This window comes from Furipterus horrens, unplaced genomic scaffold (assembly GCF_987537825.1).
Source record: "Furipterus horrens unplaced genomic scaffold, mFurHor1.1.pri manual_scaffold_7, whole genome shotgun sequence".
Taxonomy (NCBI): Eukaryota; Metazoa; Chordata; class Mammalia; order Chiroptera; family Furipteridae; genus Furipterus; species Furipterus horrens.
In genome coordinates this window covers 65,586,452-65,658,540 of record NW_028327177.1, presented here as the reverse complement: position 1 = coordinate 65,658,540, position 72,089 = coordinate 65,586,452, and the positions used below count along the sequence as shown (strand labels likewise).

Below are 72,089 nucleotides of genomic sequence, written 5' to 3'. Positions count from 1 at the left end.
TAGTTTGTGCTCATTAAAAATATAACTTAAAAAAAAAGATCCTCAACTGGTCAGTTTATGGTGCAGATATTATGTGTGATATGGTGATATGAAAGGATGTACAGTTATCCCTCACTATCTGCAGGGGATGGCTTCCAGCACCCCTACCCCATACCAAAATCACAGGTGCTCAAGTTCCTCACGTAAAATGGGTAGTACTTACATACAACCTACACACATCCTTCTGTGTACTTTAAATCATCTCTACAATTCAGTGTAATAAATGCTGTGTAAATTGTTATTATACTGTGTTGTTCAGGGAAGAATGACAAAAAAGTTGATATCTGTTCAGTACAGATACAACCATAGTAGACCTAACCACGTAGTACAGGTCAGCAACAATGTGATTTTTTTTTCTCTGAGTATTTTCCATCTGTGGTTGGTTGAATCTGTGCTATGGAACCCACAGATACCCCAAGTGTATACAGCAAGCTTAGGGCAGTGGTTCTGACTTGAGCACATCAGAATCCCTAGAGAGCCTGTTACAACACAGACTGGGGGTCCCAGCCTCTTGCAACCTCCATCCCCCCAGTGGACCCAGTGGATTCTGAGTAGGACCCAGAATCTAGTATATTTTGTATAATTAACAAGTTTTGGGTGATGATACATTCTTTGAGAATCAGTGACTTAGATTAATTAAAATATTTGGCCTTTAAACCAAGGTAGGGAAAAAGACGTTTGGTTTGTATAGCTGCAGCAGCTGATTGAGATGTCAGGGAAAACAGAAATCCCATTCAGAGACTACAGTTCTGCCTGCGCTTTGTGGCCCTGAGAGACATTGTCCTTCCACCTCAGAAGGTTCGCAGAGGAACAGCAGTAGAGGCTATTGCAATACCACTTCTTAGTGAGAAAACACTGTTTGCGTTAACAAAACAGAAAAGAGGGGCGGTATGGAGGGGCATTGGTTCCCAGAGGAGAAGGTGATGATCTGAATCTAAGTGCAGTTCAATGAGCTAAGACATCTTGGTGACACAGCACTGGATTAAAGTTTTTCCTGCCAGGGTGCCCACCCTGGGACTCTGCTGAGTGGTCCATAGAGGCAGAGGCTGCTCTTTAGTTCACACTGGTGCCAAATCCAACCTGATGGAGGGTGTCAAAGATTTTGTTGTTCAGCAGCATTCCCCGCCTCTGTGTTTCCCCCACCCCAAGAAATCTTACTTGAATGTTACCATTTGCAACAACGTGGATGGACCTAGAGGGTGTTATGCTAAGTAAAATAAGTCAGACAGAGAAAGATAAATGCCATATGATTTCACTTATATGTGGAATCTGAAGAACAAAATAAATGAACAGACAAAAAAGAAACAGACTCATAGATGCAGAGAACAGACCTATGGTTGCCAGAGGGGAGGGGGATTGGAGGGCTGAGTGGAAAAAGTGAAGGTATTAAGAAGTACAAATTGGCAGAAACAGAATAGTCACGGGGATTAAAGTACAGCACAGGGAATATAGTCAATAACATTGTAATGACTATGACCCCACACTATGTGTGGTGTCAGGTAGGTACTTGCATTATTGGGAAGAATCATGTAAATTATATAAATGCCTAACCACTATGCTGTGCACCTGAAACTAATATAAAATAACATTGAATGTCAACTGTCATTGAAAAAACAACTTACTTCTAGTTCAAAGCACGGAGGCCGAGCCATGGGAGGGATAGAAAACCACTATCTAATATTGAACTCAGAAAAAAACAGAAACAAACTGGTAATCCCAGAATCTGAGAGGCATGCCAAATAAAGTTCCAGGTAAACTACAGGCTTTCAGACCTTTGAGAGGCGTGCTAAAAGCACAGACCTGGGTTTTCATTAAGCCCTGCTCTGTATTTGATGAGAGTTTGGAAAATTTCCTTCACTACTTAGCAGAGATTTTCTTTTTTTGTGATTAGTAGGCACTGAGGTTTTTATTTTTTCACAGCTGTGTATAATGCTGTGATCATTATCTGTACAAATGTTCTTGAATTAACCTAAGATTATGTAGAAGAGATTACTAGATGCAGCATCACCTGGTCAAAGGTATGAATTTGATGCATATGGTCAAATTACCTTTGACAGGTTTCAGCATTTCCTATGTATTGACAGCATATAGGAGTGCTTGTTTCCCAGCATTCTTGATATCATGGGTTAGTTAATAACAAAAATCTTGATTTTTTAAATTTTACACAAGAATATGCATCCCATTATCAACTTATGTGGCGATGCTGTAATTAGTAATGAACTCTGGTATTTTTCACACATTTATTGACTACTTATTTGTGTTTCTTCTTTTGTGGATTGCCAGTTTTATGGCCTGTACCCATCTTTCTATTAGTCTTTTTTGGATTTTCCTTACTGTTTTGTAACAATTCTTTATACACAAAGAGTAGTACTTTTTTTGCCATAATTTGCAATTTTTGTTTGTCTTTTTTTTTTTTTTGATAGCTTCTCATATTTAGAGGCTTTAAGGTATATGTGGACTGAATAATTTCTGATGCTCTTTGAAATTATTCATGATATACATTCCTGATCATTTTGGGGGAAATGCATTTATATGTACACAGAATTACTTTGGATCCTATCCATGGAGGGTTAGATATGGAGATATTAGAAATATATAGAGTATACAAAAGCCAGAAAAGAAGGAAGTTACTCATATATTTAGTTAATAATTAAATGTTTAATGTTTAGAGACATATATATGAATCAACACAATTTTTAATTTTTGAGTAATTTCAAATTTTGAGTATGCTTTTACATACATGTATCAGATATTTTGGTGTTTAAATATTTAAATAAAACATTTGCTAATAGAAATGATTTAATGTGCTTTTCCCTTAAACTGGCAAATGCACAATACATCAACAAAATATTCCATGTTTATATTTATTCAGGCTACAATGGAAATGTGAATGAAGCCTAATAAAAGTATGAGTACTTTTTCTAAGATCAGGTATGATGCTTATGTGTAGGAGAAAATAATATTAAATACAATTGAGATAAATAAAATTAGACACATGTAGCACTCTATCTTCTTTCCTTTACTTCTTTTTTCTTCCCTCTGGCTAAAGTAGTCAGAAGTGAGTCAATAATGTACTGTTTGATATTTCTTTTAATGTGATATAAATCCTTTGAATAAGATCCAGAAAAGCACAAGAGAACAACATAGATGAATTAGCCCATTTCCAGACCTACAGGTAATGCCCCAGCCCACCAGTCCTGTCCAGTGGGCTCCTTTCATAAACTGTTCCCAGGTTGACCACGAACACATTAAAGAGAAAATTAAATGGTTAGAAAGGAAAGTTTCAGAAAAGGTTATAGGCTGGGTTGGAGAGACCAAGTCTTCAGAATTTAATTCTATTCTGCCTAAAGGAAGTGATTCTGCAAACACAGATGACATTTAGCTACTAAGATTTGGTTATTTGGGTGCTTGAAAATGGAGCAGTAGAACCTAATCTTTTTTTTAATCTTGCTCTTTTTTTCTTTGTAAGATTCATTCTTTCACATGGATTCCATAAAGCAAGAGGGGTCATGGGGAACATTTTTCTTAATCCTCAGGTTAAAGAACCTGGCATTTTAACCAAGAAAAGAAGCAGGATATGAAAGGCTACCAGCTTTCCCTCTACCCCACAGAGAGCTGGTTGATAAGAGGAGGGATTGAATTAGGGAGGAATAACTTCCTGACTCTCTGGATTGTTACATTTGTAAGTAGCACGATATAAAAAAAGGGGTGGAGGGGATGGTGAGGAATTTAGGAAAATATTAAATTATACCAGTTCTGTCTCCATACATGGAAACAATCTAGCTTTGGTCCAAGTTAGATGCAGGTAGACACTCATGGGAGGCAGCCAGACTAGATGTCCTGATTATACCCACAAAAAATATAGCAGACTGTATTTCTAAATTATATGCAGGAATTAACACACCAACACATACTCCACCACCTGGAATCCCTCCCCACAACACACAGAGGGGCCCAAGGAAGGCCTCTGATTGGTTCTGTTTGAGAAACATACTCATCAATCACTGAGCCCAGGCAATAGGCTGCTATGATGTGAAGGAAATGTTCTGAGGAACCAAACACAGGGGGTTACCTCAGTGCATTGCAGAAAGACAGAAGCAGAGCTGGGGTGATTTTTTTTTTCAAGGAAGAAATTGTATGTATATATGTAATACATACATAAAGTACTTAAATTTCAAGTATAGAGTTTGATGAATGCTTACAAAGTGAAAACACCCATATAACTATCACCAAGAGCAAGAAAGGAAACATAACTTTTGAGTTTTTTAAAAAGTTTGTTTAAGTCTTGACTGGCTTCATTTGAGCCTCTCTGGGGCAGTTTTCTCTATATATTAACTTATCAAATATTGTTTCCTCAAAATGACAAAATTATAATCACCAGTGCTTGTGATCAAAGAGTTAATTCAATTTTGTAAGTAATAAATACAGAAATCTTTTGGTTTTCAAGAATTTTCTCATTCTAAGAAATATTTCCATTTAAAAAGAAAAGGAAAAAGATGTGAAACAATAATGAGAATCTTATATGGCTTCCCACCATGTATCAGTCAACTGTCTGCTTTCCTTCCCTATGTTCTGGGGATTTCTTCATTTCCTATTCCCTATAGGGCTATAGAATAAGTCAATGGCTTGATAATTGTTATTATTTTAAAGATTGTATTTATTTATTAAATATTTTATTCTTATTTATTTTTAGAGAGAAGGGAAGGAAGGAAGAAAGAGAGGGAGAGAAACATCCATGTGTGGTTGCCTCTCACATGCCCCCAACTGGGGACCTGGCCCGCAACCCAGGCATGTGCCCTGACTAGGAATTGAACCAATGACCCTTTAGTTCGCAAGCCAGCATTCAATCCACTGAGCCACACTAGCCAGGGTGATAATTATTTTTTTATATTTTGCTGTACTTTTTATATTTTTACTCAGAAATAGTTATATCAAATACTATATATTCTAATATATTTTAGTAAAAGGGAATATAGGTCTATGTTTTCTTTTCCAAATAATTATTTTTTACTGTAAAAGTAATGTATATTCATGTCAAAATTTTGAAAATAACAAAAGAAAGTGTAAAGGAACTGAAAGTCATTCCTAATTCTACCACTCAGGAATACCCACTAAAAACATTCTGCTCTTTGCAGGGTATTTTTCTTTTGTGGATATAGACTTTTCTTCTTTTGTGCAAAGTTCATAACTTCTGTCAGTTAACTATGCTGCTTTTTTTCTCATCTTTACAATCTTATTGCTTGGCATTTCTAATCAGAAAAAAACAAAAATAAACAAACAAAAAAACAATGAGAAATGTAAGTGAAATTAAGTCCTTATAGTACGCAGTAGTATTTCAGAAGAAGAAGGCTGTAGAACTTCATAAAGTACCTCTGTGGAATGAGAAAACATGAAAGAAAAAGGTACTGTGAAGTGTGGATGGCCACCTCCCTGCTGCAAACCAATTAAGCTCATTTGGTGGACTGTAAATCTCCATTACAAGAACAGATAAAGAATTCAGTGGATCTTTGGGAGAGATTTGAATTTTAGCTAATTCCTCCACAAAGCAACATATGGACCATCCATTTGTGTATCACGAGTGCACAGAAAGCTATATAACAGGCAATTTCTGAGTTAAATTTTCTCTCCCATGGGAAATTAATGAGACCATTTAAGAACTCATTTAAGATGTGAGCTAATTATGTAGATAGTAATCTGAGATTAATCTGTAGGAATAGGAGCCCTCTCCTATACTCCATGGGCTTCTCTTCAGTTAATCAACATGAAGCAGTTTCAGAGGTAACTGAATCTGTTGAAAAGTGAAGTTAAATTTGAACATGATAAATTCAGACAGCAAGACTTGTAATGGAGAAGAGAATGTGATTGTAAAATTGTCTAACTTTTTGGGACTGAAATGAAGGCAAAAGTGTACTAAGCTTGGGTTTTCTGACATGCATTTTTTCCTAATAAATGGCCAAGCAGTCTCACAAACAGCCTGGAGCTTAGTTTCCTTTAAGAGGAATATTGAAAGAAAAATAGATTACTTTTAAAATAATTTTGGATCGGGGAAGGTCTTTCTATACAAGACACCAAAGGCAGAAACCATAAAAAAAAATTTATTTGGCCCTGTTAAAAAATAGTATATACATTTACATACAAAAAACAATACAGCAAAAAGGTAAAGTAATAGATAGATAAAATAGTTAAAAAGTTTTTGCTTGTAGTATGGTATCACAGAAAAAGGTACCTCTATCCACTGCAAAGGGTTTTTTGCATGTAATTAGTTTGTTGGGCTGAATTCATTTGGAGCCTCTGACCATACTGCCAATCAGCTTGTAATTTGTTTTGGGTGGATATGGACTTTGTAGAGACAGGCCTTTGTAATTATATTAAAGTAACCTCTAACAAGATTTTTCTTGAACAACAAACATTATACTTCATCAGATGACAAATAAAATATAGGTATAAAGGCTAGCACTGCTCAAGAGCATTTGTGGTCTTTGAAGGCTCACAAATCTAGGTTTAAATTCTGATCCTGCACTTGTTAGCTGGCAGGTTGTTTACCTCTCTGACCCATGTTTTTTAATCTGTGGAATGGAACTAAGTGCCCACCGCACAAGGTTTATATGATGATTAAATGAGATAATTTATATTAGGCTCTTGGGAGAGTACTTGACAAACAAAACATGTTTAAATACATGGTAACTATTAACAGTATTTCTTGGTGGTTGTCAATTAAGAAAAAACAGCAATACAATACTTAAGCAGTACAGATTATTTAAAAAGGAATGCATACATAGGATGGTACTGTAAAAAGGTCTTGTTGCTGGAATTCACGATGGAGGAAGGGGCCATGAGTCAATGAGCATGGTGGTCTCAGAAACCAAAAAAGAACAGATTGTAAGTATGATGGCTGGAGTCCAAGTAGTCATATTGTGCCATAAGAAGGAATCCACACATGAGGATGATGGAGCAGCAAGAGAGAAGGAGCTTGAGTCCTTGATGACTTCATGAAGCTGCTCTGACAGCTCTGGGCTTCCAGACTTTTTTATATATATAAAAGAAAAATAAATTCCTATTTTAGTTAACAACAACAAAAAAATAAGGAGCATATACAATGAGGCTTAGGAATATGGCTTCCAGAAGACAACAATAAGGCAAGGCCTCCTTCTTTAATGTCAAGTCAATTTTGTCTCAGTAAAAGTATAAAATCAATGGGAAAATTTTACAAGAAAAGAATAAAAGAAACAAATTATAAAATATACCAGTGCATTCACTGAACATGTTCAGTTTCTGGAGAAGTGGAGAAGTTGTGATTTTAAAATAGAAAAGAAGGTGTCTGTCCTACCTTTTAATTTTAGTTTTAGGACTTGGATCTGAACTGTGATAGAAATAGCAAGCTAGGTCAGAGGTATGATTTTTTCCTTTATTCCTTTGGGATTCTCTGTAACATCAAAAGAATATTTCCCAAGAAGGTTAGCATCTAACTAAAGAAACTTAGTTGTGATTCTGAGATACTTCATAACGAGATGAAAGCTTTGAGGAAAAGCATTCAGCTAGAGGAGCCGTCAGCAAAGTATGGCCCAAATTAAACCTGCTATCTGATCTGTGTTTGTGTGACTGGCACACTAAGAAGAGGGAAAATGATTTTACATTTTTAAATGGTTGAAGAACATATTTTCATGACATGTAAACATTACATAAAATCATTTTAGTGTGCATAAATAAAATTTTAGTGGAACATAGGCACACTCATTTGCTAGGTATCATCTTTGGATTCTTTTCCTCTGCAGGGGCAAAGTTGAGTAGTTGTCATGGAGACTAAATGGTCCACAAAACTAAAAATATTTACTATCTGACCCTTTACAGAAAATGTTTGTTGACCACTGAGCTGGAGATAAGCTTAACTGGAAAGCAAAATAGATTATTATTTTAATAATTTTGTAGTGAGAAGTTCGTTCTAAGCACACAAATACAATGCAGCTCTTAAAATGATGAAGTAGGCCACATTTATTAATATAAAAAGATGTTGCTATATTGTTAAATGAAAAAATGGCATACTATGATCGCATTTTTAAAAATAAAATCTAGATCAACCAATTGATCAATGAATTGGTAGATTGGAAAAAGGTGATAGTCAACATGGACCCCGAACCACTTGCCAGTTGCACATACTAATGGATGTGGTTCTTTATCAGTGTATACCTCTGGAAACCAGCTCTGGGTGCACATATCTGTGCATGGACATTATTTGGAAGAATATGCCACAAATGTTAGTGAGTGTCTCTGGGTTATGAAATTGTGCGTAATTTTTCATGTCTTTTTTATTCACTCATAGTTTTATATATTTTCAGATATTTTAAAAACTAACAGCATTATTACTCTTAAAATCAGAAAAAAGCAATATATATCTGGAAAATGAAATAAAGCAAAGGAGAAGAAACCAACTAAATAGCACAATTTCCATAAATCATGAGATGGAAATATGTTTTCTAAAATAATAAGAAATGCTTTGATTCTTAATTTTTAATCATATAATTTTCTGATAAAAAAGACTGCTTATTGGAGAAAATTTGGAAAATACAGTAAAGGATAAAAAATAATAAATTTTCCTAAGAGCATTTTGGTGTATTTACTTTTTATACAAAATTGGAAGCATTATTACAGTTTGTGTCTTTTTCTTAATATTTAGAAAAGATAATATATTATCAAAGATCCTTTCAAAATGTTATTAAATGGGTACCTAATAAAATGAGAATCTACCATTATTTATTTATTCCTACATTACTGGAAATTAAGTTATTTTCTATTTTTCTCTTATAAATAACACTTTGAAAAACATCCTTGTATAGAAATCATCTCTGCTGTCGGACAGTTTTCTAGGAGTGCATTTGGGGGGCATGGACTTTTTTTTTTTTTTTTTTTTAAGATTTTAGTTATTTCTTTATAGAAAGAGGATAAGGGAGGGAGAAAAAGAGGGAGAGAAACATCAATGTGTGGTTGCCTCTCGCACATCCCCAGCTAGGGACCTGGCCCACAACCCAGGCATGTGCCTTGACTGGGAATCGAACTGGCGACACCCTGGTTCACAGGCCAGTATCCAATCCTCTGAGCCACACCAGCCAGGGCACATTTTTAACAACTCTTGAAATGTAATGCCAGAGAGCCTCTTCCAATGTCCCTTCATCTCAATTCACCTAATACTGGCCAATATAGAGTATTAAAAAAAACCCACCTATTTTCTAGAATGTTTTAATTTATATTTGAAAACCAGTTTTATTGAGTTATCACTGTATATTCATTTGAAATATGAATGACATTTTGATGGCAAGTGCTAATGTCATAGTACTATACTGGTAAAAATTATCTAAAAAGTAATGGGACAAAAGTTTTATCGAAAGGCTTTTAAAAAAACATTGGAAAAGGGTTTACTCTCCAAAATATATAAAGAGCTTATAGGACTCAATACAAGGAAGACAAATAATCCAATTAAAAAATGGGCAAAGGATCTGAATAGACACTTCTCCAAAGAGGACATACAGATGGCCCTAGACATACAAAAAAAGCTCGATATCACTAGCCATCAGAAAAATGCAAATTAAAACCACAATGAGATATTACCTCACACTTGCCAAAATGGCTATCATTAATAAATCAACAAGTACTGGCAAGGGTGTTGAGAAAAGGAAACCCTAATGCATTGTTGGTGGGAATGCAGACCGGTGCAGCCACTAGGGAAAACAGTATGGAGTTTTCTCAAAACACTAAAAATGGAGCTGGCTTTTGATCCAGCGATTCCACTGCTGGGAATATACCTGAAAAATCTCAAAACACCAATTCAAAAGAATTTATGCACCCCTATGTTCATAGCAGTGCTATTTACAATAGCAAAGTGCTGGAAACACCCTAAGTGCCCATCTGTAGATGAGTGGATAAAAAATGGTGGTACATCTACAAATGGAACACTACGCAGCAGTAAAAAAATAAGGAACGCCTACGTTTTACAACAGCATGGATGGAACTGGAGATGATTATGCTAAGTGAAATAAACAAGTCAGTGAAAGACAAATACCATATGATCTTACTTATAAGAAGAATCTAATGAACAAAATAAACTAATGAGCAAAACAGAACCAGAAGCATAGAATCATGGATCAGACTGACAGCTGTAAGAGGGGAGAGGGTAGGCAGGGACTCATTGAAAGAAGGTGAAGGGATTAGTCAAAGAACATATATGAGGGACCCATGGACATGGACAACAGTATTGGGACTGACCATGGGAGTGGAGCCGGGCTGGATGGGGAAGCAGACAAAGAGGGGAACATTGGGACAACTGTAATAGCATAAACAAAATATATATTTTTTAAATTTAACAATTGGTTTTTTAAAAAGGCATATATATGACTTTCATTTATGTAGAATTTGTTGTTTCCAAAAATGTGATGGCCTTTTATTAATCCACAAGATGGAAGTATTCTGAACTTACACTATTTAAATTTTAGTTGTTAAAGAGGTAGTTTTTAGTATTCATATTAAGCCTAGATCATAACCATTCCACTAAATTGTTAAGGAAAAAGAACTATATTCAGTTTCTAGCTTATGATACTTGTCATTGATGTGTCTGCAAATTAACATTCAAAAGGACTTTTTCTTTTTTTCCTTGTATTACTTATTTTTTAATTATATTTTATTGATTATGCTAGTACAGTTGTCCTAATTTTTTCCCTTTACCCCTCTCAACCCAGCACTCCCCACTCCCTCAGGCATTCCCCATACCATTGTTCATATCCATGGGTAATGCATGTAAGTTCTTTGGCTACTTCATTTCCTATATTGTACTTTACATCCCCATGACTGTTCTGTAACCACCACATTGTACTTCTTAATTTCCTCAGCTCTTCACCCATTCTCCCACACCTCCCTCCCATTGGCAACCTTTTTCTTAAATAAGTCCTTTTAACATTTCATAAAATAATGGTTTGGTGATGATGAACTCTTAGCTTTTTCTTGTCTGGGAAGCACTTTATCTGCCCTTCCATTCTAAATTATTGCTTTGCTGTGTAGAGCATTCTTGGCTATAGGTCCCTGCTCTTCAGGACTTTGGATATTTCTTGCCAATGCCATCTAGCCTGCAATGTTTCTCTTGAGAAAAGAGCTGACAGACAATCATATGGGAACTCCCCTATAGATAACTAACTGCTTTTCTCTTGCTGCTTTTAAGATTCTCTTTATCTTTAATCTTTGGCATTTTAATTATGATGTGTCTTGAAGTGGGCCTCTTTGTATCCACCTTGTTTGGGACTCTCTGTGCTTACTGGGCTTGTATGTCTATTTCCTTTGCCAAATTAGGGAAGTTTTCTTTCATTAATTTTTCAAATATATTTCCAATCTCTTGCTCTTTCTCTTCTCTTTCTGGCACCCCTGTGATGCAAATTTTGGAATGCTTGAAGTTGTCCCATAGGCAGCTTACTGTCCTTTTTTTAATTATTATTATTTTTTCTTCTTCTTGTTCTGATTGTTTTTTGCTTCCTTACATTCCAAATCATTGATCTGAGTCTTGGCTTTATCCACTCTACTGCTGTCTTCCTGTAAATTGTTCTTTATTTCAATTAGTGTATCCTTCATTTCTTTCTGACTGGATCTTTTTTATGCTGTTGAGGTCCTCACTAAGTTCCTTGAACATCCTTATAACTAATGTTTTGAATGCTGCCATCTGATAGATTGCTTATCTCTTTTGTTTAGTTCTTTTTCTAGAGTTTTGATCTGTCTTTCCATTTAGGCCATGTTTCTTTGTCTCCTGATTTTGCAACCTCCCTGTGTTTGTTTCTATGTATTAGGTAGAGCTGCTATGACACCTTGTCTTGGTAGTGTGGCCTAATGTAGTAGGTGTCTTATAGGGTGCAGTGGCACAGCCTCCCCTATCACCCAAGCTGGGTACTTGAGGTGCACCCTTCATATGAACTGAGTACACCTTCCTCTTGTAGGTTAGCGTTGATTGCTGTTGGTCGGTCAATGGGAGGGATTTACCCAAGCCAGTCAGCTGCTAGGAGTGACTGTGACCACTGACCACCAACCTCCATCCTCCGTGGAGGATCAGCTGTGCTGGGGCAGGGTGGTGGTCCTCCGACGTGGTCTGTAGTTGTCCACTGGGTGTGCTGGCACTGGGGTTTCCCTGGTGGTGTAGGCCACAGTCAGCCCCCATCTGTGTTCTGCCTGCATGAGCTATAAAGCAGTCTGCAGATAGCTGCTATTTGTGCTGCGCTTGAAGTTCCCAGGAGAAGCCAAGCTGTGAACCTAGGTTGGCTGCTGGTAGTGCCAGGCCTGGGGTCACAGAGGCCACTGGTGCTTGTTTGAAAGGATTTAGGAAGTTGTTAAGCATGAGCCAAGAACAGCCATTCATATGAAAAAACCACCATTAGCAGCTTGGGTGGGCCCACAAATTAAATGGAATGGAGTCTTAGGGGATGTCAGGGTAGGGCAGTGTTAGCTGCATTGATGGAGTCTCAGACAGTGGCACCTGCCTGCTGGCTCTGTTATTCTGTGGGTGGAGGGTTCAGAAGAGGGACAATGGCCTCTGACTGCTTATCTGAAAGAAAGCTGTCCCCCAGCTCTTGCCTTGATGCCAGACACTTCAATTCTTCCCTGTATGTCACTAATGCTTTTCAAGCTGCTACCCTGGTGCTGGAGCTCAGAGGGAGTGGGTCTGGGTAAGTCCATGTGTTGGTTCTTTAAGAGGAACTGCTTGGGACTCCAGAAGTTTCTTCCACCTGCTCAATTCCTGCTGATTTTTGCAGTCAGAAATTATGGGGACTTATTTCCTGGCACTGGAACCCTGGGCTGGGGGGCCTGGTGTTGGGCTGGGACTCCTTGCTCCCAAGATATCCTTCCCAAATTTTATCCACCATATGTGGATGTGGGACCAGCCATTCTGCATCTCCACCCCTCCTACCAATCTGGACAGATGTAGTATCTTTAATTCCGTAGTTGTCAAACTTCCATTCAACACAATTTCTGGTGGTTCTGAGTTTTGGTTGTTCTATGGTTTAGTTGTGATTTTGATGTTGTACGAGGAGGTAAGCTGTTTTTACCTATGCCTCCATCTTGATTGGAAGTCAGTCCTCTTAGGACTTTTTATTTCTGTGGAATATTTTTCATGTAATTAGTATGTGGTACAGTAGTGACATGTCTGTTTACGTTACAAAACCCCCCAAAACTTTAATGTTTAGGCTTAGATGCATTAATAAACTTAGAAATGTCAAGCTGTTGACCCTGGCTGGATGGCTTGATTGGTTGGAGCTTTTCCCATACACCAAAAGATTATGGGTTCAATTCCCAGTTGGGGCACGTATGAGACTTATGGAAGGCAACCGGTAGTTGTTTCTCTCTCACGTTATTTCTCTCGCTCTCTCTCCCCCTCTTTCTCTCTCTCTCTCATCAATACACATATGCTCAGATAAGAATTTAAAAAAGAAATGTGAAGCTTTTGAAACATACACAACTAAACCTTCCTCATCAAACCTTAACTGTTACTAATCATCAGTCTTAATTATAATGTTCCTTTCTACATTTCTGGGAATCTTATCTTAGAATGACATAGTTCTTTGGTTGGCTTTCTACCTTCACTTCATGGGGACTACTAAACCTAATAAAAACTCTTTCATGTAATTGAATCAATGGCTTTGGTTGTCTTTTTCAGCAAGCTCTGATCAGGTAGGAATAGGACAACTTAAAATTGGCTATTCTGTTCTTTAATTTCACAAAAGCAAAACCCAGGAGAAAAGAGGCATATGGAGCTCATCGTGTGCTGTAACTAACCAACCCCATCAGCAGGAGGTGGTTCTTTAGAGAACTTCCTACCAAGTAGCACTATCCAAGTGATGGGACCGAGGTACCATGATTAATTCCCCTTAGCACTGTTCAGCAATTTCTAATTTTACAAACAATTGAACAGGAAATGCATAAGAAATACTTTTAGGGAAAAACTTTTTATTCATATACAGAACATTTTAGGAAATATTCAAACATTTTTATAAACAAAGATTTAATGGGATTCATGATCATGGTCATGTGAAGATCATTTCAATACTGTACAATAATGTGTATGCTGAATGAATGTTAAGTAATCTCTCAAAAGGAATGTTGATCCATTTAAAGAAATCTAGATGTCAATACCAGTTTACAGCAACAAAGAAGACAAGATCTTTTTCATATACTGAAAATTATAAATTAAGCCTTCCGGAGACTTCTGGCCAAGATAGAGATGTAGGTAGATGCACTTCATCTCCTTCCACAATCATAAGAAGGAATACAACTACCACAAAACTAAAAATAACCAGAAATACCAGAAAGTCAAACTGCATGGAAGTCCAAACAAACAAAGATATAAAGAAGTAATACTCATCCAGACAGGTAGAAGGGGCAGAGAGAGAGGATTGGTATGGTGGTGGTGGTGGTGGTGGTGGCAGCAGCAGCAGCAAGGCAGTCGCTGTGACCATCTGGTGGAAAGTGTAGTCATACATTATAAAAGTCAGGAGGGACACCTAAGGAGTGATCACAGCCTCAGAGTAGACTGCACAGCTCATGGTTCCAGTGTCAGTGCCTAGGAAAATAAAGTCTCTTTGCTTCTGACTGTGAAAACAAGTGGGGGTTGGGGCGGTGGAATAAACTGCCAATCTTTCAGCAGAGTCCATTTGTTTAGAGGGCCCCCACAGTCCTATAACGTCTGCAAAGCCATCCACTCTGGGAACCACAACCAGGGCAACAGCTAGAGGGGTACCAATCCCATAACATAAGGAAAGCAGGAGAGGTGCCTGGAAAAGGGGCAAGTGCTGAGCAAGTGGCATTGTTCCCTCTCAGACCCCTCCCCCACATACAATGCCACAATGTGGTGAAACGGGTCGCTCCAGGACTGACGAATACCTAAGGCTCCTTACAATGTAACAGGTGTGACAGCTCTACCTAAGACACAGAGGCAAACAGAGGAGGCTGTCAAGATAAGGAGACAGAGAAGTATGGTCCAAAAGGGACCAGATCAAGGTTCCAGTGGGAGAACTGAGCAATGAGGAGATAGCCAACCTAACAAATGTAGAGTTCAAAACACTGGTGATAACAATGCTCACAAACTTGACACACATGATTGAGTATGGCAAACACATAAGGGAAGAAGTGAAAGATATACTAAATGCAATGAAGGAAAATCCACATGAAACCAACAGTGAAGGGAAGGAAGCCAGGTTCAAATCAATGGTTTGGAACATAAGGAAGAAATGAAGAGTCAACCAGTACAGAATGAAGAAACAAGAATTCAAAAAATGAGGAGGATTAGGAACCTCTGGGACAGCTTTAAACATACCGACATCAAATCATAGGGGTGCCAAAAGGAGAACAGGAAGAGCAAGAAATTGAAAACTTATGTGAAAAAATATTGAAGGAAAACTTCCCAAATTTGCTGAAGGAAATAGACATACAACTCCAGGAAGCACAGAGAGTCTCAAACAAGCTAGACCCAAAGAGGACCACACCGAGACACATCATAATTAAAATACCAAAGGTTAAAGATAAAGAATCTTAAAAGCAGCAAGAGAAGAGAGTTACCTACAAAGGGGTTCCTGTAAGACTATCAGCTGATTTCTCAAAAGAAACTTTTCAGGCAAGAAGGGACTGGCAAGAAGTATTCAATGTGATGAAAAGCAAAGACCTACAACCAAGATTACTCTATCCATCAAACCTATCATTTAGAATGGAAGGGCAGATGAAGTGCTTCTCAGACAAGGTAAAGCTAAAGGGGTGCATCATCACCAAGCCATTAGTTTACGGAATGTAAAAGGGACTTATTTAAGAAAAAGAAGATCAAAACTATGAACATTAAAATGACAACTAAGTCACAACTATCAACAACTGAATCTAGAAATTAAAAACAAAAACAAACTAAGCAAACAACCAGAATAGGAACAGAATCATAGGTACGGAGATCATTTGGAGGATTATCAGATGGGAGGGGGGAGGGGGAGCATGGGGGAAATGGTGCAGGGATAAAGAAGCATAATTGCTAGGTACAAAATAGGCAGGGGGATGTTAAGAATTGTATTGAAAGGGTGAAGCCAAAGACTTACATGCATGACCCATGGACATGAACTAAGGGGGGGTGGGATTGCTGGAGGGAACAGGGGTACTGGGCGGAGGGGAACAAAGTGAAAAAAAATTGGGACAACTGTAACAGCATAATCAATAAAATATACTTTAAAAAAGAAAATTATAAATTACTTGCTACTAACTCTCCATATATACCGCATTAGAAAAGTTGGTTGTAACTGACAGGTAATTTCATAGCACATTGCTAAATATAGCCTTGGGCCTCTTTGACTGTCTTAAACAGGAACCTCTATGAGTCACTCAAAAAGTCTTGTATCTAACAGGAAAAACTTCAATTGCACTCAGCTTTCCCTGGTAAGAATGGGCTCAGCCCGGAACTACTAGTTACCTCCTAGCAAGAGCAAATGAAGAAGCAGCTGGGGGTTGGGTGTGTCTGTTCCTTTTTTAAGTTTGGGCATTCACCCAGTCTTTTGGCTATGACATTCCTGGGTGAGGCACACTGGTAGAGAAAATAGTGAAGGTTATTCAAACCACTGATTTCTCTGCTACAATGTGGAAACTGACAGATTTACCCCAAGCCTAAGTATTCCACCCTCTCCTCCAGCTGTCCCCAACATCTAAAGTGATAGGTCTCAGAACATAAAATTACTTTAGGTCTTTGTTCTAGTAGGCATGCAGTGAGAAACTTAAAAATTCTAAGTCCTGATTATGAGGATTGAATAGTGTTTATAATTATACACTTATAAATTTATACAAATTACAAATATATAATACAGCAACAAAATCCTCTATTAGTAGTTGGTGAGAATGAGGATGCTACAGTTAGGGATTTTTGTTCATAGAATAGCTTCATCATAAAAAATTACATCTAGGACTATGATAATTTGGTGTTTTTCTACTACCAATATCCAAACAAGCACCTGGCAACACTTAGACTTAGGGAGACTTCCTAATAGGAGTGTGAGATCACAGATGTCTCACCTTAAAGTAGAGGCAGTAAATAGGTCTCTTCTTGAATGCCAACACCAAAGGACCTATAGCACATTGTGGAGCTGGTGATCAGTGAGACATAGTTTTTAGCCATTAGCCTGTCTTCAGGTGTGGGAGTCCAGGTGGTGTTGGCACACTTCCCTTGGATTTGCTATTCCTGACTTAAACTAAGACATTAATCAGCACACCCAGATTTGAGTCCAAAGTCTGTCACTTAGTAGCTGTGACTCCTTGGGCAAGTTACTATAATCCCCTTAAGTCTCAGTTTCCTCATTTGTAATATAGGGATAATAAAAATGCTTGATTTTACAGGGTTGTTTCTTTTTAAGGATTGATGGATAAATGTTAGAAAATATTTAAAGCAGGGTCTGGCACATGGTAGGCACTCGATAAACAAAAGCTACTACTACAGTTATTGTTGTCATTACCCATGAATGTTTTAAAACAATTTTAAAGCACTGGGCCCTGAAAGCATAGTGAGATAAAAGGGAAGCTGCTGCAGAGGTTTGGCTGAGGCCCAGAGCCCCACCTTCTCCGTGCCAGCAAACCCCACACCCAGAGAGACATATTCAAAGAAACTACAGTATCCCAGAGCACAGTCTGAAAATCCCTGAAGGTTATTTACAAGTGAAAATAATGCCCTTCTTTTGAGGTTTGCTCTCATTTGTTAGCCAGTTAGGCTTAAATAAGAAAGGTCATAGTCAGGGCAAAATGGCCAAATTTAAGGCAGAGAGAAAAATACACTGTGAAGAAAGTGTTCCTGGAAGTATGGTATTCAAAATCAGGCAGTAAGTTCACATGGTTACCAGTAGGATGAATTTTTTTAAAATTGAAATTATATTTGGCAAATAATATAGGATTAAAATTCACTTAAGGTTAACTTGAGGATAAAGTGGATCCTTACTTAGCTTTGTATTTATATTTAATACATGTCCAGATTTCAGCCAGGAAAAACAGCTCCCAATTGGTCTGGACACATTCTTCAGTTAGGCACCAAATTTATCTGCTCAAATAAGAAAAGTTCATATGAAATTTGGTAGTTTATTCTTAAACCTTTCTAAGTCACATCTGCAAATCAAGAACACTTTTGCTTGAGGAATCAATACTCTTGTCAATACATTGTACCTCATGAGCCTTATAGAAAGTCCCTTCTCCAATGTCCATGAATGAGGCAGCCATGTGAATGAATCATAACTTTACTTTTTAGAAGAATTGGGAGGTTTTCAACTCTGAAACCAAAATATTGAAGGTCTTAAACATATACCATATTCTAATATTAATCCCACAGTGGAAATATTTTAAACAAACTTAGATTATTACACAGTACATTAATCCTTAGTTTCAAATGCTTAAGATTTCTCTTTAATGGCATGATTAAGTTTTGCTTTCTGTGTGTACATGTGGCTACAAAAATAAAACTGAAGTCTCTTAGGATATACAAAATGCCAGATTTTGCCTTTGCAGTTGCGTCATTAATCATCTCCAACAATGAATTATGTTAATAAAGGCAGGACTATAAGAAAAAATGTTCTATTAAAAAGTAAGACATTAATGACAGTATGATATATTTGAAAAATTCTCAAATTTGATTTTTCAAGTCACTTCCTTTATATATGCAGAAAATGGACTTCTACAGTGACAAACCACTTAATGCAGTTATTCACTTTTTGCTTGCAAAAAATATTATGTCTGCATCGTTTATCCTTAGTTTCCCAAAAATGTCCATTCTGAGGTCTGGATTAGAGTCACAATCATACTATAGAGAAATTGCTTATGTTAAACACAAAAGTTATACTAATTTTTGTGATGTCAGTGAGTGATAAGTACTTAGAAGTAAAATCACCCCTTCTTTTTCTTTCATGTCCATAAATGGCTGAAAATGGCAATGAAACATACTACCTACACAGGCAGAATGTATTAGGATCTCAGTCTTATATTTTGGCATTTTTCTTAAGACAGAGAAGAAGAATGTTGTGATAACTTTCAAATAGCATTCAATAAACTTTATAAAAGACATTTTGGTAACTTTTTATGGAATCCTTTTACTCATATTTTTAAAGTTCTAACATTGAGAGAAAAATACTGATGAGCATTTAATAATTTTGGGGACTTAAACTGGCTACTTAATTAGGACACTGTCCCATTCTTCCGTTTTAGTGATATAAATGCACTAGGACTGTACTCATAATTTTTTTTGAAACAAGTATAAAAAATAACAAAACAGCCACAATTATGAATCTGTCTTACTGTATAAAGGAGAGGAATGGCTTGGGCCTGAGGGAGCTAAAGTTTTATAAGAATTTAATATAAATGAAATATTTCTCACAGCTTTCAGATCTAAATGCAAGTAAAAGAAAAAATAATTCTCGCCCTGGCTGGTGTGGCTCAGTGAATTGAGCGTCGGCCTGTGAACCAGAGGGTTGCAGGTTTGGTTCCTGGTCAGGGCACATGCCTGGGCTGCGGGCCAGGGCCCCAGTTGGGGGTGCACAAGAGGCACAACACATTGATGTTTCTCTCCCTCTCTTTCTCCCTCCCTTTCCCTCTCTAAAAATATCTAAATAAAATCTTAAATAAATAAATAAAATCTTTAAAAAAAAATTCTCCTCCATGTAATACATTTTCTAAAGAGAGTTGAATCATTAAATTTATATATGATAAACTTATACTACATTAAGAAGTCAATTAAGCCCTGGCTGGTGTGGCTCAGTGGACTGAGTGCCAGCCTGCAAACCAAAGGGTCGCCAGTTCGATTCCTACTCAGGGCACATGCCTGGGTTGTGGGCGAGGTCCCCAGTTAGGGGCACATGAGAGGCAACCACGCATTGATGTTTCTCTCCCTCTCTTTCTCCCTCCCTTCCCCTCTCTCTAAAAATAAATAAGTAAAATATTTAAAAAATAAAAATAGCATTTAAAAAAATCAATTAATTATGAAATTCTTGAAAGCCTAGGATTAAGCAACATTAACATTTTTATATCAAGCTGCAAACTTAATCTTATCTTGAAGAAGTTGAATATTATGTTAAGTGTAGTACCACAAATTAACATTCTACTTTTAAGAAATATTCCTGGATTTTTAAAAAATCTCTCCTTGGGCATTAGTTTTCCATATTAAATATTTGATTCTTAGCCTTAAAATCAACAGTGAAACATTAGATTGGTAAAGGGTAGACAGTATGGGATTTTGATGTCATTCTTACAGAAATGAAAACACAGAATACTGTTTCCTAGGGAAGAAAATAATTTAAGGCCCTGAGTATTTCTCAAATACACTGTACCCTCTTTCCAATTTCCACTGTTACACAGACCATTATGTGGAAGGATATACATTTCTGTGGCATTGAGAGATGGAATAAGCAGGTTACAACTCTACTCAGCTTAGAGAACAAACAGAAGAATCTCAAGCTCAGATTACCTGCTCTGTGAACATTCATGGAATGAGTTCAGAGGCTGGCTAAACATGTGTACAGTCCTTGTTTCTAAGGTTCCTTCAGTTCAAACATTTGATTAGTTGGTCTAGTTAACAGAGAGATATACATGCTGGTATCACGTGAGCCAGACACCACCTCATCAAATAGTGTGAATGTGGCTAGAATGCATTAAATATCTTCAGAAAAATCAAGGTTATAATTCTTCCAAGGGTGACTTTGCTAGGCAGTATCAGCTTATGGCGAGATTGCATGCAGCAGAATGTAATCCTAAAGATCCTTCTAGTCATCCAAGAGAAATGAAAGAACCAAGACACTAATTAGGACTGTGACTAAAATTCCTTTGTGCTTCCAGCAATGCATGTATGATTTAAACAAATATTTGTAAACTTTGAAGAGAGGTTAGTGATGAAAGTCACCAATATTTAAGTCACAGTGATCACTTGGGACTGAATAAGAACACCAAGGGAAAGAACTCTGGGAGAGTGCCCCCTTAAAGAACTAAGGGAATACCATTCTCATGGGGTCAAAAGAGGATAGTTGAATGAAAGAAATTAGTTATTAACAGTGCCAAATGCTGCAGAGGTGAGGATTTGACTATTAGTCAGTCATTAGTGGTCCTTATGAGGGTAGTTTCATTCAAATGTTGAAGCTCCTCTAGATAGTAGTAGGATCCAGGAATGAACAGGAGGCCCAGATGGTAACCCTGGTGCAGCTGCTGGACCCAAGTTCTGAGTGCCATTAGATGTCCTTTCAGAACAGACCTGATACTCCCAGTGGGACAGTATCCCTTAGAATCAGACCATCTGTTCTGATTAACTTGTATCTTAATAATAAGGAAAAACTCTTGAAACTATTTTAGATCAATGTTGAAAATTTTTAAAATAGAAAAATTTTTGAGAATTTTAATGAAGTTTCTTAGCATCAAACTGATGACATATGCCATGGAGCAAATCCTCAAATGCTGTCTAAATAGAAATTTTGACTAGAATTATGCTCAATACTTGGTTCATTTGACACACAGAGATGGAGCAACACACTGGCTAGTCCTCACTGGGGCTCAGTGGGTGACCAGTGTGTCTGAAATAATGACAGACTTCCAGTTCAATTTGGTAGTCTTTGATCTTGGGAATTTATTTCACCAAAGGCTTGATGGAAAGTGTTGTTCAGATCAGATACATTGATTGGTTCAATTACTCACTAGCTCAGCATTTTCAAGCTATGTCCAAATAACTGACAAGTCTAATTAGCACTTTTTAACAATGTAGATATTAATGAAAGACCCCCAAAATAATTTATATCCTAAAGTCTATGGAAAGTCAATGTCATAGTCCTTAATTAGGGTTGAGACATGATGTAAAATAAAAGGATCTTTTAACATAGGATATGCTGGCAATGAATCTGAATTAGAAAGATAGTTTTATCAGCAAGTTTCTTCTTATTAATGTCCGAATAGATTTCTGAATTAAGATATATTCTTTATTTCTCTTATTCAGGAACCAGGGAGTGTGGAGGAGCACCTTGTGTACGGGGATGTGGTATTTAACTGAATTCTTATGAAGGGCTCATTGTTTAACCAAAGCCAAGATTAAGGTTTTTACCCTTCTCGGCTTAAATGATGTCAACAGTGTTAAATCTTGTTGCTACTCCAGATTTGTAATTCTGGAAAGGACAGACTTCACTGATGTTAAGAACGCACATCATTCTTCACAGTGTGTGTATTGCAAGGACAGAAAAGTCGGGGAGAGATGGATACAGGGAGAACTTACAAAACAGGGGTCAGCAAACAACAGCCCGCTGCCTTAATGTCGTAAGTGAAGTTTTATCAGAACACAGCCATGCTATTCATTTACATAGGGTTTATAGCTGCTTTCATGATACAACAGCAAAGTTGACTAGTTGTGATGGAGACCTTATGGCCCACAAAGCCAAAAATATTTAGTGTCTGGACCTATCAGAAAGTTTGCTGACTCCTATTATAGACTATTAGAATCTTAACCAAAAGTAAACTGTAGCGCGCGCGCACAGACACACACACGTGTGTGCATGTATGCAACACGAGATGATTGGTATTCTGAACACTGATTAGGTATTTGCTATTAAGAGACTTTGGTGATGTGTAAATATGCTATGCTAAAAAAAGCACATGAAAATTGAGTAGATACTTAAGCTATCACTTTCCTTAAGAATAACCTGGGAGGGGGGAACTCGGCTTCTTGATTTCATCCTTTAAAGTGGATGTTCTTTCCCTACCCAATATGTATGTGGAATGAGCATTACCTCCAAGTGACTGCAATTTTACTGAACTGCTTTATCGAATAGGAAAACTCCACTAGATCAATGTCCCTTTATCTAGACCCTCAAATGTATTAAGGTGTCAGTTTCCCTGAGTCCATAAATGGTTCTAGAAAAAAAGAAAGAGCTTGTCTAATCCTAGAGTGGTCCAACAGAGCTGAGAACTAAGGGGCACTAAAAAGTTATCTACCTGTATTCCTGTCCCAGAAAAAGATATCAATGGCTATTATAAACATTTTTGTTTGCCAGTTAAGACAAAAATATTAAGGTCCATGCAAAAATTATATGGGTAACAAACACTTTTCCCAAAGAGATATATTTTCCAAGTTAAAATATTCTTTTGAAGGGGAACAATGCAAAGTGCTATGTATGCATTAGCTTACCTTAGTCTGCACCATTTTTTTAAAAGTCATCCTACCTGTCCACTCCTCCCAATCACTCCTGTTTTTTCAAAATTGCTGAAATGAAGGGTCTTTTTGACAGTTTCCTCCTTGTTTAATCTTTTATCTTTTCCCATTCCCAAATAGCTTGTAGAAATAGCTAAGGACAGAATGTTCAGTGTGATCTCATTATCCATCACAGGTAACCATTTTCTCACAAATGGGTATTTTTGTGCATCTGTGGAATCCATGTGTGGCCAAAGGGGTCTATAGATTGAAATGGGAGCTCCCTTCTGAGTGTGGTGAGTCACCAGTAGTAACAAAGAGCCAACAGACTAGAGCAGTCAGCTACCTTCAGGAGGCAAACCTTAAGTCTAGTGTAGGATTCTAATCAACATCTCTTAGCCTGTGTAATAAAATCTTAAAAGGAGGTGATTTGAAGAACACCAATGAAAAAAAACCATACCTATATATATAAAATTCTAGTTGTTCACATAGTCTTTTAAGTAATGTCTTTGCCATAATGAGGATAAGGCCCTCGACTAATATTCTTGGAGGCTGATCCCATTCTATTAATTGCCATTCTTTGGAATGAGCTAATTGTTTTATTTAATGACTTAGGTGACAATTACTTGAAAAATAATTGTGGTAAAACCTGCTTTGGAGAATTGCCCATGTTCCTATGCAAACAGTGCCATCCCTGGTTAGGAATCCAGGTGGATGAGTCAAGAACAGGGAACAAGGTGACAGAAGTATGAAGCTCCATTAATCTTTCACATGAACACATTTCATATGGTAAAACATAAATGCCATTGCCTAACATGCCTCTTCACAAATACAGAAATCCTCTTGGCAACTAAAGCATCAGATCCAAGTACCTTTATAGATGCATTGTGTACTCTATATTATATCAAGAACAGACTCCAATAGGGCTTCCTAGTTTTTCACATCCTCCTCATATACACTGAATATTAGACATTTACATGTTAGTGTTGGCTACACCAATCATTTTAAAACAAATATTTTGTAGCAAACAAAATATTAATCTTGTCACTAAGTTTTCAGAGTTATGGAGATGGTATACATTAAGAAAAATCATGAAACACTTTCACTGAGATCTCTCTTTGCTATAAGTTGGGTTTGGTCATTGTTTTTAGGTATGAGTGTATTGGGGGAAAGTATCCCAACGGCCCAGGATGCATGATATCCTGTACTTGGCCATGCAAACTACTTCTAAACAAAATTAGCTTGATAGCTACAAGTCATTAGATACTAGCAGACAAAATCCTTAAGTTACCGATGTCTTTAAATATCATTCACTTAGTAAATAATATTGAACTCAGATTATGTGCCAGGTGAATATACTTTATAGTGTCTAATTTCAGAGTTTTCTCAGACCTAAAATATTTATTAAATAAATCTGATGTAGGGAAAAATATTAAAATGGAAGTTCAGGAGCCCTGGGTCCTAAAATTCATGGCAAAGTCGTTATGGCAACCTCTCTGGAAATCAATTCTTTATTACTCTCTTCATGTCTTCCAACCTAAAAAAATTCCAGTTACCTTGAATCTGTTTTATGTATTGTTTGTTCTCTCACCAGCTATTGGGACATGTACCAAGAAGTAAGACTGTCTTTTGGGTATCTTTTAGTAAGATTCTAAAATGTACCTAATTGTGCTTGGAAGATAAATGTTTTCATATTGCCAAACTTTGGTGACGATAGAAAACAAACAAACATCTGGCTGACGTTCAGAAGGTAGTAGTCATAGCAAGTAAGGCACTGTGAAGCTCTGGAGCTTATTTTTATTCACTTTAATCAATTTAATAGATATCCTGTAGTTCACTTTTTATTTCCTTCTTTAGTACAAAAATCAGATAGTTATGACATAGACAAAGGCCTGAAGGACCTTTGATTTCTTATCTAATCATAGATCCAATAATTACATTTGTCTGTGATGACTTGTAGTGAAAAAAAAAAAAAAGTTCAACAGCAATTTTTTTTCCATAAAGTGAAACATGATTTCTAAATTTTAATTGTGCCCTTTTTGGTGTCAAAATATCCTTTGTGAGATACTTATGCATACATAACCTTAATGTTTTTAGTAAAGCAAAACAAAAGCTTGGCAACTACAATGGTCCAAAAAAATTAAAACAAAATACAGCACCCTTCAATAGAAATGTTTGGTCAATATTGCCTTAGCCAAATGCTTGTCAGGTAGTCATTTACTCTATCAAGAACATCTCCAATGGTAGATTTGTTTTTTTTCCTGAAATAATCCCATTTCATCTTTGGGTAATTATCAAAAACTACCTTTTAATCTGGACCCAAGTGGTCTCAACTTAACCACTTGGAACCATACAGAATATATCTAATTTTTCTGCCTCATGACAGTTCTTTTACAAGGTTAAAGAAACTGGGCATTATATGCTACATGGGCTCCCCACCCCCTCATTTAATTCGTTCTTTTCCCAATAAATCATAACTCTCATTCCTTTAGTAAAGCATGAACATCTGGTCATCCTGTGATTTCCTTTGTTCTACTATTAACACCACAAAAACCTAAAAAAAACCTTAAATATGTTTTATCCATATTATTAAAGTTTTGAAGACTTGAAATGTATATATTTACTTATAACCTAATCCACTAATATGTAGTAAATATGGAATGACATGATTTACCTTTGCTTTTCAACCCATTTCCCAAATTATGAACATATAAATTATAGGGGAAATACTTCAATGTTTTCTAAAACCTGTAAAGAATCCTTAAAGTAATCATGATAAATGACATGATGATTACAAATCACTGCTATTCTGAAGTAGCTCTCCAAGCAATACTAGGAGGTAGTTTTGAGTTACTTATTCACTTTATAAAAACACACAAACAGGAACCCTTAAAATATTCTATAATTCAAATTTGTAAACCATAAGTACAAAGATATCTGAATTATACATCAAAAGTCTAAGTTTACAAAGGTGTTCCCCTACCCCAATTAGTCTAATTTTATACACTTTAAATGCAAAGAAATCTGAATTAAATGTCAGTCAACAAAATTCACAAGCCAGAAGCAGTTTAGTGCTCACAAGTTTATATTTTTAGGTTTGATAAAGATTCTTGTGTATTTTCTAAATACACAAACAATTTTGGAAGTTTACATACATGTCTTAGGACACTTATACTAGGTAGGTAAATTACATTAAAAAATTGGTCTTCGTAAAAGATCTTTCCAAAGAGCTTTTACAAACAGCAGGCAGAAGAAAGTGTTCTTTTTATGTTTACAGTGTTTAAATGCTGATTCTCCCATTTCATAATGGCCTCAACTATCCCTCTCCTCAACCCAAAATTTTGTTCTCAATAGCCAGTGTACTCCAAAATTTAAGTACCCAATGTCATAAAATCCAGGACTTAATGCGTGTTTATCCCTGACACATCTTAAACTAGAACTGTTCAACTTCACTCGAAAGCAGGGATACAGCAGGAACAAAGCTTCCCATTTTAAATCCTAAAGTGACTAAGAAAAATCACCTGTTTTAAGCATGTATACTGTATTATGTACCATAGTTAAGTTTAAGGATCTGGGTGACTGAACGGCACAAAAAACTGGGGTTCATATTTATTTCTTCATTTAAAAACCTTCCATTTAAAAATAAAAAAGCCACAGCCAATTCATAGCATGTGCCACACTGAGGCTGGGTATCTTATTTGTAGTCAGGTGACAAAACAATGGCTGTATCAGAAGGAAATAGTAATGAGGATATTTGGGGGAGAAAGGATTAGACACTCCAATTCCTAACATAGCTGTTTTAAAGGGAAAATATGTCTCCATAAGAGACTCCTTAAAGAGCTGAAATTCTACAAAAGTAGTTTAAGGAAGCAGCAATAAAGCCCCTAAAAAGTGCCCGGGCTTCAGAGGAGACCTGGTCCACGCCAGCTTTGCTCCTCGTTGCGGTGTTACATTAGGCAAGTTATAGCAGGTGGCGGCTTTGGAGCCCTCCTGGTCTATAAAATGGAGACAAATAGCACCTACCTTAGAGAGGGAACAGGTAAAATAAAGCGCAACGGCACATGTAGGCACTAAAAAAATGGTAGCTTTTGGAATCATTCAGAAAAATAAACTCTTCATTCTATGTTGGCAAAGTCTTAAAAATATAAATAAAGCTTATCAAAGTTTAAAATTTATGATTTTTAAAACCCATATTCCTCATACTTTCCCCATGATTATACTGCTCCAGTTATTTTCAGGCCTTTTACACATTGTAGTTGAGACATTTCCAAGCCCTCATCCTTTCATTTCCTACTTCATCCCCTTTTCCCCTTCTCATTTTTTTCCCTCTTGGTTCACATCTATCTATTAAACTGCCAGAAAGTGTTCTAAATGCTTTACATGAGTTTACTCAACTCTTCTCATCAGGATGGCTCTACCCAAACCAGCTAGTGTTTTCCTCCTAAATTTCAAAGCTACCTATGAATGTTCAGGTCCCCTTCCTGTAATGTTTCTTCTTTCAGCTTAGTTGCTAGGGTATTAAATTTAGCAAAACATGTAGTGAGTATGAAAAATGAAGGCCAAAAACAATGACAAAGTGGGGACTATATGGAGGTTTCTGTCTCTGAGAAGCCTAAGAAATAATGCATGATCTTGATTTATGAGCGAATAGAAAAGAAATAGTCTATACTCTTCCTCTTCATTAAAATTAAAAAGCTCTAAAATATTTTTCATTAAAAATATAAGTTACAAGAGAAAAATTCAGCAAATGTGGAACACATAATTCTGCCAGGGCTCCACAGACAAAATTATGAATATTCCATTGTTACCTCAGAGACCAATTGTAAGTTCTTAGTATCTATCAAGTTCCTGAAATTGTACTGTAGGTCAGAAAAAGAATATACCTAAAAAAATAGAAATGTCCAGTAGTATACCTTAGTACTAAAACTATTTAAAAAAAAAAAAAAAAAAAAAAGATCTAGAAGGATAAAGGCAGTCCCTCAAGATCATGGAACAAAATAAGTTAGGCAGTCAGCAAGTAGAAAAATCTGTCAATTCTGTTCTGGTAAAACATTTACTTTAAAGAAAAAATTTTTATATAGGCTGAGGCTATGATATTCAAGAGTATAAACATTTTTCCTTTGGATTACCTTTCTAAAAACAAAATTGTAAAGTATCATATTTCAGTTGACTAAAATATAGCCAAATCTGTCACAACACAACATAAAAGGTAACAGACAATTATAGAATATTTTAAATTAACAGTAACAAGCCATCTACATCAAACCTTGTTTCCAACTAAAACTAAAGCACAACAATCCTGTAGTGTACCAAGTGTGTGTTTCAATTTACTGTATGCAATCTAACAAAAATTTGGTCATAATTTACCAGATATACATAAATGATTTAAGCAGTAAAAGAAAATTCAGCTTAAAAAGAATAAGTTCATATCTTGAGGAAAAGTAAAAGTACATTAAGAATGTAAAGCTAACTCCTGTTTCTATGCAATAAGTGAACTGTAGTCTAATAAAGCAGATTTAGGTGGTTTTCAGATATATATCTTTTCTCTTTAATATATATTTATATATAGACAGATCTACCAATTGTAAACTATGGTTTATTTTAAAGGGGGGGGGTAAATGGTATGAAAGAAATCTTTATACTATACTTACATATTCACAATGCAGAACATTTTACGCTTAAAATACTTTTTCATTCATAGTATCTTTGCCCAACAAACATCTACTTTGGACCCCACCAGAACTACATTTTACTCATTAATCTAGAACATTGAGAATAAGATGTACTCTTCAGTCCTCAACAAAAATTCAAACCAAAACTATCCATGTCAGTTTTACATTTATGTAGAAACTACAATAACATTTAGGTAACAAAAGATGCATCTAAGCATGTAACTGTACTTTATATCTTTGACCCAAGCAGAAACATCAATGTCTAACATTTAACTATTATTCTACTGCAATCAGAGACAGTGAGAAAGCTAGTCTCTAAAGTATCAATGTTTCCACTTTGATCAGAGGGAGCACCAAAAGAATTATGTCTGTCAAAGTGTACTCTGCAACTTTTCTCACACAACTAGTATAATTTAGTTACCTGATATAAAATAAGAAAATATACTCAATTTCTATTTTAAAAGAAAGCTGAAAATATGATATCCCTTACTCTTATATAATATACAATATGTTCCTGATAAATGTTGTGCATGTTAATATTAATTATGTGAAATTTTACTGAGTTTTACAATCAGCTAATTCATCTATCATCAGGCTAAATAAATCTGACAATTTCTACTTTGTAATACATCACGGCTTGTACCCTGAAGAATTTAGTTAATAATAAATTGTAAAGCCTCTCAATATTTTATTTGTAAGATTTTTGCAGATTGCTGAATCATGGTGACTACTAGAAAAACTATCAAGGTGTAGTGACTTTAAGGAATTGAAAAAAAAATGGTCTCTCATAATTTTAAAACACTGAATATCCCAGGAAACATGAAACAAAAGAGAATGCAATTTTTTGTGTTAATTTTAATGATAAAAGGGCACAAGAGTAAAAACCTGATATTTTACTTATATTGCATAACAAGCTAACCAAACTGGACATGGAGGATAAATTTTAAACAAATCATTTTACTTATTGTTTCTATGACTCTCTTTCAATTAGATTCTCTTTTCAAAAAGGACTGAGGTATAGTACACTGGCAAAAATAAAAAAGAGGCAAACAAGAATAGTGCCAAAGTAACAGATACCCAAAACCTAATACCATGCCAGAAAATGTCATATAGTAACCATTTATCAGATTAGAGCAGCAGGAGAAAGTTACTTCTAAATCATAATCATTTAGTGGTACTTGTCAACTTCGCCACGGTAACTTTGCAACATCATTCTTCATTTGTGAAGTAGTAAAATTCATGTCAAAAAGGAAGGGGGAATGGAGGAAGTCAGTTAGTTCATACCAATAAATTACCTCTCCAGTTCTTATTAAACATGCCCATCAGCACAAAATTAAGAAATACCTAAGACTAGAAGAGACTTGGTTTAACTTATGAAGCAATTTAAAATGGAAAATACAGAAAAGTACAACCAATGGGGCTGAAAAGGCCCCTCACTGAAAATCTGTATTTAAAAAAAAAAAGAATAAAAATAAAAATAGAAACAAAACTCTACTGGTACAAACTAGCCTGAGTGGTTTGGTGGACAGAGTAATTGGGCCAGCTGTCACTTTATTATCATAAATGGATTTTCTTCATTCATGTTAAACTGGTACATGAATGTCAACTTTTTAAGGATAGGTTCTCCACTTTCATAAGACCCAAAGAATTATTGTATATCCTATAAATAAAAAATATTTTAACTTTGATAACTGTCTGAAGTTGTGGGGACTCTGTAATCCAACCACAAGGTTGTTTGCTGTACAGTCCTGTGCAAATATTAAAAAAAAAAAGTTTTGCTATAAGGCTTTGACCCTACAGTTTTCACAGCAACAAAACTACCATCCAGCATGTACCATATTTTGCAAGCCTTCAAGTTCAACAATTCAAACTGTCGATTCATATTATGTCCAAATGCAGCATCCTTGAGGAGTATAGTAGGCCAGTTAATCATCTAGAGACATACAAACATCTCCAGACTCATCCCATCGAGACGGGTCATTCTGATCTTCTCCATCATCAGCCAGCTCTTCATCGGCTTCTCCTACTTCGTTCTCCTCATATTCTTCATCCCGAGGGAAATCTGTATCCTGTCCCTGATCTACACCTTCTTGCCCTCCTGGTTGTGATTTATCTGCACAGTCTACACAAACACCATAGCGTCGAGATCCATGCCTTATTCCAACACTGGCTGCTAACATGAAGATCTTCTTACACACCATACATTTGTATTTTTTATCCTTTTTATGCACCTAATTGAAGGGGGAAAAATCCAATAAGGATTGTGCAGACAATATAATGCATTTGAACCACTCAAATTTAATCACCCATTTAACCATGAGTGAATATACCATTGTTTTGTTGTATGAAGTTCAGTATCAGTTCATAAATCATATTCTTGGTTTCAACTATATAGCATTCAACCTTCCTTAAAATTTCACGTAATGATGTTAAAATACCTTCAACTTTACTGATATAAATACTAATTATATTTAAAGTTACTTACCAGGGAATGTCTTTTTACATGCTCTCTGCGAGTAAACAGTTTTCCACAAATATCACAGCTAAAGGATCTGACTCCCGTATGAATGAGCAAATGCCTTTTTAGTGTTCGTCTGTATTTGGCTACATAGGTACAATGAGGGCATTTTAACTTGTTCGTGTTTAGAGATGATTCACCTTTGAGAATTAAAAAGAACACACAAAAAGCACTTATATATAAACAGAAAACTTGCTATCAACAGCTTATCTAACCATGAAAACAGGGACTGTTACAGGGCTACTGCTCTCTTGATAAATATATATATATTTAACTCAGAATATGGAAGCTTTTAATTGTTAAGCATTTTAAATAATTTGTAGATGTTTAGTTGACTGATACTTGCCATTTTCCCAAGTTTCTTGTTTTGGCCAAGATTCAGGCAATAATCCATACTTGAAATCATTTGAAGCACCTGGTATCAGTCCATACTTGAAATCGCTCGAAGTACCTGGTAGCAATCCATACTTGAAATCACTTGATGGGCCAGGCATTAGGCCATATTTGAAATCATGTGAAGTACCTAATACAATTGAAAAGTGATTTTGATTTAATAATAGTAATAAAGATCTGCCTCTTGCTAGAATAAAAAACACAATAAATATGAGCATTTTCATAGAAGAGCTTAATTTATAACAGCTAAATAGAAAAACTACACATTTTAGTCTAAAACTGAGATGTTTTTATACTTTATTATCCTAATTATATATCCTGATTAGCAGGCATCTTAAACAGAAAACAAAGTTTAAAATACAATTTGACCATAGGAAAAATTCAGTGAAATAAATCTGAATACTATTTAATGGCATGTAGAGACCACATAAAACTACTCCTTAAATATTATATTTCAAACATGTTCAAAACAGAACTGTCTTAATAGTTGCTATTCCTAACTATTTTGTCACTTGAGACTATCACCTCAAAGCCCAACTGTGGAAAAAGGTAAGTCTCCTTTTGTCCCCAAAACAATCACATAATCTTATTTTAAGACTAATTCATAAAGAAAAATGGACAAAAGATGAAAAATATAAACACAACTAAATTGCAAATGTAAAGTATTGTATTATTAGTCTCCTGTTTGTGGTTTCAGACACACTGGGGCAAGGTAACTAAATGCACCTTTGAGGTTTCATCAAAACCTCTTTCTAAATCCATCTTCTTAAACAAATGAAAATCCAGAAGGCAGAATCAAAATAGAATAGTTTAAGTTCCTTAGGGAATTTGTGCCTGAGGATCTTCAGACTAGCTCAAGTAGGAATTATCTCCTCTGGACTTAATTACATCTTGAAAACTACTTGTACCTGGGAATCCTTTAACAATGTGAATCAAGAATCCTCCATGGCTATTGCCACCCTGATCCAATTGACCATCAATCCTTGCCTCTTGATAATTTTCAATAGCCATCAGCTTATCTGTCCTCCTTGAGTTTTGTTCAACACAACAATCATATTCTTCTTAAATTTTAAGTCAGAGCCTGGCACTATGCTGAAAAGCCTGCAAGGACTACCTGTCTCACTCATAGTAAAAGTCAAGGTCTTCCAAAATGCTACAAAGCCTTACCTGACCTAGCCCTTGCTTCCAACCACCTCTTGGGTGTTCTGTTCCAACAACACTGGTCTCTGTGTTGTCCCTCTGTGGTAAGATGGCTCCTACTTCAAGGCCTTTGCACTCACTCTTTCCTCTGCCTAGAACACTCCCTTCCCGGCTCAATTAATTTTCCTCCCCTGGACACCATGGTTTGGATAAAAGAATGTTTGTCAAATATGGGTTTTCTAAGAATTCATTTCCCTCTATCTACTTGCCAGGTATTGGATTGGTCAAAACGTTTGTTTAGTTTTTCCATACGATGGTTCTAGTAGTGCTTAGTTGTCTTATTTTATGGAAAAAACTAAATGAACTTCTTTTGCCAACCCAATCGATACATTGCCTCTCTTAAAAATTAAAAGACCTTAAGACTTCTTTGGTGAAAGTATCAATACTCAACCGTGCAAAAAGTTCTCTCAGGTATTTAAAAATTGTACTTCATTAATATTAACATAAATTGCTTTGTATTTGAAAAACCACCCTTTTTTACAATGTTAGGAAGCACTGAAAACAAAAAACAAAGCCCTCTGAATCCATACTTATATAATTTAATTATACTATCGTCTTTAGAATCCTAAAATGAGTCACCATATCTGTGTGTCTGGGATGGAATAGATCACTCTCACAATTCTAAAGTTTGAGCTTTTTGACTCATAGTTCTTGTCCAAATTAATGCAAAACCAAGTATATAAGCTCTAAGTGGGCAAGGACTGTGCCTGTCTTACCTTTGCTTCCTTATGTCCAAATGTACACCCTTATCTGTTGAATAAATATCTGGCAAATGCTAACATGTATAAGGTATTTTTCACTTGCTTAAAATGCTTTAAAAATTAACCTAAGAAATCATGTTATTAGATATGCTGATATGCTCGACTAAATATTATTCACTATATAAAAGAATAGAGGGACGTCCGGCCAAGATGGAGGCCTAGGCAGACAGGCTGGGTCTTGCTCCACAACTAAGAAGGAATAAAACTACCTCAAAAGTAGGGACAACCAGGAGTTCCAGAAAACCAAGCTGCATGGAAGTCCAACAAACAAAGATATAAAGAAGAAATACTCATCCAGACAGGTAGGAGGGGCAGAGTCAGGGCAGAAAGGAGGCAGTGTGGTGGCGGCAGCAGTGGTGGCAATGGCAGGCGGCAGAAAGCGAAGTCACACGTTTTAAAAAGTCAGGAGGGACACCTGGGGAGCCTTCCCAGCTCCTCACCAGACCTCGCAGCTCACTGTCCCAGCACTGGAGAAAACCAAGCCTCATTGCTTCTGACTGTGCAGACCAGTGGGGGTTGGGGTGGAGGCAGAAACTGCTGGTCTCAGCAGAGTCTGCTTGTTTAAAGGGACCCCACAGTCCTAGAATGTCCGCAGACTCACCCACTCTGGGAATGACAGCCAGGGCAGCAGCTAGAGGGGCGCCAGTCCAGTGCGGAAGTGGGAGAGGTGCTTGGAAAAGGAGTGAGTGCTGGGCAGGCAGCATTGTTCCCTCTCGGATCCCTCCCCCACATACAGCACCACAACGTGGTGAAACAGGTCTCCCTATATGACGAATCCCTAAGGCTCCACCCCTTACAACGTAACAGGAGCAAGAGCTCTTCCTCGGACGTGGAGGCAAACAACACAGGAGCCTGTTAGAATGAGGAGACAGAGAAGTATGGCCCAAAAGGGGAAACGGATCAAGGTTCCAGTGGGAGAACTAAGTGACAAAGAGATAGCCAATCTAACAGATGAGGAGGTAGCCAACCTAACAGATGCAGAATTCAAAACACTGGTGATAAAGATGCTCACAGGCTTGACAGATATACTTGAGTACGGCAAATGCGTAAGGGAAGAAGTGAAACGAAGGAAAATCCACACAAAATCAATGGTGAAGGGAAGGAAACCAGAGTTCAAATCAATGATTTGGAACATAAGGAAGAAAAAAAGTCAACCAGTGCAGAATGAGGAAGCAAGAATTGAAAAAAATGAGGAAAACTTCCAAAATTTTGCGAAGGTGATGGACATACAGGGACAGGAAGCACAGAGGGTCCTGGGTGAGGTGGACCCAGAAGGGACCACACTGACGCATCAGGACTGAAATGCCAAAGGTGAAAAATAAAGACAGAGCAGCAAGAGAGAGGTGGAGAGTTGCCTACAGGGGGTTGCCTATAGGACTATCAGCTGATTTCTCAGAGGACACTTTGTAGGCAGGCAGGGACTGGCAAGAAGTATTCAATGTGAAGAAAAGCAACCTACAACCAAAATTACTCTATCCAGCAAAGCTATCTTATGGAATGGAAGTGCAGATGAAGTGCTTTCCAGACAAGGTGAAGCTAAAGGAGTTCATCATCACCATGCCACTATTATATGAAATGTCAAAGGGACTTACTTAAGAAAAAGAAGATCAAAACTATGAACACTAAAATGACAACAAACTCACAACTATCAACAACTGAATCTAAAAAACAAAAACAAAATCCAACTAAGCAAACCAGAATAGGAACAGAATCATAGGTATGGGTATCATTTGGAGGGTTATCAGCTTGGAGGGGGGAGGGGGTAAAATGGGGAAATGGTGCAGGGACTAAGAAGCATAATCAGTTGGTACAAAATAGACAGGGAGATGGTTAAGAATAATATAGCAAAGGGTGAAACTAAAGAACTTAAATGCATGACCCATGGACATGAACTAAGGGGGGTGGAATACTTGAGGGAAGAGGTGTACTGGGCAGAGGGGAGCACAGGGGGAAATAAATGGAACTACTGTAACAACATAATAAAATACTTTAAAAAGTAAATAAACAGTAAAATTAAAATTAAAAAAAAATTTTAATAGCTGAAATTCCATGTTTTTCTAAATAAACTACAGTAAAGATACAATAAAAAGCATTCATGATACTAGGCAAGAGAGTATTCTGAAATCAAAATAATTCAAATTAAGAAAGCCTTATCGCAAGCTTCTGTCATCTCCAAGTTCTTACAACCATAAAGATATCCTGTAGGAAACAGAAGAGCAGCTTGAAGAAAGGTATTCCTTTGTAATTCAATACACTAAAGGATCATTAAGCTCATTAAAGATCTACCTCAAAACTGTGTTTAGTGTTCAATAGCCTTCTGAGTTCATTATCCCATAATGGAAAACTAAGAAGAAAGCAATGTTTTTAAAGTCAAAATTGTAATAAAGGCTGATCTCAGTTGCAAAAATTCCAATGGATCAAAGTGACCCCTAAAGAGAAAAGACTGAATCAACGGTTTATTTTTTTGAGAATGACATAAATTATATGAACCACTGCCGACTGAAAATGTGTATGTGCAAATTTAGAACTTTACATATAAATTCACATAGCCCAACTAAACTCATCCACTCTTGAAACAGATTTCCAAACCAAAGAAAGGGCAATAAAATATTCCCGTACTCGGTGATACTCTGTACAAGCAAAGTCTTCAAAATTCAACACATCTGATCTATCAACTACTCATTTCAAAACTTTTTTTGTAAATTCTTTTCAACTGTTAGGAGAAACTACCTTAAGGAAGTTCGCTTACTGCACACAAACTGGACTTGGCTTTACATTCTTAATGTACTTTTACATATTCTCAAGATATGAATTTACTCTCTTTAAGCTGAATTTTCTTTTACTGCTTAAATCATTTACGTGTATCTGGTAAATTATGACCAAATTTTTGTTAGATTGCATACAGCAAATTGAACCACACACTTGGTACACAACGAGATTGTTGCACTTTTGTTTGGTTTTAGTTGGAAACAAGGTTGGATGTAGATGGCTTAACTGGTCAGTATGTACTGTATTCAGAAACCCAATAGCTTTCTGTAAGATAGACCCCTAGTTGCCCCCCCCAATCAAATTTTAAAAGAACTTCAAAGCTACAGAACTCAAACAATGAACATCTATATCCCTTTATATATATTCAGCAAATGTTACTACTTTTGCCACATGTTCTCTATGTCTACATATACACACCTCTTATGTCTATTTGAAAACATGCACACCTATCACTTCACCCCTAAACACAGTATTTTCTAAAACTTTCTCCCACACAACCACAGCACCATTATCATATCCAAGAAATTTAAAGTTGTTCAACGACTTTTACTTAACCTATACAACATATTTAAATATCCAGCTGTTCCCAAAATGCCCCTTTAGTCATGGTTTGAACCCATGATGTAATCAAGATTGACACAGTGCATTCAGTTGATGCCCTTCAATTTAGTGGTGCCTCTGATTGTCTTTCCCAGCACTAACATGTTAGACTCTGGACCAGCTGTGTTTGTGTGGATTTGTCTGGTTTTCCCATGTAGCTAGATCTGGGTGAAACATTTTGGCAAGAATACCACGTAGACGATGATGTGTGCCAGCTCATGCATCCTGTCAGAAGGCACATTATTTCAGTTTCTTTTACTGCTAGTACTAAGTTTAATCACTTGGTTATAGTAATGTTCATCAGATATCTTCATTGCAAAGATATCTTTTCCCCTTTGCAATTGGAAGATACTGAGACCACGTGAATATGCCATTACAACACCCTTTCACTCAATCATCATGTAAGCCCACCAACAATGGCTTATCATCCAGTGTTGATCTTGAATTATTTCCTGTGGGTATTACAAGATAGCTGTTTTTATAATTTGATCATTCTTTTATATTTATTAGCTTTCCATTCTTCTGTAAAGAAAGCCTTTTCCCTTTCTAACTGACTCATAATGTACTCATGTAATTCTTTGGAATATTCATGGATTCTCTGTCCATATGTGCAGGCTGCTCCCTGCAAAGTACAGTTGATATAAATACAGTGGTACCTCGGTACTTGTCATTAATTTGTTCCAGAACTTGTGATGAGTGCAGACACCAACGAGTACCGAACGAATTCGACAAGTGATGAAGCACTTTCTCTTGTGGGGCAGCGTCATGACTCATACAAGTTCTAGCAAGTACAGCAAGTCCCAAGTAAGTGCTGAAACATTTTTTCCTCATCAAAATGTGACAAGTGCAGGGTTTGATGAGTTCTGAAGCCAACAAGTATTGAGATATAACTCTTATTATTTAGATAACATTTCTATAGCTGTCAGCAACCATACTGTATAGCACTTTACATCAAAGTGTATTCAAATACATTGATCATTCTGATAATTAGCAAAAAGCTACCACAAAAACTTTTGCTACTTTAGTTTTAAAATGTCCTCCAAAACAAGAAACACCTATCTATTTGTATTTACCAGGCTTCCAGAGTCTATCATAATTATAGACACCACAGATGAAAGTATTTACATAATAATCTTTTCCCCCCCTTTGTATTGAATTTATTGGGGTGACACTGGTTAACAAAAGACTTTCCTTCAAGAAAAAGAAACTGCAGCAGGTCCTTAATAAACATGTACACAAAAAACTTCCCAATCCTCAAATCCTCTTAAATGTACGCTTTTTAAATTCCTGCTGTACCTACCAACATCACCTCCATCTTGACCCAAGCTGGTTTCAGCCAATAAATTTGTATTCACATTCCTATCACAGTCTGGCCCTGAGAGTAGAGCGCCATCCAGATCTGAAAAGGAGACAGAGAATAATGTTATTTACAACCACAACATAGCCATCACCCAAAACACCACTCCCTTTTGGAATTGTTTCTTAGGCAGGTATAGAAAGGCTATCTCCAAGTACTGAATACCTGCTAATGCTACAAGGCACGAAAACGTAAGACATGATTTTCAACCACAAGAATAAGTGCATGCTCAACATTAAGTATAAGTGTACTAGCAAGGAATGAGCTTTAGAGCCAAGATGAAGTGATACTCCAGTCAGGGAACCCTAGTAGAGAACCAGTTCTGGAGGGAATAGTAGGTTTAGGATGTTTAGTTATGAACTTACTGAGTATCACAGACCTAACAAAAAGATTTAATGGTTTTTTGGGAGAGGGGAATAGTGGGTTAAAAGGTAAGCTCTAGATATTGGGTTGGTGAAAAAGTTCATTTGGTTTTTTTCCAGAAGATGACTCAAGTAATGCATAGTTGTCTTTCACCTCATCAAAACACTTTTGTTAGATTGTATCGTGACACCTGTCATATCAGCATTAAAAAAAACTTATCAAAATGGTTGAATTTTAATATTGAGGGAAGAAAATTCGCAACATTTTTGGCATATTACGCTTTATTATTTCAAGAAAGGTAAAAATGCAACTGAAACACCATAAAAAAAGGGGGGGATTTGTGCAGTGTATGGAGAAGGTGCTGTGACTGATGGAACATGTTACAAATGGTTTGCAGAGTTTCTTGGTACTATTGACATTTTGGCCAATTCTTTGCTGTGGGGCTGTCTTATGCATTGGAAGATGTTTAGCAGCACCTCTACCCTCTACCCTCTACCCACTAGAAGCCAATAATGGGAGACAGCTGACATACTCAAAATATCCAAATCAGTTATTGGTGAAAATTTTTAAAAAGTGTCTTTTATTTTATGGAAAAAACTAACAAGCCTTTTTGGCCAACCTAATACTTCCTGGGACCAGCTCTGCCACTTCACAGCAGTGAAGCACGTTGTTTTGCATCTGTGACTGAGAACCACTATACTTACTGGTCCCTAGTACAGTCCCTTAACCAGCAGCTGTGTTATCTGGCCCCATCCCAGACCTACTTAGATAGTTGGGAGGTGGGGCCCAGGAAATCTGTATTTTAATAACCCCTCTAGGTGATTCTGGGCTGTTTTATTATAAAAATGGGGGAAATACCAGGCCAAGAGCTAAGCACTCTTCATGTAATACAACAAACATTCAAAAATTTAACTAATTTTCTTTTTAAGCTTCAAAGTGGAGAAATTTAATACCAAAGGCTATAAATTTGGTGCTTGAGCTGGTGACAAAAATGTTTGATTTGTTAGACTATACATGGTAAATAGATATGGGAGTAAACAGATGAGACCATGAGGAAAATACATGACCAATTTATTGAATAATCTTAGCATTTATTAAGCTACGAAAGGGTATAAAAAGACTTAAGGAGAAGTATTTCTAGTAGTCACTGTGACAGTGCTGTCAGGAATTCAAGATGAAGCCTGAAGTAGACATTATTTTCATTTAATCCAAGAAAACCAAACACTTAGGTGGACTGGTGGAGTAAACAGAAAGAGTAAGAGTGGCCTATGTTGTGAATGGAAGACAGTCATTTACAAGATATAATACAATTTGAGAAATTTGGCCATAAGAGGGAAGAATGACAGAGAAAGAGGTTTTTTTAAAAAATATTTTAAAGGTGAAATTAATAAACATACTTAGATGTTGAAAGGAAGAAGTCACTAAGAAGGGGAGAAGTTAAAGGTATTGAAGAAATACCACAAAAACATATTATCTGGTTTGTAAGATTCCTGGGGAGTCTGTCTGCAAAGACAATCTGTCTAGAGGAAAGTCTGAAGACAGGCACTTAGGGGGACATTTCAGTCTACTGGCTCTTCTTTTCTCTGTCAGGTAGAATGTGAGGTTAACTGCTTAGAGGAAACGAGCTGGAAGTCAGGAGGATGACTGAGAAGTTTATGGACAGCAAATAGAGTCCTTTACCTGTTCCTTCAGAGCAGAGACACTGTTTAGGTTTTATTTTCCTAGTATTTATCAAAATGCGTGACAAATAAAAAGCTTTTCAACAAATGTTAAATGCTGGCTTAAATATTTTGCCCTTTGCAACCTGCACTACTAGTTTAAATAATAGCATTTGAAGAATAATTTCTCAGTTTTCTGGTGTACAATAACAGTAAAACACATCCATAAGCTGCAAGTAATTAACTGCAATTCAGTAGCTTTGTTTTCCTATGAAAAGTTAAAATGTATTTCAATAATTAAAAATAAAACTCAAATCATTATCCAAACAATTTTACTAGGTTTCTCAATATCTTTCTTTAAAAAGTAATTCCAAAGTGTAGTCTGTTCAGAGGGCACTTCTTAAAATTTTCCCAAGTGGGTTTGTAAATACAGGGTATTTCTATTTATGTAACATTCTATAGTGATTTGTTGAAGGCTTTCTTCTGCTGGCTCTTAAAATAGACATTTTCTGTCTCATACCCCATCTCTAAAGTATTAGAATTTAATTTGTGATCTTAATCCTACATGGACACCAAGTACAGACCACTTCACCTTAAAAGCTTAATAGATGGCAAATGTATTCTTCTTGTGTATAGTATTTCCTCTCAAAACAAAATCATACCCATGTTATAGATACTGTATCTCTTTTAAGATGTAGCAACTACTTAGTTCTTGATATCAACAACAAACCTCAAAACAGGTGAGCTCTTCCAGGCTAATAATAAGCTTTCATATAGAGCATGCTTAACTCAGGAACCAGTATATCACATCACTGCTGTCCCTTAATTGAAACCAGCTACACCGCCTAGCAATTCATTTTTCACCAGTTTTGTTGATATGAGTGGGAGAGAAGCTGGGCAACCACCACTCACTTGATACAGGACTGAATTTGCTTCCCAGGGAAGCAAAAGCAGTAACTCTTGCTCATCATTTTTTTTCTCTAAAATTATAGATTAAAAAATGACTCTTAAACATACTTGTTTTAAATATTCATAACTTTGCTATGAAAGTCTTTCACGACCTAAACTTAGCAAGAAGGGCTAAGATATCTCTACAGATGACAGACCTTTTTGAAGAACTATTAAAATATTAGTTTCACAAGATAACAGCTTTCTGAATGGTAACAGGTGTTGTATGTGCTATGTAACACATCATTCAAATCATCAGAGCTAAATGATAAGCCATGTATAATTTCTTCTATTTTCAAAAATGTCTTTCTCTCATGAGCAGGTAATAGCAGATTATCTCCCCAAAAGTAGACAAAAAAAAACTAGATTTTATGTATCAAGCAGTAAGTCCTTTTGCATACGCTCTCGTTCAAACTTTACATGTTTATGTAATAATAGTAAGAACATTCTTATCCTCAACTGTATGAGGAAACTAAGGTAAGCTAGAGGCAGAGTGCTGCACTGCTTACTAACTGTATTACACTGCCTCCTGATAATGTATTATGAGCACGAATAGTGTGGCCTGGCACACAGCAAGCAATTAAAAAAACAAGGGGTGGGGGTGGTGGTGGTTCAATTTGCAATGCTGGAAATGGAAGTGCAAAAGTATTTCCATCTTAAACTTAATTTCCCAGTGATACTTGATATACTTTTCTGCTAAAGGGCAAAAATAAACCTTACCTATACTCTGCTGAACCAGCATTCAGTTTATTAACCTTCTCTTTAATAAACCCATTTCAGAATCTTAAGTGGACCTTATATTTGAGCTATCATTGTTCTTTACAGTAATAATTTTTATCTATCTTTAAAGCAACCTCCTCCTTAGAATTCATTTAAAATAATTCTGATTAATCATGTATTGCATTTTTAAAACATGACCTCTTGTTCATGGGTTTAAAAAAATATATGATTAACAAGAAGTGGAAGAGAATGTTTTTATAAACAGGTATAGCTTATTTTCTCTTCCTTCATTACAATCAAGCTTTTCCCCCATTCAGTTTGCAATGTATTATATAAAGCACCTTGAGATGCAAAAAACAGTAGTTTCCCTTCAGCCAGAAGCTTGTTGACTTGAAGTGACTACCCTGTCTTAAATTAGGTTCCACTGTTCCTTTGCAATACTCAAATAAAGCTGTTATTGCTGCCATGACTAGGCCCTTAACAGAGCTCCCCAGGTCATTCCCCACTCTATGAATAACACCCTGTAAATGTTTTTTGTGTTAAAGGCAAACATAAATAGATCGAATCTCTAGTTAAAACCTCTCATTGTCTCAGAGTCTGTAAAATAAAATTCACAATTTATTAGCATTTCAAACAGAATCACATTTGGCCCTAACCTATTCACCCAACCTCACCTCCCTGCAACAACCCCCTTCTATTCTTTTAACTACTATTCCAACTTCTTGATATGTTGCAGCAGTGAATGTCCTCTTCCTTCTCCTCGCCAACTCCAACACATACAAGAGCCAATCCTATTGTTGCTTCTCCAGGAAGCTTTCCCCAACTCGTCTGAACAGCTGCACCTCTGCCCCATCTCTTACTGGACACTTATCACACTACCCTCGGTACCATAGCCATTCCATTGTGAACAAGTGCTCAGTGTTACATCAAAAATTATCTGGCAAGTTGCTTAGTTTCTTGGGGTTTTAAATTAAAAAATGTATTACCAAATTTTTTCTTATATTATGATGTGGAGAACTACTTTGTAGTCCCGGAAATGTAATATTTGGTTATAACATAACTTTCCTGGAGAGTAAAGCTTTGAAAATTTGAAACTATGTGGTCAACCCAGAATACTAAAGCTATGTCAGAAATGAAATGTTCAGTATTATTAAAAACTTAGGATTTGACATTTTAGAAGTTTAGATAACTTAATACCCTTTGCAGGTAGAAATCACAAAAATGCTTTTCTAACTGATCCACACAAAGCTGATTCAGCATCCAGCCTTAGTCTGGACACAGTCTATTTCCTTAGAGGTTCTAATTTACAGGTTAGTACAGCTCTCACTCTAGGGTCAAAGAAATACAGCAGACAGAAGGAAAGGAACACAAGGCACAGGAAAAGTAAAAAAGGGGGACAAAGATGGCAGAGTAGTCTTACTAGCATTCTTTTAAGATTAAACATTTAAGATTTTTAGGTATTAGTATATTTTATACCCCATTAACTGATGACCATTTACTTTTTAAGAAGAGCATCAGACCTTCAAACTACCATTTAAAACCTGATTATAACAGTTTCTAAAGAAAAATGACTTTAACATTATCCCTAGTAGCTCATCCTTTATAATATATTCAACCAAAAGGATACTGGAAAGGTAGGGAAGAACATCTGGAATCCTTAAAGAGTAAGAAAACTAACTCAAGATCCAGTTCTATAATCTGGTTTCTGAAATGCTTAGGGTAAGACACAGAATGCAAAAATTTCTGATTTTAGAAAAGTAACTAGAACACTCCAGGTGGAGTCTACAGTAGCATGCATCTTGTAATCAAAACAGTATTTCTACAACAACACAGATAGTTATTTATATTCTTTACTTATTTCCTTAAATGTGACTAAGTATCAAGTTTTGTTACCAAAATGATTAAGAAAAAGCTTTCGGTAGTTTTTACAGCTTTCAAAATTTCAGAATTATGACCTTTTTCTTCCTTCCTTTCCATTAGAGACACGTGGGATACACTCAAGAGCTAGTTAAGTGGCAAAACTGAGTCCAAAGCCCAAGATCCATGGTTTCTGAATATACTTTAAATAGTTCATACAGTAAACATATGTCACATGGTCAAAATATTATGTCTCAAATCAGATGGAAGTTTTTCAAAACTGTAAAAATATTTAATAATTTAAAAAAACATCATTTAGAAAGCATATGAAAGCAATACCAACTATCACCCAAAACACAGCAGAGCACAAGTGCTAGTTAGCAGATACTAATTTAGAAGTTTATTGTAATTAGAATAATTCATTTCAAACATGTGCTGCATTAGGATATCTTAAAGATATTGAGTCAGCATTCTTTTCTCAAAACTGTTTACTAAATACTCAAACCATATGCTTTTAGCCAAAAGGCAATTATAAAAATTGAAAATGTAAAGCGTAAACCTGATTCAACTCTACTTGTAAGGGTTAATACAAATTTACAAACACTGTGCAGCTGTTTTCCCATGAGAAGTACGAATGAAATGAACTGTAGATTAACTCTATATTCCTTGATCAAGTAAAACCACCTTGCATCTGAGTATTTGTAAGGAATTAAGAAAAATTCAATCATTATTATTGAATTCAATCATTAGTATCGAATTATAACAGCTTTTATTAAAGATAAAAACAATTATATAATCTACTGCTGCATTTATTAGAAAATGCTTTTGAGGAAACTGTCCATTATACTAGTTGGTGTCAACTCTACAAAACCACACTGGATAAATTTCTTTCAGAAATCAGTGGCAGAAAAGACTCATCCTGCAGAACTGCTGCTTCCCCTTTTTGAAAGAAGCTGTTTCAACTTTTTGACATTTTAGAAAAGGTAAAATATAGAGACATCAAAGGACCAGTAGTTGTCCAGTGTTAGAGGACAGGGAGGGATAAACAGATGGAATATGAGACTTTCAGGGTAGTGAAACTATTCTTTCTGATACTGTAATAGTAGAAACATGATGTTAGGCATTTGTCAAAACCCACAGACCTCTACAACACAGTAACCCTTAATGTAAACTGTCAACAATATGTTAATAATAATTCATCAATATTTGTTTATTAAATGTACAACTGGGTGCAGGGGTAGGAAGGCACATATCTGCTCAATTTTTCTGTAAATTTAAAACTACTCTCAAAAAAGTCTATTAATTAAAAAAAGAAAAGAAAAGAAAAGCTGCCTTAACAGGGACAACACCGTATCTTATTGAGCTTCACAGGCATTGTGTTTTTTACAAACTGAAGGCAGGGCCCTTCACCAGCAAAAAATTACAACTTGCTCTTTTGAGGTGCTCTGGAACCCAACCCATAGTATCTCTGAAATGTGCCTGTATTTTAGAGCCAATTAAAAGCTTAATTTGGGCAACCATACTAACACACCCTTGACTAGCACACTGAACTTAAATTTTATTTAATTTTGCTAATTTGTTTCTTTTGAGTCATTTCACAATCTTTTTTCAAAATGAGATATGTATGAATGCATAAATAAAATGTACATATACATGCAAACTATTATTTACAAAGGGTGCAACCTGCTAGCGTGACTAGTATGGAGTCTAGAATCAGAAAAACATGTTCCACGAACTCAGAGCATCAAAAGACCAAAAATGGGATTCATATCAAATTTGTGCTCATTAAAATTAACAGTATATGAATAACTTTGGGGAAAAAAATAGGTATACATTATTTCTATAATTTAAGTTTTTACATTTTTATCTACTTTATTTGCCTGAAATTTGTTTTCTGGTTGTAAATCAGCAAAACAATGATTTAAAATTTTTACATTATCAGAGCAACTAACATCTTTTTTTCCTATTTTATTACCCAGGATTTAGTTTTTCCTGTTGGTTTTAATTCTCCTAGAAACCCCAATAAAACAGTAAAAAGAAAAGTTTATAACCTTTCCTGAGTTATACTTTCAAGTATCCCAAATGAGTCAAAGCAAATTTCAGTAGTGAATCAAATAACAGATATGCTAGTTTAAGATTTAAAAAACAAAACAAAACCCCTGATTTTGGGGTATATTTTCTTAACTCAATATCTTGCATTTCTTTAAGGTATCCAAACACCAGCTTCAATATTATGTGGCAAAAAGACATTATTTAGCACTGTGGTTTACAAACTGTAGACTTAAGAATCTGGGGACATCACATTTCCTACAAGGGATCCAGATATCTAAATGTGCCAAGCACTGCTTAGAGAATAAATGAAGAATTCACAACTCTCCAGACTTCTAGGTATAGAAATTTAAATTTGTTTAAAAGCATATATTTCACTGAAAATGTTCACTATTTTCTCAGTAAATTGAAACTGAAGTATATAATCAATGATGTGGGGTTCATAAAAATGTTTAAAGTTTTAAAAGGGACTAATTTTTTAAAAGACTGAGTCTACTAATTTATTAATGGCAAGATTTTAATGTGAGACAAGTTCCAAACAAAACATGAAACCTGCCCCTATTATGTACTAGTTAAATGACCATGAGAAAGGCCTTACTTAACCTTGGTAAACACAGACCCACTGTGTTTGATACTGGTCAGAACTTGCCTATAGAGTTGTAGTCAATTCTGTCCACTACAATTTCCAGGTGAAACAAGCCATGTCATGTCTATGACTGAAAAATCCACAAGGTTGGAGATAGAGCACTTAGCCTAGAAGACTTCAGGTCAATTTTTTAAATGCCTAATATCTGAAGGGTTATCAGGTAGTTTATAGAGATTTAGAGGTTAGGTTCAGATTACATTACCCAAAATGGCAGAAGTAGAAGTTAAAAACAAAGTAAATTTTGGCTCAATATAAAATAACTTCCTCATAATCATAGTCTCCTTTACTGGAATAGCTGCTTTAAAAAGTATTCTTTCTTAGTTTTCCAACAGAAGGTCAAGCTGAAGCTATACAACCATTATATCTAGAATTTGGTGGAAAGTACACTGCACTGGAAAACTGATTTTAAAAAACCTCAATAGTCCCCCAATTTTAAAGTGGATTAAAATGACCCTGATAGTAGCTGTGCTTTTATGTTTGTCATTTAATTTTCCTAATAATATTATTAGGTGCCATATTTTAAAGATGAGAAAACTGAGGGCAAATTAACTTAATTTGATCATGGCCACATAGTAGGGTAAGGAGAAGAGTGCATTTTCAAATCCTGAATCTATTTGGGCTATTTCTATTAGTGGATCTCATCCTTGGCTCACAGTATGATCACTTGTATAGCTTATAAAAATCCCACCATCCATGCCACATCCCAGACCAATTAAATTGAATCTCTAATGGAGGGACCCAGGAGAGTTCCCCAGTGATGCCAACATACAGGCATGATTAACATCCACTGCACTATACCAAGGGTTACCAATAAAGCTTTACTGGAACGCACCCATGTTCATCTGTTTATACACTGTATATGACTGTTTTCATGCTACAGCGGCAGAGTTAAGTAACTGACCTTATGACCACCCCAAAGCCAAAAATATTTACTACTGTTTGGTCCTTTACAGTAAAAATTTGCCACCCCTGGGACTCGGTATCAATTATTTCCTAACTATAACACTCTTTTTTTAAAAGAACTTATTTTTAGAGAGAGGAGAAGGGAGGGAGAAAGAGAGGGAGAGAAACATGAATATGTGGTTGCCTTTCACACGCCCCCAACTGGGGACCTGGTCTGCAACCCAGGCATGTGCCCTGACTGGAAATCAAACCAGCAACTCTTTGGCTCGCAAGCCAGCATTCAATCCACTGAGTCACATCAGCCAGGGCAAGACCCATTTTCTACCACTAAATGAACGTGGATTTAGAGGCACAAAAGTTAAATAAAAACAAAAAACAGCTGGAATGCAGCACACATCGCTGATACAAACTTGTGAATTAAGCAATGTTCAGATACAAAAGTGATACCAACAACATAATACAACATAATAGAATTATCTTTCATAAGACAGTTAAGAAATAAATTAGAAGCATATTTGGCTACCAAAAATTAATACAACCTTAGCTAAAGATGCTTGCTAAGATAATCGCTAGACATGTTATTTTGTTTGAAGTACGCATCTGAGTCAATATTAGTGCTTTCCTTTTCTTGGATTACTCCAATTATATGTAAAATTAATTTTAAGAAGGGGGCTAGCTCTTGATTAGTTTTGCCAATCAGCTACTCCCCAGAAAATCTGCTTATTCCTTAAATTGTGTTTGTACATTTATGTATTTAAAAAACACTAGTTGACCTGGCTGGTGTGGCTCAGTGAATTGAGTGCTGGCTTGCAAACTGAAAAGTCGCCAGTTCAATTCCTAGTCGTGGCACATGCCTGGGTTGCGGGCCAGGTCCCTAGCTGGGGGCGTGTGAGAGGCAACTTATCGATGTATCTCGTGCATGTCGAGGTTTCTCTCCCTTTCATCCTCCCTTCCCCTCTCTCTGCAAATAAACAAATGAAATCTTTAAAAAAATACTAGTGTTCCCATCATACTATAACATATAGAATGCATGCCACAGAAAAACAATGTATCTACATTTGCAGAATTGCTTCAAGGTCTTCTATATTAAAAAATTAGGCCAAAATAAAATGCTGCTACTTTAAAGAAACTGCCTCTGAGGTTTTTATAGTTAAAGACCTCTTGATAAGTATGATAGAAAAGAGCAGCAAACAGTGTCATTATACATGCATTTCGATTTTAAAATAAGTAAAATTTCTACTGATGAAAACCAAACCCAAACCTAAAAAACCAGAGGAGCCATTTTTAGGATTACTATGACATTTTGCTCTTTTCCCAAAGGGAAAGGAAATAAAAACAGTAATTCTTTTTAACAGAATGTACTCCATCCCCAGATGATCGCCATCATGGAAACTAGATACTGAAAGATAGAGCTTTAGGAAAAAGCAAGCATTAAAAATCATATACGCCAGTGGCAGACAAATCCAGGGTCTGCACAGAAAACCTCAAACCCACTGGGCTATTTCTTCAAATAAAAGTAAGTTGGACACAGGCAGTTAAATTATGTTAAAGAAGTTTCAATTTATTTACACTCAATAACAATGCCCCCTCACCCCATTTTTTAAAAAACCCACACAACAAATGTGATATGCTAAGATTCTTGTATATACTCTTTTGGGGATATATTAAAGTCTCAAGAGGCCTCACTTAAATAATAAAAATGAGGTGAGACTTCAGGCCAAGGAGACGTAGGTAGACATGCTGCATCTCCCTCCACAACTAAGAAGGAATACAACTACCTCAAAACTAAAAACAACCAGAACCACCAGAAAATCAAACTGCGTGGAAGTCCAACAAACAAAGATATAAAGAAGAAATACTCATCCAGGAGGGGCGGAGCCATGGTGGAGAGGAGGCGTTGTGGGGGCAGTGGCAATAGTGGCTATGGCCAGCCTTACCGAAGGCTGGCGGAAAGCAGAGTCACACATTAGAAGTCAGGAGGGACCCCTAGGAAGCCATCCCAACTCCAGACCAGACCTCACAGCTCACAGTTCCAGCACCAGTGCCAGGGAAAATAAAGCCTCATTGCTTCTAACTGTGAAAACCAGTGGGGGGTTGGGGTAGTGGAAGAAACTGCCAGTCTCTCAGCAGAGTCCACTTCTTTAGAGGCCCCATTGGTCCTAGAACATGCGCAGACCCACCCACTCTGGGAACCACAACCAGGGCAAGAGCTAAAGGGGTACCAGTCCCATACAGGAAAAAGGAGAAGTGCCTGGAAAAGAGGCCAGTGCTGAGCAAGCAGCATTGTTCCCACTCATACCCATCCCCCACATACAGCACCACTGAGAACTGGGTCACCCCACACTAAGCTCCACCCCTTACAATGTCACAGGTTGACAGCTCTACCTAAGACACAGCAAACACAGGAGGCTGTCAAGTTGAGGAGACAGAGAAGTATGGCCCAAATGAGAGACCAAATCAAGGTTCCAGTGGGAAAACTGAGTGACAAGCAGATAGCCAACCTGATGAAAAGCTCAAAACATTGGTGATAACGATGCTCACAAACTTGACAGACATGATTGAGTGTGGCAAATACATAAAGGAAGAAGTGAAAGCTACACTAAGTGAAATGAAGAAAAATCCACAAGAAACCAATGGTGAAGGGAAGGAAGAAATAAACAGTCAACCAGTACAGAATGAAGAAACAAGAATTGAAAAAAATGAGGAGAGGCTTAAGGACCTCTGGGACAACTTTAAACATACCAACATCTGAATCATAGGGGTGCCAGAAGGAGAAGAGGAAGAGCAAGAAATTGAAAGCTTATGTGAAAGAATAATGAAGGAAAACTTCCCAAATTTGGTGAAGGAAATAGACATACAAGTCAGGAAGCACAGAGTCCCAAACAAGCTAGACCCAAAGAGGACCACACCAAGACACATCGTAATTAAAATGCCAAAGGTGAAAGATAAAGAGATAATCTTAAAAGCAGCAAGAGAAAAGAAGACAGTTACCTACAAAGGGGTGCCTATAAGACTATCAACTGATTTCTCAAAAGAAATTTTCCAGGCAAGAAGGGACTGGCAAGAAGTATTCAATGTGATGAAAAGCAAGGACTTAGAACCAAGATTACTCTATCCAGCAAAGCTATCATTTAGAATGGAAGGGCACATAAAAGTGCTTCCCAGAGAAGGTAAAGCTAAAGGAGTTCATCATCAGCAAGCCCTTATTATATGAATTGTTAAAGGGACCTATTTAAGAAAAAGATCAAAACTATGAACATTAAAATGACAACAAACTCACAACTATCAACGACACAACGTAAAAAATAAAAATAAAAACAAAGCAAACAACCAGAATAGGAACAGAATCATAGGCATGAGGATCATATGGAAGGTTACCAGCTGGGAGGGGGAAGGCGGAGGAATGAGGAAAAGGTGCAGAGATTAAGAAGTATAATTGGTAGGTACAAAATAAGGGGAAGTTAAGAATATTATAGGAAAGAGTGAAGCCAAAAAACTTTTGTATACCCTCCATGGCCATGAACTAAGCAGAGTGGAATTGCTGGAGGGAAGAGGGGAACTGGGTGGAGGGGAGCAAAGGGAAAAGAAACTGGGACAACTGTAACAGCATAATCAATAAAATATACTAAAAAAAAATAAAAATAAAAATGAGGTGAGATGGGACAAACTTAAAATATTGCAGCTTCTGTAAAATTTGTGAGAATAGTAGCTCTAAACTCATTAGAATAATGCCAGTACCATCTTCAAAATTCTATAAACACTTGCAAATGCTTAATTTACCCCCTAAAATTGAAGAGTAAAGGATGTAAACTAGGTCTCAAAAATGTTGAAATGACAAACTACATATTACAACTAAGGAGTTTATCTTTCGCAGCACTAGGTGCAAAAATTGTGAGCACACACCTCCTCCTGAAAGCACCCAGAGGTGACCTCTGAAAATGGTTGGCTCTTCACTTGATCCAGAAAACCCAACAAAATTATGCAAATCAACAGGTTCAAATCTTATGTTCACTTTAAGGACACTTGTGAAACTGCCTGGGCTATCATGGGTATGAATATTCAAAAAGCCACCAAGCATCTGAAGGTATCACTTTACAGAAGCCATACTTGCAAAGGTGGAGTTGATAGGTGTGCCCAGGCCAAACAGTGGGGCTGGACGTAGGGTAGGTGGCCGAAAAAGGGCTAAATTTTTGCTGCACATGCCAAAAAATGTAGTGCAATGCTGAACTTGAAGGTTTAGGTGTAGATTCTCTGGTCACTGAACACATCCAGGTGAACAAAACTCCAAAGATGCAGCGCAGAACTTACAGAGCTCACGAGCAGATAAAACCACACATGAGCTCTCCCTGCCACAATGAGATGAGCCTTACTGCAAAGAGCAGACTGTTGTAAACCAGAAGAAGTTGTACAGAAGAAAAAGATATCCAGGAGAAACTGAAGAAGCAAAACCTTATGGCCCAAGTTGATTCAGCATAAAATAAATACTAAGTATTTTTTAAAAAGTGAGCAGAGTTCAATATCAGGAAAGTCAAAGAATTATTAAACATTAAGTGGAGCCCACATGCCATACAACACTACAGGCAAATGCCCGATTATTAATACAGCCTTTGAGAAACCCACATATACATGCCTAGAGAAAAAAACAAACAAAAAACCAGGATACCAAAATTTTGTGCTTGAATTATTTTTCCTCTTATTCTGTTTTGAGTATTCAAATTTAGTACTAAGTATATTATTTTTGTAATAAAAAAAAACCTTTAAACGTATACTTCAACATTATATCCAACCAGAATTAGAATGAAATTGAAATACCTTTACATGTACAGCATTTACCTGGTTCTTCCTTAATGAATGACAAATCTTCTTCTGGATAGGCAACAGGTGGCTGCAGCACTGAGCAATCTTCTACATTTGTTTCATTATTAGGTGGAATATTATAAATAAATCTCTTTGTAGTTTGATTTTTCCTTCTTGTTTTGCCAGTTTCTTGAATTCCCTGGGAGCCCATATTATTCCAAATAAACACTTTTGTTTGACCTTGGGCTACATTATCAGGCAATTCAGGTGAACCATCCTGGACCCAACTACTGTCATTCATTTGGTAGTTTTCCATTTGGCCCTCGTCGACATTACAACTATCATTTTCAATTTTTACATTACTTGCCAAATTGGTCAGATTCCGTGTTGCCCAAAAACTGGCAATTTTTTGATCCCGTGATGAAGACAGACCATCTCTATTAACTGGTTTTCTATTATTATAGTCCACAACTACAGACTCTGGGGCTTCCGATTTAATGCTTATATTTAAGGCATCTTTAATGAAATTTCGGCAAGTTTGAACAACTTCGCTCATTTGAAGATAGCTGGCCACAGTCATCACTTCAATGGCATTTTGGCTTGTGAGCACCAGGTTACCAGAGTACAAGAAGTCCAAGATGACTGAAAAACCTTGAACTGCAGCAATATCTAAATGGGTAGTATTGTTTTGGTTAGGGCTTTCTTTGTTTGAAAAGCAATACAAAGTCTTAAAGAAACGGCTGCCTGCAACCAGGATGTTCTTATGAGCTTTAAAGATTTTTCCGCTCACCACAATGCTGACATCACAAAGAATACCTTTTTTTCTCTGTTCATTTAGTTGTCGAAGAAGCTGATAACAATAAGAGTTCTCATTTGGCCTACTATTAAAGTCACAGTATCCCTCTTCTGAAGGTATTTCTGATTCCTGTAAGTAAATGGAAAACATTAGTATTAAAATTTTAAAGACTCCAAACCAAGAAAAATAAGTATTATCATGACTGTAACTTTTTAAAAAGCACTAATCAAATACAATTATCCTTCAGTATCCACAGGGTTGGGTTCCAGGACTCCCACGGATACCAAAATCCACAGGTGCTCAAGTCCCTCATGTAAAATGGGTAGTACTTGTATACGTCTTACACACATCCTTGCACACCCTTCTGTACTTTAAGTCATCTCTAGATCACTTATAATACTTAATATAATGTAATAAATGCTGTGTAAATAGTTTTTAGACTGTGTTGTTTAGGGAATAATGACAAGAAAAAAGTCCATACATCTTCAGTACAGACGCAACCATAGTAAGCCTAACCACCTAGTGTATGTCAGCAACAATGTAATGGGTTTTTTTGAACATTTTTGACCCACAGCTGGTTGAACTGGTAGATGCAGAACCTGCAGATACAGAGGGCCAACTGTATACTAATGTTAATAATCATTATGAAGACTTCACAATCCAAATACTGAGAGAAAAGAGCTAATAGCTTGGTGTAAAGTCATTCCTATTATTTAAAACAAAAAACAAAACAAAAAAACACCTGAATCAGGACCAGCAGGATTTTATTTACAGAACTATAAAATAAGGACATAAATTAAGATTTAAAATTTAGAAAACTTTGGCAGCACATGATCAAGTGCCTGTGGAAGCAGTGCATTAGCATTTATAAGAACTGCTCCAAGTTTACACATTAAGCAGTTCAATACTTTAAGAAGGAGGTGGCTATGTCTAATTGTAGCGGTCATTTTAAGCTTTTTTCACAGTGTTCTGAATTTCCTGGGCTAGTCCTAGGTTCTGAAATTCTCTGCCATTATCAGACCAAGTGTCCTAATTTTTAAAAATAACTTAGGAAAAAATCTATTCACCAAAACATTTGCCCATTCTATTTTAACACAAACTACACAAATCAAAACTATTCAACGTCTGTTTTTTCTCATTACTATTGTATAAGAATAGTAATGTTCCCTGCTTCTACAAGCAACACTAGCAATTTCTTTTTCACTGCTGATGAGAGCAGAGCTGTGTTTTGGAATCACCTATTAAGTATGCCCTTCGCAATGAAGTCTTTACAAGTCAAAACTGTGTGTACTCTCCACGGAGAGTATTACTTGAGGATTTGGGTGAAACAGAGCTAAAGTAAATGGCCAATATGATTTGTTGAACCAAATAAGAAATTCTTAGTAATAAAGAAAAAAGTTATCACTTATGGGCAACACTCTTAAGGTACTGAAGAATATGACAAGAGGGTTATGAGAGCAGACAGGAGGCATATCTAATCCATTTTTAGACATTGGGAAGATGCTTTTTGGAGGGAAGATTTGAGCAGAGCCTTAAAGGATGCAAGAGTAAGATGGAAGGATGCACATTCTAAGCGAATGAGAGGTTGAGAAAAAAAACAAAATGGTCTACAGTATCCTGACAATTCCAGATTTATTAAAGAACTTCATGGTAATTCAAAAAGCCCAAGATATGCAAATGTGCACTTATCAACATTTTGAGGTAAGTGTCTATAGCTTTCATCAGATTATCAAAGGAGATTGGAATCCCCAACAAGATTAAGAACATTGCTATAGGTGCCTTATAGAGCTTTAGAAGCAGAGTGATCTGATTGCTTTAGTTGCTGACCTCAACATATTCCAATTAGTAATTTAAATCAGACCACTGATCTGAAGTCAGTATTCTCTTTCTAGAAAGGTCAAATAAATTTATAACAATAATACATCTGAGTACATGTTTCAAGGTTAGTAAACTGGAAAGTTGACAGAATGTGAGATTTAGGCCATGAAAAAAGAAAGTGATCTGAACCAAGATACAGTGGTAATCACTGTTATTAAAGCAATTTTAAAATTCTCTAGGCCCAATGGTCAAAACCGGTATGAGCTAATTTTTGAACTTGATTCTATGAAGATAGTTAGTTGTTACTCAAAATAAAAACGATATGCTATCCCTTACTTCAGTGGTCCCCAACCTTTTTGGCACAGGTGCCGGTTTCATGGAGACAATTTTTCCACAGCTGGAGGTGGGGGCGTGGGCAAGAGATGGTTTCAGGATGATTCTAGTGCATTATACTCAAGCTCACCTCCTCCTTTGCAGCCCGATTCCTAACAGGCCCCGGACCTGTACCAGTACTTGGCCCGGAGGTTGGGGACCCCGGCCTTACATCTTAATACTCACACATCCTTATACCTTATATCCTATATTCTACATATACTGTACATCCTTATAAAGAATACAGGGATTTCTTTCAAAGAGAAGGCTCAGAACAGATTCTGAAAGCGTACTTGTAGACTCTTCCATAAGGAGTCCTTAAAAACCTACACCCAATTAACGAAAGAATATCAAACTTTTTAAGAGGATGCTATAATAATTTGGTCAACACCATGGAATTAATGAGAGAGAACATTTCTTACAGAAAAATAAGAAAGAAAAGTAACCGTTAGCCTTAGTAACATACTAAGATTTGGCCAAACTCCTCTCAAAAAACAGGCCTCCTTAAAACTTTAAAAAAAAAAAGTGTATGTGTTTAATAAAGGGGGTGAACTACTCCAGGCTCAAACTGAATTCTTGCCCGAAGAACTCCAGAACTCTCATTTCGATGTTTTTAAGACAGGAGAAAGTTAATGCAAGGAATTTTTTATGAAGCTGAGAAAAATTGCATGCATGATGATAAAAGTCTCAAAATGTTCAAAGAACTGGATGACCAAAATCTCTGAATGTATGAAAAAGGGAGCTGGTTTGCTCTCGAATCAGAGTGATTCCATGAGATAAAGTGGTTTCCAAATTGATCACAATTGGTAATACTGACACATGATACCAGGCCACAAAAAAAGCATCTTGTTATACTTATTTGCAAATAAAGTAAGAGTGATGAAAAAATAATAGTTATCATTGACTAGGTGACTATATGCTGTCATATATACTTTGCATACATGAGGAAACTAGAAGTTTTGCTTGCCAAGAAAGAGGATTAGGACTCTGGTCCCTTTAACCTTAAACCCAAAACTGCTCTTACAGACTGGGTTATACTGCCTCCTACAGGTATCACAGACTGCAGAACAATGGAAAAAAATGAACTCTTCCCCAGAGGAGGATGTCAGTTCTTGAACCTGTCACTCACATTAACAAAGAGAAATGTAGGTGGTACCTGCAAGGCACAAACTATAGCAAAGTAACACACCAAACCAAGGCTAGCTGGAATTAAAATAGAGAAATTATTAGGATCAATTCAAAGTGGAAACATCCAAAAGTCAAGGGAACCAATATATAGCCTCAAACTAAACTGTATTCCTCAGTCTAATGAAAGAACATCCCAAAAGAAAGAAGATGGGCTGCAGATTAGGTCTATAGAAAGGGAGCAAAGGGGATGATGGGAGAAGAGAAGAGTTTAATAATGGTTTTACCTAGCAAGGAATGAATTACCAGATCCAGATACATGCATGTGGGAAGGATACATGCACCATACCAAGTCTGTCATAAGGTGATCCAACGAATTTAATTCCCCTTCTTCTGATTTCAGATTCAGTAAGTAGCTAATTATAATTTGCATTCCCATTCAGCTTTGCCTATAAGGAGACTATGCTGATAAAAGGAATAACTGGTCCACTGTATATTAAGAAAATTCGTTCCAGTTATCTTTTTAAAATTTTCTAAATAACCAACCTACCACCTACCATTATTTAGAAAAGTCCACTTTTCATTTACACAAGTCCCCCACCTCCATCACTTTACTTATTAACTTCAGAAATACATTACTTAACCCTTTAATGCCTCAGACTCCTCTTCTGTAAAATGAGAGCAAAGTAACTATTTTGCAGTTAAGGTAAATGGGTGTTTGCATACGTTTAGACAAGGAAATATTAGTTCCATTTCACTCCATTGCCCAAGCTCACAAAGCTAGTAACTGCAGAAAGCTGAGATCTGAACCCAGATTTACTGCAAAACCCATCCTTTACCCATTACAACATTCCTTAGAAGCTCTAGTCTCAGTCATCAAGAAGGGCTTTAAGACTCAGGACAATTTACTGAACCTTTCTGGGCCTTCTGTCTTTAAGTAACCTTCCTTCTTGGGCTTAGGCAGCTAAAATTTGTGCAAAACCTATTGCCATTGTCCACTAGGAAAAATAAACCTATGCTTTTAAGTTCAAGCCTTAACTTCTGAGAAGCTTCTGGGCTACTGGGTTATTAGAGACTGCCTAATTAACTCCAGTATAAGTGTTCTAAACAGCAAGATCACTCCAATAAACAGAGGGACTAATACCTGCAAGTCGACTTTCTAAACCAATGACTGGCTACTAGTACAAAAGAATGAATTTCACCAGCTACCAAAGGTGGTCTCAAAGTCTTAAAGGAGAACTGATCAACAGCTTGGCTTGAAAATGGTAAAAACTACTATCTCCAGAATGGTAATATTAAAACAAGAACGAAAGACTAAAGTGCAGCTTACTTGTTTTTTAAGTAAGAGCTTGATTTCAGGGAGTTTGGTAAATATATTCTCTACCAGTCCAAATCAACTTTTGAAAAGGATGGATCATATAAAATCTCAATACAGAAATCTGGATAGAAGGAAGTATAAGTAAAAACTACAATAATTTACCAAAAACAAAGTTCACTAAGAAGTTCAATGGTGGTGACTTTAGTAAAATTACAAGAAAAAGGAGCGTTAAGCAAATAGCTTCCACTACATTTACATCCTGCTCTTTTATTTCAAATTATTCTGACTTGATATAAAGGATATTATCGGCTGGATGTTTTTCTAAAAGGGGTGGCGTCAAATGTTAAGGAAATTGTTTAATTCATTCTTCAAAAAGTTGCCAGATTTGACTTCCACCAGCATGTTAAAAGACTATGAACCTATAAGGAGCTTTTCAGAAATCACAGGCAATAACATTTTCTGTAAAGTCAACCTTTTAGGGTTAAAAGCCTCAACAGTGTTTACTAAGTTATGTTTTTTATTCAATCTGATAGGCAAAGAAATCTGAGCCATTACAAAAATGAAACAAATTCATTGCTACGATTAGTAAATGGTCATTCCCTCTTCCTCCCAACACACTTCTGAAAACTTGTTCCGAGGCTTTCTAACCCCCCACGCAAAAGTTGCGGACGACACCTCTCCTGACTGAACGATGCTTCCCCAAAGACAGCGGCTTTTTAAGCTAATGAACCTTTCTGTCAAGGATCTGACAAAGGAGAAGCAAAATATACTGTACCTGGGCGTTGGCTTCGTGGAGTTTGTGCTCGGCAGAGACGTGGTGCCTCAGGAGGAGGGTTTTCTTGTAGTTGCGGGTGCCTCGCGACAGCTCGTCATGCCCCACGGGCGGAAGGTCCCCGTTGCCGCCGTCCTCAGGGGTCTTCTGGCACCAGCCGCAAGACATCAGGCCGGTATCCTTGCAATACCGCAGCCAGGGGAAATCTTTGAGCCAGGCGGTCTGGAAGGAGCACTGAAGCTTCTGCATCAAGGACTTGGGCCGCACGAGCGGGAAGTGCTGGACAGTCTCGCCGTCGCCGGCCCCCACGCCACCGCCCTCCGCTTCGTCCCCGCCATCGCCGCCCGACCGCCTGCCGCTGCAGCCGCCTTCCGCACCGCTGCCGTCGCCCAGGCTCGCCCCCTCCTCATCGTCCTCGGTGCTGTCGCTCAGGGACGCGCCGTCTGGTATCAGGTCCTTCCCCTCCAAAGCGTCCAGCTCCAGCTCCACCGCCGCCGGCCCTCGCCCATTGAAATGCCGCGGGGGCCACACTGGGGGGTCGGGCCGGCTGCGGCTGCTGCCATTGTTACCGAGACCCCCGCCGCCGCCGCGGAAGGCTAGAGTCCGACGGTTCCTCTCCGCTAGCAGGGGACCGCCCGCGCCGCCGCCCAGAGAGCTGGGGCCGCCCGCGTCCGGGGGCAGCGGCAGCTCCTGGGCTTCCTCGGCGACCGCGCTGGCGGAGGCCTCGGGGTCTTGGGGCTCCGGGCTCTCCAATTCCACTTCCTCGTCCGCCCCCCGCCCGTTGAGCTGCTGCGGCGCGGGCGGCGGGAGCTGTCGCGGCAGGGGCTGTTGGGGCCAAGCTGAGGCCTCCCCACCGGCGTTATTGTTCGCGGAGCCGCCGGCGCCGGTGAGCAGCCCGCCTCCTCGGAACGCCAGCGTCCTGCGGTTCATCTCGCTGAACGACATGGCGCGCGCCGCCGCCCGGTGCCCGGCTAGGTCCTGCCTCGGGCCGCGTCCCGCGCGCTCCCCGCGTTCCGGTCTCGCGGAGCCCGCCCCGCGCTCGTTCCCGGGGCCGCCTCACGCGTCCGTCGCCGCCGGGCCGCCGCCTCCGCGTCCTGCGCCCCCGCCCCGCCGCGCTCCGGGCCGCGTCCCGCGCGGAGAAGGGGGCGGCGGGGAGGTGAGGAGCGGGCGGGCGCGTGCGGCCTTGGAAGTTGGGGCGGAGTACGGGCGCCTCTCGCCGTCTCTCCGGACGCCGCGCCGACCCTCTGAGCCGAGACCCTGCACGGCGCGCTGCCAGCGGAGTCCGCCGCCGCCCCCGGTCCCTAGGTGCTGAAGGCGCGAGGCTCGTTAGACCGTTGGGCTCCGCCACATAACGCCCCACAATGAAGCCGGCGGAGCGTTTCCGTCCGACCAGGCCCCGGCGGAGGTCGAATGGCAAATGAACAACGGACCGTGCGCCCACAATGCACCGGGGTAGCAGCCACCGCTGGAGGGGAAAGGGTGGGGGCCGGGCGGGGAGGGGGCTGGGCTTGGGGCCGGGCCGCTGGGGTGGGGGCGCCAGGGACCCGGGCGGGGGACGGGGGCGGGGACGGCGGCGGTGGAGACGGCCGGCAGGGGGCCAGGGGCGGCGGACTCGGGGCCGAGCGGCGGGCCGGGGTCTCGGGCGGGGCGGGCGTGTGCGGCCGAGGCCGGGCTCCGCGGGGACAGACAGCTGGAGAGTGTCAGGGGCTGGCCGCTTTCCCGCTGCCCGCACGCACCTACCCGCGCCCGGGACGCTCATTTTCCTTCTCTTGCCACGCGTTCACCTGGGACTTAGGGAATGACTGTGGCAGCGGTGGGAGCGGCGCTCCGGCCGCGTTATTTTCTGGGGGCGGGTGACGGTGCCCGAGGAAGTGAACTTATTTTATTTTGCTCCTTGACAAAGGCTGGCCCGGGCGGTGCCTTTCGAGCGAGGAGGCTCCGACTGCGGACACCTCCCGCTGCGACGCCTCGTGTGTGCCAGCCAGCACCTTGGGCCCCCGGCGAGAATCGTTTCACTGAAAATGCACCGCCCCGAGTGTCTTGCTGCTGTGATGAAATGGAAATTTAAATAAAAGGTCGAACACGTGCGTTCGCTGGGAAGTATTGACATGGGTGTTACATCACCAGCAGCCAATCAGATAACTGCAGTGGTGTTTATATTTCTACAATCACCTTGTGAGTATTACACTGTCATAACGTTATAAATATTAGGCAGGGTTTTCCCCAGGAGCGGGGAGGAGTCTGCTCACACGGACGTCGTGTGGGACTCTGATCACTGTTGAACTACAAGGATCCATGACCAAGACATGTTTTAACTTGACATTGCATATGGAATTTAGAATTATTAGAAAAATAGATTGAACTGGAAATGAAACTCATAATCTCGGTCGAGTTTTTCATGAAAAGGTTTTCTACCTTAGAGCTCTCATACTGATTTTTCAAAAATTTAATATGCTGAGTTGAGCAAATTCTAACATGCTTAGACTCATTTTTACAGTTTTTTATATGTAAAATCTCCAAATACTTTTATTCAAACCTATTTCAGGTAAAAATGATGGTCTCAAACTATAGACGGGCTTTTTACTCTTTTAAGAAATATGATTAAAAGTTTAGTCACAAGATAATTACTGAGTAGACAAAGGATATATATATTTTTACATTAATATATGTATATGGGGATATACATAGAAAAAATGAGAGGTACATATGGACTCTGCAGTTCTAGTTTATCAGGTGTTAGAAGTTTAATTTTCTGTATTATATATTAATGGAAAGTTATATGTATTCTATAAAGAGCATCCGTTATAATTTCTAGGCCCTCTGGTTTTATGATTCTGTTAAATTTCTATTTCTAAAATAACAGTATTTAAAGCTTTGAATATATAATATGGAATATGGAATATGATATGTTTTTCAAGATTAACTTTAAAAAAAGATCTTCTTGGGCATGGTATTATAAAATACCATCTATCTTAATATTTTTAAATGGACTACACTCATGCAGGCAGAGCCAGACTCTACTATAGAGTGTATAGATTTACTCAAAACAACTTTCACATAATTCACTGTAATTTTAGTATCTATGTAATAGATGAAATGTAATTTTAATGTAAAGAATGATTCTACTAACCTGCCACAGAAAGTTTGGCTTTCGTTTTTTTCCCCCAGTAATGATTATATTGCCACCTGACCACCAGTGATCATCAGCCTGCAGTTCCAATATAGGTCCTCAGATTGGTACAGTTTGTGGGATTAAAAAAATTTTTTTTGTTCTGCTTTGTTTTGGTAGTTGAGAAGTTTAGGTCAGTAGAATCTCTGATGTTGTCCTAATTTGTACTTTGGAGAGATGAGAGAATTCTGCCTGCGTAGCTGTATTTAATATGTGTGTCCATGAAACATATTGAAAAATGTAATAATAATACTGTGCTTCGTCCTTAATGAATTTTTAAAATTCCAGGAACTTTGCAAATAAATGCATTGTTTATTATATTTAAACCACCACTGCCTCCTCTATAAAAAGAGAGAAAAGTTACTGAAGTTAATTGCTTATCTAGGATTAAGGTGATGAGAAGTGAAAATGGACTTGAGAATTTTCATTTCAACTTCAAAGTTTGTTCTTATTCCAGAGCTGTTAAATTCATATCTTCGCTTCTTTTCATTTTATATGCTTAATATATAATAGGCACTAAATAAGTTTATACTAGTATTATTTTGTTTTCTAGTGGTGTCAGAATCACCAAAAATATTGGAATCCGTAATGGTATTGTGTCAGGACTGAATATTTCTCACACATATATCTTACCTTACATTGTCTGCTTTCTGGAATTATGTTTAAATATGGAGTAATTAGGAATGAGCAACAATTAGATTCCAGTGGTACAAATAAATGATGTAAATTCTGGTATCACTGAGCTCCTCACAGCCAAATGGTGTGCTTGCGTGCTGTGTGTGTGTGTGTGTGTGTGTATGTGTGTATGTATTTATACTTTTATTATTCTATATTTATAAATATACTTTTATATTCAATTGTCTTCCCTAAACCCTGAAGGAAAATGGAATCAGAAACAAAATTCAAGAGGATAGTAACCACAGGTATCTCAGAATACCCCATATGAGGGAACTTTAAGTAACAGAAGGGGATCTCCTATTCTGTAAATGGAGTTTTTAAGAATTCCCCCACCCCTTCCAGTCTTCTACTAGCAATCAGGGATCTGTTCTCCCCTCTAACCCTTATATTTACTGTTGAGGTTCCACCATATTCAGGGGGATTCCCCATTATGCTTACCAGGGGAACCCCTCAAGAATGGGGTATCCCCAGCCAATTTGTCCCCTAATTTTACTTTAGGCTGTGTAAAACTGCTACAGGCTATCTTGATACTGTCCCACTGTCACTCTGTGATGAGGCCAAGCTCTCATATCTGTTCCAGCTGACCTTTGATGTTCAAACTTGACTGTCCTCCACTTTGCCTCTTCAGGGTCTAGGGATAATGGCCTATGACTCTGTCTGTGGATGGACATGTGTCACCCTCCAGAATGAAGTACCTGAGAATAGAGACTGGGTATTCACTCTTATACTCCCCTGACCCATCCAACCCCAATAGGCACTTAGTAAATGCTTGTTGACTATTTTCTCACAATCTGTTTGGTAAGCAACTTTCCTCCTGGCTTTTCTTTCTTTTTTTTTTTTTTCTTAGCTAATTAAAAAAAATATTCTTATTAATGGTATTGAGCTGATGCTTTCATTGCATTTACATTAAAAGCAACAGTAATTTATATATAGGACTATTATCCCTAAAAACAAAAGGAAATCCTGCCATTTGTAACATGAATGAACCTGGAGGACATTATGCTAAGTGAAATATGCATAAGCACAGAAGGAAAAATACTATATGATACCACTTGTATGAGGAATACAGTGAGACTCATAGAAGCAATAAGTAGAATGGCGGTTGCCAGGAGCTGGGGAGAGGGAAATGAGAGTTATTAGTCAAAGGGTACAGAGTTTCAATTAACAAGATGAACAGTCCTGGAGTCTGCAGCATAGCATAGTGCCTGAAGTTAACAATACTCTATTGTATACTTAAATTTTGCTAAGAGGGTAGATCTTAAGTGTCCATATCACAAAAAAAGTAGTAAATGGGCAGTAAGAAACCTTTGGAGCTGATGGATATGTTTATGGCATAGACTGTGGTGATGGTTTCATGGGTATACAAGGTCTGTCCGGAAAAGGTCCAGCCGATTGTTAATGTAACAAGAATGGTTTGTGCAACATCAATGCAAGCTGGCCTCCAAGGAGAGTGTACTGGAATGCAGATGTGTGAACAATGACAACTTCACTGTACTAGTCAGTGGAGGTGGTAGACGCCATTGAGTGAGCATGTGTACTGTGTGGCCATCTCATTCAAAATGAGCAAAAAGAGCAATGAATCTGTATAAAATTTTGCGTTAAGCTTGAACATTCCTCCATGGAAACTATTGGGATGATTCAGAAGGCCACAGCTATGAGAAACTGGTGATTAGCAGCTTCATCACGACGCCTGCCCATGCATCACGTCTCAAGCAGAGTTTTTTAGTGAAACATCAAATCACCCAGGTGACTCAGCCCCACTACAGCCCAGATTTGATGCCTTGTGATTTCTGACTTTTCCCAAAACTAAAATCACCTTTGAAAGGGAAGAAATTTCAGACTGTCGATGAGATTCAGGAAAATACTACAGGGCAGCTGAAGACGATTGGGAGAACTGTGTGAGGTCCCAAGGTGCCTACTTTGAAGGGGACTGATTCATCATTGTTCTTTGTACAATGTTTCTTTTATCTTCTTCATTGTCTCTTTTTTCATATTACGTGACTGGATACCTTCTGGACAGACTTTGTATAGTTATCTCCAAACTCACCAAGTTCTATACAATATATATGTACAGCTTTTGTATGTCAGTATATCTCAATAAAGAGGTTTAAGCAAAAAAAGCAATGATAATCATAGTTGAATGTATGTACCTTACAGCAGTGGTCACCAACCTTTTTGGCTCCAGGGACTGGTTTCGTGGAAGACAATTTTCCCATGGACTGGGAAGGCTGGGGTGGTTTTGGGATGATTCAGGGGCATTACAGCTCACCTCCTGTTGTGCGTCCCAGTTCCTAACAGGCACAGACCAGTACCAGTCCATGGCTCAGGCATTGCGGACCCCTGGCTTACAATGTATTACAGTTTACACAACCTCCCTGTGAGTTAACTCAAGGTAGGTTATTATTATCTTAATTTAATAGATAAGGAAAGGCAAGTACAAAAGGGTTAACTGACTTGGTTATTGGATGAGCTGGAGTTGTACTTGTAAAGTTGAAGACAAGGTAATACTCTCTGGCTACTAAAACACACATGATATACTTTTTAAAATTATCGGAGTTGCATTGGTTAATAAAACTATATAGGCTTAAGGCATACAATTCTATAACCAGTCATCTGTATATTGTATTGTGTGTTCACCACCCCAAGTCTCCTTTCATCACCATTTATCCCTGCTTTACTCTCTCCTGCCTCCTCCCACCCCCATTTCGCCTCAGTAATGACATACTGTTCTTCACAGCATTGTTTATAAGCCTAAAAAGCTTGAGCTTCCATCAATGTGGTGTTATTTTTTTTTTAAGTTTATTTATTGATTTTGAAAGAGTGAGAGAGAGATCAATTTGTTGTTCCACTTAATTATGCATTCATCAGATGATTCTTGTATGTGCCCCGACCAGGGATCAAACCCACAACCTTAGCATATGGGGACAATGCTCCAACCAACTGAGCCATCTGATCAGAGCTCAATGTGGTGTTATTTACACACATTATGGCACATACCTATAATGAATTATTGACTAGTCATTAAAAAGGTTAATGCGGCTGCCCAAACCAGTGTGGCTTAGTTGGTTAGGCGTCATACTGCAAACCAAAAGGTTGCCAGTTCAATTCCTAATCTGGGCATATGCTTGGGTTGTGGGTCATCCCCAGTTGGGATGCATATGAGAGGCAGCTGATGATGTTTCTCTCCCTCTCTCTCCCTTCCTTCCCCTCTCTCTAAAAATAAATGAAATCTTTTTTTGAAAAAAGGGTTGATGTGGCCTTACATAAGTCTAAGACATTGTTGAATGAGAAAAGCAATATATTAATATATAATCGGATAATTAATAATCCAATAATTTATTGAGCATCCTTTTTTTTTTTTTTTTTTTGAGCACTGGTCATATATACATTACTGAACAAAATAGCAGTGGTCCCTAGAGCGTATACGTAAGTTTTGTATGTGAATAAAAGCAAGGAAGGTAGTTTACAAGGATATTCATCAGAATGGAAACAATAATTTCCTCAGTAGTAGAATTTCAGTTTCTAAAACACTTTATTAAGATACTTTCAGTACTGCCTTATATTGCGAATATAATTTATATTGAATATACAATGCAAAACAAACCCCAGTAAAACGATTTTCATTTTGGGGGGAAAAAGTTAACTTTGATAATCAATGCCTTATTTTTCCCAGGATTTCTGGGAAGGAGTACTGTTCATTCTTCTTCTCTACTTTGAACCAATTTTGCCTTGTCTGCCGCCCCACCCCCACCCCCCGCCCACTGCCCAAATAAACACAAAAGACTTAAAAGATAAATACCAGTTGTTTCTTTTCTTAGAAAATTCCAATCCCTTTAAAACATTTGTTTTTCAAAAGCTTAAGTTTACAACCACATGTTCAAGGAAGCATTTATCTCAATAAACCCTACTCTCTGGCTCTGCTCTCTAATCCATTCCTACACTGCAGCCAGTTATCTTTTCAAAATGAAAATCTGTCCTATCATCCCACCTACACTTAAAACCCTACAGAGGTTTCAATTATTTTCTATTGGTCGACATATCAAAACACTTTTTGCCTGCAGGACCTGGCAAGGTCTGGCTGCCTTCCATCTCATGCCTGGTTCCCTGCTTGTTCCAACACTCCTTCTGTCCTTGTTTGTTTGATCCCTGCCTGGCCTTTGCACAAGCTATTCCTTGTGTATAAGGCCCTTTCCTTCCTCTTCTGGTTCATCCTTAGATTATGTCCTCAGGGTAGCTTTCCTTGAACACCAACCCACTCCGCCAGCCCTGACCCCAACATTCAAGCATCCTGCCTCAGAGTCTTCTAGCATTTTTAAACTCTCCTTCACAGAACTTGTCACAATTGCAGTTTGTATACATGTGTAATTAATTATTTGATTATTTCATGCCCTCTCAGTAAACTAATAGCTTCAGGAGGGTAGGGACCGTTTCTGGTTTTGTTCAATATTGCACTTCCAACATCTAGAAACAGTGACTGTGACAAAGCAGACTATCAGTAAAGATTTGTTGGATGAATCAGTAAAATAAATATGCAAATTTGCAAGTACTAAGTACACACAACCTTGAACTTTCAACAAAGGACTAAAATATAGATGAGAATTATACTCAATAAACTAGAAGAGAACTAATGAAGCTTTAAACTGTTGATAAATATTTGCATGTTATTCAATGTAAGGCATTTTCATAGAGTATATAGTTGTAAGAAGGTTGTTTTGAAATTTTTAAAAAATTAAAACTAGAGAATAAAAATAATTCCAATTAAAACTGCTAGGCCATTAAATGAAACATGGCTTTATCTGTGAAGTTATGCTTTTAATTAAATTTTTTTGAAAATTCCAAATTTATTAATAGCTAACCATTTTGCAGCTGTAGTTTTTCTATATTCTAAGTAATAGCCAATAGAAGTTAGCTCACTATATACTCAGCGAGTTGAAGTAAAAAGTAAATTGCCTCCTTTGTATATATGAGTTGTACAAAAATAGTTTCTTTTATAGAATGAATTTTTATATAATCTGCAAAGAATGAGAACAATGGAGAAGGGGTTTGATACTTATTTTTTATTGAAAACTGAATTATTAAAAGCACACATACATTACTGATTTGTGTAGGAGATCCATCCCACCTACTTAGTTTGCAGATACTGCTGGGTTCATAGATGTATTTCCCCAATAGGTCGATTACCTAGGCTCTGTTCGGTTGCCACAGATTTGACAATCATCCACCTCTTTCATAAATCCACAGTGCAAACCAGTTACCTTCAGCAGGACCAAGTATGGAAGCGAGAAAGGTACCAAGGCCATAGATCTAGTGCTGTGAAGAAATACCCTAGAGCAGGGCTTCCTACACAGCTTCACACACTAATGTCATAGGGGCTTCAATTCCAACTTAGGTAACTTCCTTCTGCCAAAATCTGGAGGTAAGGTCAAGGTCAGAAACTAAAGCTATGGAATTAATAAGAGTCATAAGATGGGTCTTTACAAAAATAAACCCACATTCCAAAGATGTGATATGCTCTACATTGAGGGCACATCCGGGATTGGAATATAACTGCTTCAAAGAAAACTCTTTTCAGGGCTAGTCCAGTGCCCTTCAAACTGGGGTATGTATGCTTAGCCCTGGAGAAATACAAAAAATTTCCCACCTCCCCTTTCTCAATCCCTCTTCTCCTTTTTCACCAAAAAAGGGCATCCCTGGCTGGTGTGGCTTAGCGGACTGAGTGCTGTTCTGCAAACTGAAAGGTTGCTGGTTCAAGTCTCAGTCAGAACATATGCCTGGGTTGTGGGCTGAGTCCCCAGTTGGGGGCAGGGAGACACAACCAGTCGATGTATCTCTTGCACATGGATGTTTCCCTTCCCTCCTCTCTAAAAATAAATAAATAAAATCTTAATTGTTAAAAAAAAAAAAGGCAAAACTTCCACTCATCCCTAATGTGTTACACTGCCCCAGAATAGAAAAGGACCCCCAGTGACAAATAGAGTAAATGTCACTGATCACTTGCAAATGACCCTGCAGCATCTGTAATAGTTGTCAACTTTGCCTTCAACAAAGCTGAAGAAGGACCTAGTTGAAGTGTCAGTTGATCATTAAAAATAATTTTCAACAATAAATCACTAAGGATTTTTTGCACTTAGCTTGGAAGGAGTTCAAGGAATTCTGTGACATAGCTAAAACAAACCCCTTCTATTCCTGACATCCATAATTTCTTGTGACCAAATGTCCTCAACATGTATTCAAAAGAAGTAAAAGGGGAATAAAATGTATGACAGTCCCTTTCTCACTGTAGCAAACAAATTCTTGGCACATTAGTTAAAAAAACTCAACTAATTAAGAAATATATTTCTAATAAATGTTTATGTCCTGTTTAATATCAGTATATTTATTGATTTAGTGTACACTAATAATTATAATGCTATTATAATTTCAGGGTATTTTATAACATTTGGGGGCATAGAAATTTTTAAAATTAAATTGATAATAGACTTCTGAGTATAAAGATAATATTATAAAACTGTGGGGAAGTAGAGTAAAGACTGATGTATATTTCCAACTCTTAATGTATTTTAAATGAATGATGGTGGTTGTCAAAGAATTGTGGTATATAGATTTCATTGAATGGATATTCTAAAAAGATATTTTAATTTGCTGTGTCAATATTTACAACACACCAGAAATGACATTCATTACAATTTGAACTTACAGTGAAAATATCTCAGATGCTACCTTAAGAATGTATAAAATAGCACATAGTGTTTCACAGTTATGTTTGGGGGGACACTGGCCTAGTTCAATATGACCCAAATGCCATTTTTCACCAGTTGGTGGTGAAGAGAGACTTTTTCATAGACGTAAATTTGTTCAACTTTAAAAACTGCCTATTATTCTGAAATTATATCCTTTCAGATGATTTAGACTTAAGATATATATATATATATATTTGAAATTATATGTTAATGCATGCTAGCTTTTTTTTTATGTTCTTTTCTTCACCGCTTCCTAAATTGCTAAAGAAAATAAATATGTATATGTGTGTGTATGTGCATTTTTACTAACAACATTCAAGACCTGAGAGAACCACTGACCTAGTGGAATGTAAACAGGGATATTTTATACAACAGAATATTCTGGAATTATTGAGGAATGGACACAACTTTACCACCTACTTTAATGGTCATAGCCAGCAATCAGTATAAAAGTATTTTTTTAGTTTCTACCATGTGCCAAATACTAGGATTTAATAGAGAAATAAGATTGTTCCTACCCCCAAGAAACTCACATTTCAGGGAAGGAGAGGAACGGGTAAGTTAGTAATTACAGTGCTCAAGTGTTGATAGAAATATGGGAGCATGGAGGAGAGAATGATTTCAAAAACTGAATTGGTAGGAAATATAGATCTTGGAGATACAGATGTGAATTTTGTCAGTATAAAAGGGAATTTGCCCTAAAATTAAGGAAATTTTCTGTACTTCAGTGTTTTGGGACTATCAAAATGCTTGAGATGAATTTGAAAAGGAAGGAAAAGGAGAGGTCAGTAAAGAGTTTGGATTTTATCCTGAAAGCAATGGGAATGACTGAAAGATATTTAAGCAAGGAAACATCTAAATCAGATATTTCTTAATAATGCCTAATTCCTAATTATATGCTTATCCAACCATCTGAAATTTAATTTGGCCTCCTATGTAGATTAACCCAACTAGGAAGAAATTCTCTTAGCAGACAAGGTAGGTTATCCTACGAGATAAATGTTTTGTTGAAAAATAATTGTTATTCTCTTCTGAATTAGGTTTGAGGTAGTGTCCAAAACCTAAAGTACTTTAAATATAGTGATCAAGCCAGTTTTGGGATACCCATACCTGAGTTGCAGGTCTGAGACAATATTATTGAGATCAACAAGTTATCTCTCCCTCTTGAAGTCCTGGCTGAGAAGCTAATAGGACTTCTTATGACTTTATAGTACCCTGAAGATGACATATCCATCAGCTTCCCACAACTCAGGTTTCCATAGTCATGATGGCAATCGTTTAATAATTGATGGTAACGACACTATAAAATCCATAACTCAGCCTCCAGAAATGAAGATGAAGCTCTTCCAAATATTCATGATCAATCAACACAAAATTTGCCTCAAACTTTTAGGTATCATTCTTGCAACAAGAACCGTAAAGATGGCTCTGCATTAATGCCTCTGTTCTCAAAAGGAGAAGACCAGACAGCATTGGTGAAGGAAAAATTCATAAGTACCTTTGGATAAACATACTATTTACACATAGTGGCTCAGGAGTCTTCTCAATATATACAGTCAACAAAAGTGAGGTAAGTTGTTTTCCTGTTGGTAAAAAGAGATGTCATTAATATTGCCTTGTTAAGTTTCTTGACTGCCCTGAGATAAATGTTCCCAGGCCAGTCAGTCAGTGTTGTATTGTGCAAAGTTATTAGGTTCATTGAACAAGTACAATTCAGATATAGTCTACTTTTTCTTCTATTTAAGTAACCTAACCATGTGATTCTATTATTGACTCTTTTTAGAAAAATTGATTTTTAGAGAGAGGAAGAGAGAAAGAGAGAACATTGATTTGTTGTTCGCCTTTTTATGCATTCATTGGTTGATTCTTGTATGTGCCCTAACTGGGAATTGAACCTGCAAGTTGGCATATTGAGACAATGCTCTAACCAACTGATCTTCCTGGCCAGGGCCTATTGTTGACTCCTAATATTTCAGGATTTTCTGACACCATTCACTGTGACAAAGAACATCAGAAGAACAAAGTTTGGGGGTAAAATTATAAATTTATTTTTGGAAATTTGGTTTTGAAATCCATTTGAGATAGTTAAGAGGACTCTATGCTGGAGTTCATGGGATATATATATATATATATATGATAAATGACCCTGGCTGGTTTGGCTCAGTGGATTGAGCGTCGGCCTGCAAGCTAAGTGTCGCTGGTTCGATCTTCCAGTCAGGGCACATCAGAGAAGGAAAACTCTGATTCCAAAAAACCTCCGCTGCCTTCCGGCATACCTCTTCAGGGGAAAGGCTAAGGGAGTAAACCCCGACAGAAAATCCGGAGCCGGAGTCCCTAAGGCGGTTTGACGTTGCAGTCAACACCGGCAACTCCTGCGGCGCACCTGAAGCCAAGCTGTATTGACTCTGTCTTTCCCTTGGATCCTTCAGCTGTGAAGAGAGGGGGGGTCTGCTGCATGGGCAACAGCAGACCCTCCATATCACCCTGCCCAGGCTCTGTAGCTTCAGCTTCACTGGAGAGGACACTCCAGCGACATTGCAAGATGTCGATTCAATACGGGAGGAGACAGATACCGTGTCACTCCCGAGTTGGACTGCACAGCCATTCTCGGCGGTGCAGATAGACTCTTAAGAAGCTACACCATCGTCTCTCGAGACGGACGGCTGCCGACGATATGATAAATGAATACATATATGTGTATACACACATGCACATATGCCATCTGCATAAATGTGGTGACTTTTTTCTGCTTCAAAGGAATATTGTAAGAATTGAGTTGTACATGATGTACACAAAGTACCTAAGCCTGTATAAATAACTGTTCCAGGCTAAGAGAAAGCAAGGAGAAGGTGAGTCCAGTAGTGAACAGTAATATGCAAATGCC

The 72,089-nt window shown here is 37.6% G+C and overlaps 1 protein-coding gene and 1 long non-coding RNA gene across 2 annotated transcripts; one reads left to right on the top strand and one right to left on the bottom strand.

Moving 5' to 3' along the window:
- Positions 1-29,732: 29,732 nt before the first annotated feature.
- Positions 29,733-59,664, bottom strand: ZBTB10 (zinc finger and BTB domain containing 10). Its single transcript, XM_090283763.1, has 6 exons — positions 58,622-59,664; positions 52,454-53,342; positions 38,420-38,518; positions 31,743-31,919; positions 31,364-31,536; positions 29,733-31,109 (listed from the first exon to the last, which is right to left on the bottom strand). The coding sequence occupies exons 1-6, from the start codon at positions 59,561-59,563 to the stop codon at positions 30,804-30,806; spliced, it is 2,586 nt and encodes an 861-aa protein (XP_090139889.1). The 5' UTR covers positions 59,564-59,664; the 3' UTR covers positions 29,733-30,803.
- Positions 59,665-59,724: 60 nt separating this feature from the next.
- LOC150004571 (uncharacterized) lies at positions 59,725-70,692 on the top strand. Its single transcript, XR_016512396.1, has 4 exons — positions 59,725-60,070; positions 60,522-60,793; positions 64,754-64,857; positions 70,599-70,692. It is a non-coding gene; the product is annotated as an uncharacterized LOC150004571 (long non-coding RNA).
- Positions 70,693-72,089: the final 1,397 nt, after the last annotated feature.

What these genes read in the sequence shown, in the direction of transcription:
- ZBTB10 (XM_090283763.1), bottom strand. Translation starts at nt 59,563, where the DNA reads ATGTCGTTCAGCGAGATGAACCGCAGGACGCTGGCGTTCCGAGGAGGC. An exon ending in ACAAGAAACTTGGGAAAATG is followed by an intron (nt 31,537 to 31,742) that starts GCAAGTATCAGT and finishes TAATTCTCAAAG; the next exon opens with GTGAATCATCTCTAAACACG. An exon ending in ATGTAAAAAGACATTCCCTG is followed by an intron (nt 31,110 to 31,363) that starts GTAAGTAACTTT and finishes CCCTTCAATTAG; the next exon opens with GTGCATAAAAAGGATAAAAA.